This window comes from Setaria italica, chromosome VIII (assembly GCF_000263155.2).
Source record: "Setaria italica strain Yugu1 chromosome VIII, Setaria_italica_v2.0, whole genome shotgun sequence".
NCBI lineage: Eukaryota > Viridiplantae > Streptophyta > Magnoliopsida > Poales > Poaceae > Setaria > Setaria italica.
The window spans coordinates 35,330,840-35,402,352 of NC_028457.1; the positions used below are offsets into that span (position 1 = coordinate 35,330,840).

A 71,513-nucleotide genomic window follows, 5' to 3' on the forward strand; every position below is an offset into this window, starting at 1 on the left:
GTTGTCTTCCTGAGCAACTACATCAATATACCATTTTCTTTCTTGCGCCTTAAGCAAGCCAAGTTCCTCGTCGATCAACGATCAAGATCTTCTGTGGACATCTGGTGCATGTACATCATGAGACAGACCTATACTCTTGATATTCTCCTACTCTATTTTTAGCGTGTTTAGCTCAGTACCCATAGTCAGTGGACATTTTTTCATGGACCAGCTTGATATTCTCCGACTACTTTTTTACCACGTTCACTCTGGGTTTTGTGTAGGATATTTTGAGTTGTTATGCTTCCAATGTCATTTTAAGCAACTATACCAATGCACCACCTTTTTTTCGCACCTTAAGTAAGCCAATTTCCTTGCTAATGATCATTATCTCGATGCATGTGTAATCCATCGACATCATAAACTAAACCTCCCCTTCTTGATATTCTTATGGACTTTTTTTTGGCCCGGATGGATCTAGACCTCGCCACTTTGATATTTGCTTGCTCTTTTGACTATGTTTATGGCCTTCATGTATAGCATATAGAAGTGCCTTATTTTGTGCTTTCTACGTCGCCTTAGCCATTGATGTGTCTTTGTTCTTGCCTTCTTGGTTATGGTTCCTCTCTACGGCATGCACCTGCTCCATCCTGATCAGCTTGGTATCCACGTTCCCACTCATCATGGCAAGCTTTACCTACATATCCATTGTGATGCTTATGTCCTTTTTCAGCATCTTGATCCTGATCAATAGGATTTCCCTGTCCTTGAGCAATCGCTTAGCCTTACTACGATGCTAGAAATTGATCTTATAATGCTCTCGCTCTGGTACAATATTTTTTTCATATTTAATCCTAATTTTAGCTTAAATTAATTATATTTTGTATAAGCTTTGTATTTAGGTATTTTAGGGTAATGCATTTCGGAGATGCTATTACATCCCTAGTGCGAATCATTAGGAGATGATTGGTTCTCATTGTATAGATATAAACACTAAGGTAGTGATTGGTAGGATGCACTAGTTTCTAGCCAGGCTAACTATAACCTAGGATGATTCTGATCAGGCTAAACCAATGCAAATTGCTCGGGTTTGGTTGGGTGGCTAAAGATAGCCTAGTTTGCTATGCTCATGTTTGGTTGGTGCACAGTGTGATATGGTGACCTTGTATTGGTTGAAGATGAACTTACCATCCTATTTCTTTCCTTCTCCATCATCTTTACTATCAGTTGTTGCTTTCTTGCTCTCATCGTTCTCACCATCAGCTGCAATTTCTTTTTCACTTTTAATTTGATTCATAAAGAAGTTCAAAGAAACAAAGAAACATTCCTGTCGTCAGGTCAACAACGAAGGAAAAAACAAACAACATCAGTCCATCATCATTGCTTAAATCAGTCACTATTGAGGCAGCAACTTGGATCTAACAAATCATAGCATCCAACTTTTCTTAACCCAACAATCAAAAAACAATTAGCGTGGCACCAAATACTCTCTGTTACTGATCGGTAATGAGCAAGAAAGTGGTGAAAGGAAGAACGAAGCTTCATCGATGAGAAATCGACCGTGCGACGCACCTGCTTCATCCTCATCTTCACCTCGCCCGAGTCTCTCCACCCCATCCTCCATGTGTGACATGTATAAGAAAGTAAGGCCGCCCGTCTTGTCTTTAAGGGCGGCGAGGCCGCCTCCCTCTAGAAGTCAAAGAAGCATAGGAAGAAGCCAGCCTCTGATGCCGCCGTCGACAGTGCGATGTCGAGGCCGCGGAGGGCGCTGGCAGCAGCGCTGGTGAGGACCCACTTTCGATGTGACGCAAGCACAGGTCCCGCAAACGACACCATCAGCGAGTGGAGGCGGCTGCGTGGGAGGACGACGGACATGATGAAGAAGGGAGGGGTGGCAGATTGATTTTGGGAGGTGAGCGGATGCGCAGTTGGAGTTGGACGAAGCCTGGCTTCATGGATGTGACATGCCCTCTCTTTTCCAACTAGCCAGGCTAAGAGGGCTGCCATGCATAAGTTGAGCCTGACTAGTGGGCTTATGCAGCCTACGTACACTGCATAGGAGGAGCTAGTACTTATGCACCCAACCAATCATTACATCGTGCCGCAATGCAATGTCTTTATTATGTTTGCAAATGGCACATGCGAGGCAGCCGTGTTGACCATGGCACAGGCGAAGCTCCTGCTTTAGTGCGGTGAACGCAACAGCTGTGCCGCCCTACAATGGAGAAGTGTTGGCGCCATCCTTTTGCACCTTCTCTGGCACTTTCGCGAACGGATCAAAGCCCTCATGCTCCAGTTGGCTAGCACTGTAGACGACGTGTGCGACATCGCGATCGACGCTCCAACAGGATATGCGGTCTGCTACAGCTGCAGGATAAGCTGGCACGAGTGATTTCAATTCGTAGGAGTTGTTGGGCGGCTGTGCACGAATTCAGCATGAGCTAAGGTGACAGCCGGCGCCGCCACACCAGCAGCAAAAGCCGCAGCTCATCTCCTGCCATCATGGGCCTGCAGCCGGACATCTGGATCCAACCACACCCGCACTAGCATGCCATGGCGCCAGTGCCGCTTCCCGTCTAGTCATCATAGGTGACCAAGAAGAGCTAGCATAGTGCTCCCGTAGCGAGCAGTACCACGGATTGCGCAAGAGGAGATTGCGAAGGGGAGGAGGCAGCCACCCAAAGGCCATGGTGAAAAAAATGAGTAGAGAGAGACAGAGGGTGAATGGGATGGTCGGGAATGACAATGGGACCCACTCTCAGGTCTTTTTGGTCATTTTATCGGGCAACTATGTTATTTCAGCCAGAAAAAGTTTTGTTTAATGGAGACGATGGGCTGCGCACAAATACCTGTTTTCGCAATGTCTCATAGACTAAATTGATGAGTGAGATGTGCTGCTCACAAAATGACACTATGGTCATTTGGTGGTGTGCTGCGGACAAAAAATCCCTTAATATATTGCCTTTGCGATGAAGTATATAACTCTAAATGATAATTAAGTATCACTTAAAAAGAATAGAAGTTAGTAACTGATAAAGATTGTAAAGATTGTATTGTATAAAAAATAAATGTATTACTTCACAATTTCTTATGTTACTAATTAAATTTATTTAGTGTTGTGATGTTAGTTGAAACTGACTATTCACCCACCCCTCTAGTCGGTATCCTAGATCTACAAGTAGTTTTAGTACAAAATTTATTAGAAGGAAAAATAAAAGGAAGTAAGTTATGGCCTATAGTTTTTAAGGGGAGTTGGCCCATGGGCCTCTCAGGTATGGGAGGCCCGTCGGTCCAGTGTTAGGATTTCCTGCTAGAATGGATTCGGCCCAATGTAATTGGATTTTGGATGGATATTTCTGAGGCTGAGAGGAGAGGAGAGCACTCTTATCGTCTGTTCCTCCTTGGCGCCTGCCCCAAATAATAGTGGATGAGAATTCAATCCCTAAATTTTCTGCCCAATTCTCGAGTCGGAAATAGGATCATCAACTAGAAAAAAGAAGATAGCAGTCGGAAATAGGAAGCACGTCACTTGTCGAAGAGCACCTCCACGTCCTCGAGGCTCCGCCCCCTCGTCTCCGGCAGCCGCGCATACACGAACACGAACGCTGCCGCCGTCACCCCGGCGTACAAGAAGAAGCACCCGGCCATGGTGATCCCGTCGGCGAGCGAGATGAATGTCATGCCGACCAACCCGCACGTCAGGCGGTTCACGGCCACGCCCAGGCTCGAGCCCTGGGCGCGCAGCCGCAGCGGTAGGATCTCCGCGCTGTACGTGTTCACCACCGACCCGTACCCGACCGAGTACGCCGCCACGATGGCGAGCACCGACGCGAGGCACGCCGTCGTCGCTGCTGCTGACGAAGCTGCGCTGACGCAGAGGGTCACGGCGAGGGAGGCCGTGGTCACCGAGACGCCGGCGGTGCTGGCGAGGAGGAGCGGGCGGCGGCCGAGGCGGTCGGTGAAGAGCATGCCGACGAGGATGAAGCACGTCTTGACCGCTCCGATGGCCACGGTGGCGCCGAGGATGGCGCCGTTCGACGCCATGCCGGCCGCCTTGAAGACCAGCGGGCTGTAGAGGAGGATGGCGTCGATGCCCGACGCCTGCACGAAGAACTGAAGCCCGAGGACGCATGTCAGGATCCGCCGCACGCTCGCCGACGGCCGGAAGAGGAGCTCCTTCCAGACGCCGCCGCCATGGCTGCCTGCTGCTTCCGGTTGAGGCCGCTGATGGGCAACGGCTTGCTTGATCTCGGCGAGGCGGAGGTCGGCCTCGGCCGGGGTGTCCAAGGTGCGCAAGAGCACGGCGTGCGCGTCGGCGTAGCGGCCGCGCATGGCGAGCCACCGCGGCGATTCCGGCATGAAGAACACGCCGGCAGCTATGAACACCGGCGGGACCACGCCGATCGCGTACATGAGGCGCCACCCGAGGTGCGCCGGCAGGCCGGCGAGGGCGTAGTTCGACACGTAGCTAAGCAAGATGCCGACGTTGATGAACACGTCGAGCAACGACGACAGGACGCCGCGCGTGGACGGCGGCGAGATCTCGGCGTTGTACACCGGCGCGACGACGCGGGCGAACCCGGCGCCGACGCTGGTGACGAACCGCGCCGCCATGAGCGCGGCGAAGCTGCCGCCCAGCGACATGGCGAGCGCGCCGGCCATGAGGAAGGCGTTGGCGAGCACGAGGACGCGCCGGCGGCCCAGCCGGTCGGCGAACCACCCGCCGCCGAGGATGGAGGCGAGCATGAACACGTTCATGGACCCCGCCAGCACCTCGACCTCGCCGTCGGTGAGGCCCACGTCCTCCCGCATGAACAGCTGCGCGCCGCTCATCAGCGTGAGATCTTCAAAGCGCACGAGCATTCATGAGCACAATTGTTATCTCCATCTCCATGGACACGAGCACAGAACGTGTGGTGACTGGGATAAGGGTAACGTACTGTAGCCGTGTAGCATGGTGGTCATGGAGGCGAGCGTGGCGCAGACGAAGGCGAACCTGCTGCGGCGGCGCGGCGCGGCGCCGCCACCTGCCGGCGTTCCTGCCGCCCGCGAGGGGAGGAGCGGCATCTCCGTGCCATCAGCGCCGCCGCCTGCATGCGGAGCCATGACGGCCTAGCTAGCTCTCTCTCGTCTGCAAGGACTTTATTGGTGAAGTGTTGGAGATATGCTCAGTCTTTCAAAAAAAAAAAGAGAGATAGTGTCGGATGCTTTAGTACAAGGTTGTGCTGCTGCTGCTGATGATGATGACGACGACTCGATTTGTGATATGAATTATTGAAAGAGACATGGAGGAAAAATCAGGGTCACTGATCAATGAGCAGATATATAAGCACTGTTGGAGATGGACCAGTTTACAGCTCGACATTCAGCGTCGTCAAGTGCATGCGTACGATTGTTACGTTCTGCAGTGTTGTCGATGTCGGACAGCATGCAGATGAGACAGTCTCCAGCGTTAAAACACATCTGCTCATGTGAGCTCTAGGCAAATCTGATGCCATTGCCATCTGCCCCTGCCATCTATCACATTCTTCTCAGCTTTTCTACACTGCAGTAAAAACATAGGAATTGGAGTTTTCGCGAGGGCCTGTTTGTAACGAAGGAATAGAAAACAGAGGAATGGGAAAACCATATAATGGTATACTCAAAACAGAGGAGGGGAAAAATGCAGGAAATGAATATGCCGGCGAGCGCGTTCTCTAATCCTTCTCTTCCCAGCGAGATTAACGGCCAGCTGCCTCGGGCTTCCGCGAAGGAGAAGAAAACCAGAGCTTGGAGTGGATTTTCCTTTCCGGCGGAATCGTGAAGAGGCTACAGTATTCCAAAGGAAAGGGACGGATGTTTTCCTGCATTCCAAACGCGTTTGTAGCATTCCTTTCCTATGTTTTGGTTTCCTTTGATTTTCCTACAAAATTCCTATGATCTATACGGGGCCTAACGATGTTTATAACAATATATATAAGCTGCTACAGAATATGTTGGCAATATGCCATGGGCCATACATACTAGCTAGTAAGGGCTGCCAGCAGGGTTGTTGGGATCGCCCAAAAACCGAGCAACCTCGAGCGACATTCGTAAGCAAAACTTCCTAACGTTGCAAGATCAGGACCAGCGCATAAAACTCATTTAACCTCGCAGGTTTAGAAACAACGTTAACCTCGCAACCTCTTTCTTATTTTGGCTACGAAGCTAGCGGTTATTGGCTAATGGCTAAATTATAAATTAACTTACCCTCGAGTGATCGAAGCTAGTCTTAAGCACCGAGCTTTTCACTCTGTCTTTTACTTAGGATCAGAACTGAGCTATACGCCGCGAGGTTGAAGGCACGATGTTAAGGAGTTCTTTCAACACGAGGCTAAGGGTGCGAAACTGAAAACTTAAACTGATGCAGAGAAGAAGTTCCGAGGTTAAGGACTCAAAGGCATGAGAAGTGTGACTACAGGGAGGCGTGAGATGTGTGACCATGTAGAAGAGTTCAATTTGTACACATTATCCCAAAGACTTTTATGTATGGCATATTCTTAGTAGGTGAGGAAGGACATTTACGGTATTGTTGGCGCTAGAAATCAGCTGATCGAATTCCCAGCGTCGGACACACGACCCGGGAGAATCTGCTTAGCTCCTGTTCGGGTGATTGCCCTGGTGCGGTTCGCGCGGCGTGCCAGCCAATCTGACCTATTGATTGGCAAGGAGAGAAACGTGTTAATTCCCAGGGGTTGCGATCGGCTAAGGTTCCGATCTCGAGAAAGCTTATCAGCGAACTAGCCGATTTGCAGTAATGAAGAAATCGGCTATGATGCAACCGATTACCAGGCAACGTTTGTAAAGAAAACTGCTAGAGTAATCTAAACAACGCTACAGTAGCAACACTAGGAACAGATCTAATCGGCTATGTGTGAAATAGGTAGATTAAACAACGAAGTATAAAGAAAGCCGAAATTACCGATTCCTAGCTGGATAACTGGTGATAAAACTAGAACAACAGGTAAAAACCTAGAATTCTAGTGAATATCGATAACTGATGAATAAATCCAAACGAAACGACAGCGATGCGCCCGAAGTTAAAGCTTAGAATTTACTCGATAAACGGAACTTACAAGATCAGCCGGAGGTCAAGTTGATGCAGCCCCGCTAACCCGTACGAACTCGTGAAAAAGAAGAAAAAAGTATTGGCGAAGTCGCCTGCTTGAAAGTAAGTACGAGGAAGTAATAGTTTGTTGTATTGAGTTGATGATGATTACAGATCTATAAGGGTGGCTATTTATAGCCCCGTACAAACGACTTCTTATCCGACTAGAACTCTATCCCTAAACTTAAACAGAAAACGAATATTTACAAGTACGATTCGTACTATTATCACGCGCTTCATGGGCTGACTCCCTCTTCATCTTCATAATTCTTTTTAAGCCCACATCGGCCCAACTAATCCAACCTCCCAATCGGCCGATCACCTCTTTGGCAAGAGGTAACCAATCAGGACCCACATGTCGACCCTGGAAACTAAGGTCGGACGAGGCGGAGATCCTCCTTTGGAGGGTCGGGCGCGTCCTATCCCAAACCTCAGGGGTCGGGTGAGGCGGAGATCCTCCCTTGGAGGGTCGGGCGCGTCCGATCCCAAACCTCAGGGGTCGGGCGAGGCGGAGATCCTCCCTTGGAGGGTCGGGCGCGTCCGATCCCAAACCTCAGGGGTCGGGCGAGGCGGAGATCCTCCCTTGGAGGGTCGGGCGCGTCCGATCCCAAACCTCAGGGGTCGGGCGAGGCGGAGATCCTCCCTTGGAGGGTCGGGCGCGTCCGATCCCAAACCTCAGGGGTCGGGCGAGGCGGAGATCCTCCCTTGGAGGGTCGGGCGCGTCCGATCCCAAACCTCAGGGGTCGGGCGAGGCGGAACTCCAAGGATCAATCGGCCGATCCTCGACTGTAGCATCAATTGGCCGATCCTTGACTGTAGCACCAATCAACCGATCCTCGACTGTAGCACCAATCGGCCGATTTCCAATCGTCGCCCTTGTATCTCGCCGCATCTTCTAATCTCTTCCTCTTCTAACGCCGATTTTACTCGTGTCAAAATTTGGCATCAACAGGTATGTAAAATGACCTCCGGGTCACTATAAAAGGGGGAGCCCTACCCTGTTGTAAAGGGAGACTCATGGTTTTCAAGAGATTGCAAGTGTTTTTCCCATTCCATCTGTTGTGCTCTCAGCCACCGTATTCTCAGCCACGAAGTAACCCACGATGCCACCACAAAAGAAGAAGAAGACTGCCGAGGGTGAGAGAGAGGAGACACAGCTCGTTCTTGTTGAACAAGACAACACAGACACTAAGAATAGAAGCTAGCTTAAGAACAAGGAGTGAGCAAAAAAGAGACGAGGCGGAGACCTCGGGCCAAGCACAACCACAAGCAAGTACAAAAAATGATCCACTTGGAGAGATGGAGAGGGAGTTAACCTCGGTGCTAAAGCAACTTGAAACGTTGAAAAAAGAAAAAGAATAATTCGCTCAAGAGCTGCAGGCACAACAGCTAGCAGCAAGCAAAATAGCAAAAATATATGAGGCAAGAAAATAGCAAGCAAAATTGCACCAAGAGCTGGATGAGCTGCAATTCCTACACGTCATGTCACCACAACCATCACTTCCAGGACAACAGCTTACCACACATATCCCACACGCAGAGAAGAAGTCCTAAGGTTAAGGACTTAAAAGGCGTGAGAAGCGTGACTCAAAGAGACATGAGATGCGTGACCACGTAGAAGAGTTCAATTTGTACACGTTATCCCAAAGACCTTTATCAACATCATATCCTAAGAATATAGTAGGTGAGGAAGAGAAAGAATATTTACGATATGTAAAATGACCTCTGGATCACTATAAAAGAGGGAGCCCTACCCGTTGTAAAGGGAGATTCATGGTTTTTCAAGAGATTAGAAGTGTTTTTTCCCCTTCCATCTGTTGCGCTGTCACGTTTGTAGCAAGCCTAGCAATCGATAATGATGTTAGGATAACTTGTTCAGGAAAAAGGTTTATGTTTTTTTAGCTTTTTCAGATAACCAATATACATATGCTTCTTTTAGTTCAGCTTCTCCAGTAAATAAACTTGCTCAAAATGAGTTTACAAAGCAATTCGTTCAATAATGTTTTCTTAAAAAATATACCTGAATAATTTTGCGAAAGCTTGTTAAAAAATCATGGATTTGCTTTTCGTGACAATCACGAGAGAACGTATATAGAGACCGGAGATAAGTACATCGCGTGTTACTATTATGAGCTATAAATATGAAAATTTCCAATAGCAAAATGAAAATGGCAACCAAGAATTTAACTACAGTTTGTATTAGGTGTATACTTCAATTCGATGCCTAATATATCATCACTTGTCGAAGAGCTCGTCCATGTCCTCCAGGCTCCGTCCTTTCGTCTCCGGCAGCCGTGTATACACGAACACGAACGCCGCCACCGTCAGCCCAGCAAACAAGAAGAAGCACCCGGGCATGGTGATCGCATCGGCGAGCGAGATGAACGTCATGGTCACCAACCCGCTGGCGAGCCGGTTCACCGCCACGCCCATGCTCAAGCCCTGCGCGCGCAGCCGCGTCGGCAGGATCTCGGCGCTGTACGTGTTCACCACCAGCGCGTACCCGACCGAGAACGTGGCCACGACGGCGAGCACCGACGCGAGGCACATCGCCGGCGCCGCCGCCGGAGCCGCGCGCGTGCCCACGGAGAGCATCAGGGCGAGGGAGGCCGTGGTCACGGCGACGCCGGCGGTGCTGACGAGGAGGAGCGGGCGCCGGCCGACGCGGTCCGTGAGGAGCACGCCCACGAGGATGAAGCACATCTTGACCACCCCGATGGCCACGGTGGCGCCGAGCGCGGCGCCCTTCGACGCCATCCCGGCCGCCTTGAACACCAGCGGGCTGTAGAGGAGGATGGCCTCGACGCCCGACGCCGGCACGAAGAACTCCAGCCCGATGACGCACACCAGGACCCGCCGCACGCTCGCCGACGGCCGGAACACGAGCTCCTTCCAGACGCCGCCGCCGCCGCCGCCGCCATGGCTGCCACCCTGCTGCTCCGGCTGGTGAGCGACGTCTTGCTTGATCTCCGAGAGGCGGAGGTCGGCGTCAGCTGGGGTGTCCGATGTGCGAAGGAGCACCGCGCGCGCGTCGGCGTGGCGCCCCCGCATCGCCAGCCACCGCGGCGACTCCGGCATGAAGAAGACGGCGGCGGCGACGAACACCGGCGGGACCACGCCGATGCCGTACATGAGGCGCCATCCGATGTGCACCGGCAGGCCGGAGAAGGCGTAGTTGGACACGTAGCTAAGCAAGGTCCCGACGTTGATGAATATCTGCACGAAATCATCGCCACCGAGATATTTAGAAGGAAGAAAAGTTATCGCTGCTTGCGGCTTGGTCGCCATCACAATATAGTGCAAAAATGACTCGATGGTTATCTTTTCGATTATACATTGACTATTCTCGTGCGCTGCTGCTGAGGTGGCAAGCAGATTTTTTTTCTTTAGTCAACGAAAATCGCCATCAAAATGATAAAGGATTAGAAATGCATACGTTTTGCAAGGACGACAAGACGCCGCGCGTCGACGCCGGCGAGATCTCGGTGTTGTACACCGGCGCGACGACGCGGCCGAACCCGGCTCCGATGCCGGTGACGAAGCGCGCCGCCATGAGGGCGGCGTAGCTGCCGCCCATCGACATGGCGAGCGCGCCGGCCATGAGGAAGACGTTGGCGAGCACGAGGACGCACCGGCGGCCCAGCCGGTCGGCGACCCACCCGGCGCCGAGGATGGAGACGAGCATGAACACGTTCATGGAGCCCGCGAGCACCTCGATCTGCGCGTCGGTGAGGCCCACGTCCTCCCGGATGAACAGCTGCGCTCCACTCATCAGCGTGAGATCTACAAGCACGTTTACAGAGAGCATCATATCCATCGCCGCCATGGATGGTCATGGAGCATTATATTCGAGCAAGAAGATCAAAAAGGGGCAAGTGGTAACTGCTAGGATAACGACGTACTGTAGCTATGTATCATGGTTGTCATGGAGGCGAGCGTGGCGCAGACGAAGGCGAACCTGTCCCGGCGACCCGCCGCCGACGAGGGGAGGAGCGGCACCTCCGTGCCATCGGCAGCCTGCTGCGCCATGACGCTCTTGGCTTCTCGTCGGCAAGGACTTGTATGGTGTTGGATGCTTCATCACAATGACAAGGTTGGGGATCACTCTCTATCATCGGTGCGATCTGAAGTCATTGGGGGTACCGTATGGTTCCTGACTTCCAGTACATGACGGCTTGAAAGGGACCTGGAGGAGCGGAACAGGACCTGCACGTTCAGTATGGACCAGTGGTACAGCTCAGTATTCAAAGCGCTCTGCAAGGTTGTCGATGCTGGAAAAGCTCAGTATGGTGGGCCATCACCATCAGAAAAACAAAAAATTATGTCGACATTGTGTCGTCACAGGAGTGGCGATACAATTTTTAAATGGCGACAGTTTTCAAATTGTCACTATTTGGTTCTATCTAGCAAATACTGTACATATTTGTAGGATTGTAAAGTAGTGTAAGCTCCTTGTGAAAAAGCTTGTCGACTATAAAAATTTCTACTCCTTTGATATAAAATATGTCTTTATCTGACTTTATACCAAAAATTTATGAATTTTGTCTTAAAATAAGGTTGTTTATAATTTTAGAGAAGTTTGCTTATATGGTCCGGAGCAATGGGAACCGAACAATATTTTATTGAAGCTATCCAAGATTTCAAATTTTCAATGCTTTTGATAAATTTCGAATGAATTTTTCAGCAAAAATCACGAATTTTGTAAATTTCGCTAGGGAAAGACAAACCAAAATAGAAAAACCCTTATTGGGAAGATGCCAAAGCTGAATCTTCCTCGGTTTCAAACTTCCAATGAACGGATCCTACGTTGCGGCAGCCGCAGGAGGTATTAGCAATATGGAATTTTATTGGTTCCGCTAATGAAATGAATTTAAAAGTAACCACACCACGCTCTCAAAATTACATGTTCCTTTAGAAAAAAAAAATTCAAACACAAGTAGCTGTTCCCTGTCACTGTCTTTCCGAGCAATATTATTGCAGCCATTGTGCAGGCCCCCACGCATTCTAAATTCGAACGGCTTGTATCTCTGTTTCCACCACAAGCAGGCTGCCACGTGGCCACTCACCCGCCCTGTCTCGTCCAAGTAAGCGTTATTATTGCAGGAGTATCTATGCCTTGTTTAGTTATCTCCAAACTCCCAACTTTGGTACTACGTAAAAAGAAGATTCCCCGTCACATCAAACTTGCGGTACATGCATGGAGTACTAAATGTAGACAAAATTAAAAACTAATTGCACAATTTTGTTATACTTTGCGAGACGAATCTTTTGAGCCTAATTAGTCAATGTTTGGACAATAATTCACAAATACAAACGAAATGCTACAGTTGCGTATTTATGACAAAATACCAACTTTGACACTCCCAAATTAGGAACTAAGACCGAATTCTAGCCGAAACGAGAACGGAGCGAGTACAACATTAAAAAAAAAAGGAAAATTTGTTGTAACATGGTGGACCTCGGTGGACCACATCATGCGCACAACACAACAATTCGAATTGGGTTGGCTAGCAGCAGTGGGCGGATCCAGCGGTAGGCCCCTCACCCAACTGGCTGGCAGCTCACGGATGAGCAGACAAAGGTTGGAACTGTGGGCTCAAGTTGGGGCGTTCTCGGGCTTCAAGGAGGAGAAATGAAATAGCATTTTGGTCATATCCGGCCCACAAAGCCCGCATCTCCTTGTTAGATTCCTAATTCCCATTGGCAATTAATTAGGGGTGGGCATTCGGATAATCCTGAAAATTTGGGTATTTGTAAATTCGGATTTTCAAAATAGCTATATGAACTTCACCCAAAAAAGAGAATACCTGAATTTCTGGGTACCCAAAAAAATCAGGTTCGTGTTCGGGTTTTCCCAAATTATCCAATAAATTGTATACGTTTGTTCCCCAACCGCCACTATGCAATGGTCACAACTTTGATATTACATGGGAAGAAAAAAAACACATTTCAACATATCACATATCAAGTACACACCGAACAACAAGTAAATCGATGAATCAAACTAGTAAATTTCGCTACATTTACAATCTACTAGTGCATAATCCAATGGCTTTTAGCATAGATCAGGTAAATTAGGAATTCGGGTACTGGAGTTGAATACCCGAATTTCCCGAATTAAATTTGGGTTTCTCAACTTCGTACCCGAAATAGTGATTAGGAATATATCGGGTTCGGGTATTTCAGGATCGGGTTCGAGTAATTTAGGTTCGGGTTCAAGTGCGGGAAATTCTACCCACCCCTAGGCAATTTGGTCTGCATCTGCCCTGGCTAGCGGTGCATTTTATTGCCAAAATCTAGCTTTGAAAATTGTATGATTTGTAATTCACAGATAGCGGCAGTTAATTTTTCTATTTAATGAAACTGAAGTTACTACATTTTCCTCGCATCAGGGAGGAGTTGCACGGGCGAGCAAACCAAGGTACTCGGGGGCTCCATGAACGCGTTTATGTTGGCGTCAATCCACGCCGCCGGATGGGCGGCCGATCGACCTGCTGGGCCGCCGCGGCACGAGCGCTCTTCCTCGCCCCAGCGTCTTCCTCGTGGCGAATGTCATCTTTGGCAAAAGGAAGAAAACAGTCACAATCATTAGTATCTTTGGCAAAACTTGCCAATGATTGGTAGCCTATTGCTTGGGTTATGAACGACACGAAAATTTTAAGATGGCCACCAGCAACATTATATTTCATGGAATTTATGGAGTGAGGCAGAAAACATAACTGGTTTCTGTTCTTGACACTTTTTTTTTCTATTTCACAGCCATGTAAACCCTAAGCCCAGCACGCCTATTAAACTCCTGACTCCAGTTCATGATCACTTGGCAAAGAGCACGCCTATGTCCTCCAAGTTCCGGCCTTTCGTTTCCGGCAGCCGCACGTAGACGAACACCCACGCCGCCACCGCCGTGCTGGCGTACAGGAAGAAGCACCCGGGCATGGTGATGGTGTTGGCGAGGGAGATGAAGGTCATGCTCAGGATGCCGCACGTGAGCCGGTTCGCCGCGATGCCGAGGCTCATGCCCTGCGCGCGCAGCCGCAGCGGAAGGATCTCGGCGCCGTAGGTCGGCGCCAGCGGCCCCATGCCGATCGAGAATGCCGTGACGAAGGCTACCACCGACGCCACGCACGCCGCCGCGCCGGCGGTCGTTGTCGCCACGCCGGCGCACAGCAGCGTGATCCCGAGCGCGGTGAGCGAGGCAGCCATGCCGGCGGCGCTGGCGAGGAGGAGCGGCCGGCGGCCTAGGCGGTCGGAGAGGAAGGTGGCCACGAAGATGGACAGCGTCTTGACGACCCCGACGGCGACGGTGGCGGCGAGGACGGTGCTGTTCGACGAGATGCCCGCCGCCTTGAACACCAGCGGGCTGTAGAGCACGATGGCGTCGATGCCGGAGGCCTGCTGGAAGGAGTAGAGCACGAGGACGTTGGTGAGGATCCGCCGCACCACCGGCGACGGCGTGACGAACAGCTCCCGCCAGACCCCCGCGCCGCCGACCTCCGCAGCGACGGCCTGCCGGATCTCCTCGAGCCGGTCGCCGGCCTCGGCGGGCGTGTCGGAGGTGCGCTCGAGCACGGCGCGCGCCTCCCCGTCGCGCCCGCGCAAGGCGAGCCACCGGGGCGACTCCGGCATGGCGAGCACGCCGGCGGCGAGGAGCAGCGGCGGCGGGACGCCGAGGGCGAACATGACGCGCCAGCCGAGGCGCAGCGGCAGGCCGGCGAGGGCGTAGTTGGAGATGTAGCTGAGGAGGATCCCGCCGGTGATAAAGATGTCGACGAGGGACGAGAGGAGCCCCCGCGACGAGGCCGGCGCGATCTCGGCGGCGTAGACCGGGGCCACGACGACGGCGAACCCGACGCCGACGCTGGTGACGAAGCGCGCGGCCAGGAGCGCCCCGTAGCTGCCGCCCAGCGACATGGCGAGCGCGCCGGCCATGAGGAAGGCGTTGGCGAGCACGATGGTGCCCCGGCGGCCGATGGCGTCCGCCGCCCAGCCGGCGGCGAGGATGGACGCCAGCATGAACAGGTTCATGGACCCCGACAGCACCTCGACCTGCTCGTCGCTGAGCCCCAGGTCCTCCCGCATGAACAGCTCCGCACCGCTCATCAGCGCGAGGTTGTAGCCCATGAGGATGGTTGTCATGGAGGCGAGCGTGGCGCAGACGAAGGCGAACATGTTACGGCGTGGCGGCTCCGGCGCTGGCGAGGGGAGTAGCGGCGCAGCGACGCAGGCATCGGCGGCGCCATGGTGCTGCTCCGTGGAGCCCATGGATTGGTTTCTTGGCTTGTCGCCGGTGAGGATCGGACCAAGGGGACGACGAAGTGCAACGGATAGTGGCTAGTTCACTGTCTCACACTCTCACTGAACCTATTCCAGTGAGGGTCACCTTGCAAGCTGTGGAATTTAAGCTTATTGTGCAATAAAATGAAAGCATCTGGCAAAAGGGAATCAAAGCGTTTTCACTTTGCCAAGGAAGAATACGAGCATGATCCTATGAAAGAGGACGAGGACAAGCGTGCAAAGCCAGTGGGATTCGGTGATAGCCAGGGGGGTAGTGATGTACTGATGGTGTACCTTTCGATTTGTCCATTAGCTGATGAGAATGACAGTGATTATCACCTAACACAACATGATGGGGGGCCTTTGCTGACACGGATGCCACTAGCTCGGCTCTGACAGGCAATGAAAGATTGAAGAGGATCATGGATTACACACAGCTACAGCAGCAACTAGCGATGGTAGCCCCGCAACGTCAAATGACACCGGGCTATCAATCAGATGATTGAAAAGATCAGGACAACGGTCCAAACCATGTGGACTAGACCTTCAACATTGTTAAGATCATAAGGTTTTTTTTTACCCAAAAAAGTTAGTACCTTCATAAATCCAAGTTTTGAAACAACTGCAAACAAACTTCTCCAAAAAAGTTAGTTAAATAGAATTTCATAGAAGTTAATCAAATTACCTTTCCATAAAAAGTTATTTGAATAATTTATAGAGAACCTTTACTCAAATCGCATTTTCTTAACATGTTGTACAAATAATTTATATGAATAAGTTATAAAAAATTCAAAAAACTTAAAAGAAAAAAGTAACATAACTTTAAAAATTATTAGAATGTAACTCAAAGGTCAGGATTTTCTTTTGCAAATCTTCATGAAAAAGGTCAAACATTTTATGTGCATTGGGGGGGGGGGGGGGGGGGGGCCCGCGTGCCAACCATTAGATCTCCTTTCTGTTGCAATGTCATGCCAAGCTCCAATGCGACACCCAATTCTTGTGGGCTTCATCTTCACACTTCAGATTCGCTTTTATTAGAACATAGTGGCTGAAAGTGTGGTGAGCGTTGAAGTGCAGCGCAATGCTAATCTGCGGAGGAGACACCAGAGCGTGGCACGTCCAAGTGTCCGACCCACGGAGTGTGTGAAGTTCTTTTTTTCCTTCATATTTCCTGTTTTTTGAATTATCTGTTGTTTACATCTATACATGTTACACAAATTTGTTGTTCATGTACAAATTAAATTTATACATGTTACTTTTTTCAACATAGTGTACAAACTGGTGTGCACAATTTTTTGTAAAAAATTAACTACATAGATTTCTTGGCACAACCTTTATAGAAACATTTTTTAAATATTTTTTATATTTCATTTTCAAAATTAATGTTTGTCATTTTTAACAATATTTTGTGCTTCAGCTTTTTGTATTCAACTTTCAACATATTTTATGGAAAACTTTCTTTGAATCTTTGTTTCTAAAGCATTTTGTTCTATTCCTTGTTTTAGAAATTTGTTTATATAAATTTTGTTTCCATATAAATTGTGTGATACATATTTAATACACAAATATATGTTTTTTCCTATAATTTTTTTTGTATAAATTTATTCATTGGATATATTGTCTGCAGATTAGAAGTAAAGATCTGGGTAGGGAACATGTGATGGGTGTTGCGGCGGCAAGGAACTAGGAACATGACAAAATGAACAAAAAGAAAGTTGAGGGATAAAGGTACCCACGGGTCCCCAACGACAAGGATACTGACCGGCTTGATAAGTAGGCCCCGACCGACCATGGCATGCGAGGCAAGGCATGAAGTTCCGTGAAGTACGAGTTTGGAGGCCGGGCAAACCGATTCAGCTCGGATATCACGGGATACTTATGGTAAACCGAGTCAAATTGATTTTCTTGTAACAAGCGACTAGGATTAGATCCTATCCGACTTGTAACCCTATATCGTCAGCCTATATAATGCAGCTAGGGGCATCCCACGGGGGCACGTTAACTCTTCGCACTTGTGATCAACAATATAATCCACTAGAACACAAAGACGTATTGTATTACTCTCTGGAGGCTTGAACATGTCTAAACCTTGTATCCCTGTGTTACCATTCGAGTTCTTGGTCTTACGATCTTCTTCGCCTACAAATTTACCACTTGGGTAACCTCTTTGTGGACTGTTGGTCACTAAATCCGACAATTGGCGTGCTAGGTAGGGGTGATTGTGAGATCCTCCCCAGTGAACTTGATGGCATCTCGTTCCGGCATCATCTTCCCTAAGAGCATGAAGGACTTCCTCATGCTTGCCCACCCTCCCATACCCTCCGATCTAATCGCGGGGTCAGCTTCTGCGTTCATCAACATCTACGTCGTCTCCGGTGATTTGATCCAACATGCTTGGAAGTCATTGTTCTTCGATGTTCTTCTGTATGCCGACTCACCTCCGAGGCGGATCCTGAGCTGCTGTCTATTGGTCAAACCGCGACTTGGCACACAGCAAAAGGCATCAGCCAAGATGCAGCCTAACCTGGTCAGTTGGGTGTCAGATGCATGGCAGAGACATGCCGCCGAGCGCTGGTGCCCTCGATTGTTCCAATCCATCTCCTCTGACTCTCAGGCCAGGACGCACAAGGCTGCACCACTACCGAAGATCGGGACAAGCCTCGACATCAAGCTGCTACCCATGCTCTGTAACATGGAGAAAGGAATTAATAATCGTTGCTGCCATTGTTTGGTCAACAAGATTTATTCTAATCCATTATCTAACGTGATGCATGCCTGATCCTCCATATGGCCAACTTGCCGAGCACCGACGACAGATTGTGTGGACCGGAGTTCATGCATGTCCACCACGCTCGGCGCAGCCTCGACAAGATGGCCGCAACTACAACGTCACCCACCGCTGCCCCTGCAGCTAGCACCGCCGACCACTTTAACTTGACATTAGCTTTATCAACAACTGTTCACCGACGGCTGCCCGCTCGGGCATGACGCTGACTCTCCAACTCGGCCATGAATCAAGCTAAGTCTTATTTTCAATTAAACAGTTTACAGCTCCTGTATATCTCCACATGCCTCGATTCTTCTATATGTCTATGCGACTTTCGTCGACCACCTTGGTCGCACCCCGACTGCTTATACAGCTTGGTCCATCCACTACACGGGCAGTCGAGGTTGCGACCTACGAGTGCCCAGTGCAAGTTCTCGCTTTTCCGCACAGTTCCGATTGCTTAGCAGCTTGTCCGTCTCTCTTAACGTTTGCTAAAGTACTCGGGTAGCACACGCCTTAATCCGTGAAGCCCGGCCCTCATGTGTCGCTTCCAGCTAAGCACGCTCAAGCCCGCTCTCGGCAACACCCCGGCTGGGCCAGGTGCTTAAACATAATAGGCTAACTACTCAGGAAAATTACATGGCCTACAAGAACAGGATGCGCAATAATTTACTTCTACGCTGAATAAAACTCTGAGTTATTCAATTATTAAATGCTTTGCATTATGCTACATAATGTTTGCATTATCCTTTTATAGCTCCGAAACTACTCGGCGTGCCTCCCGCTGCTTGGCCAACCTAGGGTGGGCGGGTGGCGTCTCGGCGTGCTTCCGTGGCTCGGCTGGCTCCCAGGCTCAGAGGCTAGGCGCCACAGATGACTCGACATGTCTCCCACTGCTTGGCCGACCTAGGTTGGGTGGGTGGTGACTTGGTGTGCTTCCATGGCTCGGCCGGCTCCAGGCTCGGGGGTTGGGCGCCATAGATGACTCGGCATGCCTCCTATCACCCGGCCGACCTCCCAGGCTCAGGGGCTAGGTGCGGGAGGTGACTTGGTGTGCTTCTGCGGATCATCTGGCTCCTAGGCTTAGGGGTTGGGCGCCATATACGACTCAACGTGCCTCCGTGGCTCCACCAGCCCTCGTGCTTGGGGGTTGGGTGCCTATTTTAGGTCGGCGTGCCTCCGTGGCCCTACCAGTCCTCGTGCTCAGGGGCTAGACGCTTATTTCTGATCGGAGTGGCTCCATGGCTCTACCAGTCATCGCGCTCGGGGCTGGATGCCTAATTCTAGTCAGCATGCCTTCTTGACTCCACCAATCCTCGCGATCGGGGGCTGGGCGCCTCATTTTGGTCATTAACGATACAACAATTGCATGATCTACAAGAATTCTTGACCCTTGGACCGATTACTTTAATCGCTTCAAGGCTCAGGGGCTACTCCATATGGAGTGCATCTTGCGATGCCTTCCATGTGCTTCCTTTCAATCTGTGGGATGCCCAACATCCTTTAGCTCAGCAGACGCTTGCGCCACTCGCATTTTGCAATACGCTTGCTCAGAATACAATTTTTTCTTCTTTCTTGAGCAATGCGCAACCTCTCCGTCGTTATGTAACGACGCAACCACAACTTCAGTCGAATACATTACAAGTTTCGTTGTGCATTCGTTAGGCTCCTGTTCGACTCCACATTGCTCGGGGGCTCGAGGGATAAGGGTACTCACGGGTCCCCACCGACTAGGATACTGGCCGGCCTAACAAGTGGGCCCCAACCGACCATGGCGTGCGGGGCAAGGCGTGAAGTTCCGTGAAGTATAAGTTTGGAGGCTGGGTGATCTGATTCAACCCGGATATCACGGGATACTTGTTGTAAACCGACTCAGATTGATTTTCTTGCAACAACTGACTAGGACTAGATCCTATCCAAGTTATAACTCTAGATCGTCAACCTATATAAGGCTGCCAAGGGCGCCCCACGAGGGCACGTTAACTCTTCACATCTATGACCAGCAATACAATCTACTAGAAAACAGAACATAGGGTATTACTCTCCAGAGACCCGTACCTATCTAAGCCTTACGTCCCTGTGTTACCATTCGAGTTCTTGGTTTTACAATCTCCTCCGCCTACAAATCTACCACTTGGGTAACTTCTTGGTGTACCGCCGGTCATTAAATCCGACAGAAGCTATGCATGCCTTGTTTGAATTTGAAAAATATATCTAGGGCTCCCAACAGGCGACCCTAGTGCTACCATGCTACGAAATATATCAGTGCATGAAAAATATATCTATCTACCATTTTGTGTTTTGCAAACAAATTCTTTATTATATAATATAATATACCTCGGCCCATTAGTGTTCAACATAATTTTTAGCGGATCCATTAAAAGTATTATTTTAAAATTTTAACAATATATTACTGATTGATATAAAATTGTAACCTTTTCTAAAATATAATTCATTTGAAAACATGAATCAGTTGATGCCACTTTATATGCTAAACATATACAAGTTCGACTACTTGTTCGAAAATGTTGTAGTTTAACTTTTTGAATCAAGTGATACCTTGTATTGATGGATGGAGCTAAACGGTTTTTGAATCTAGGATTCCGCGTACACACAAGTTATGAACATTCTCTCCATTTTTCACGTCATCAAATAATCCAATGTTGCACAGATATAAATATCTAATTAATATGCGCGATATAACAACGCGCTGAGAGTATAGTGTGAAAAGATATATTCAAATCAAATAGGAAAATTAAAACTCACGATCTCCCCAAGCAGCTACTCCCTCCGTTTATATTTATAAGGCATGGTATGACTTGGCATGATCTTCCAACTTACATTTTGACCATTCATTAAACTTATATTATACTCTGTCCGCTCCAAAAAGAATGATGTTTTGGCATTCAAAATTTATCAAAAAAGAATGACGTTCTCGGATTTAAATCTTATGCATGCATAATTTGACGCGTTGATTTCGTGCATGCATGATCAAATTGAAACATATTTTCTCCATTTTCTATATGCAAACTGAACCAACTAAGGATACATGCGTCTTTTTCATTCACCCCTAATCTATCTGAAAAATCCGAGGAAGTTATTCTTTTTGGGACGGAGGGAGTATTATTTATGGTTATAAACTTATGATCATTGTAGAGTATATTAGATTACGAATCTAATCATATAAACAGGGCCGGCTCTACGATTTTGAGGGCCCTTGAGCAGACTAAAAACTATGAGCCCTTTGATCTAAATATTTCTTTTTCATTTTTAACTTAAAAAAGAAAATAGTATTACTAATAACCTGTACTTTTGAAAAACCATATCAATACTACAAACTTATTTTTTCCTTTTTCTGAAAATCCGACAAATATTTCTTAGGTAACATTATATGATTCTAGCACCTAAATTGCAAAGGACATTAAACATTAGAAACAGAAGATTGAAACTCATGAAATCTAGATAGGAAGTCAATAACCTGTTAGGGTGCTTACTGTTAAGGAAGTAAGTAAAGATTCACTCACCGGAGCAGAGTAGGATGAAGATGAACTCGTTAATTGGATTGATTTGCTAATCAAGTTTCGATTTTGCGGAATCGTGGACAAGAATCAGATGCGGTGCAGACCGGCAGGCGTGAGTGCCGAGGTCAAATGCAGGTATACACATGTACCTGTACACATAGAATTCTAGCTGCCCTGAGGTCAGAGCCGTACCTGTATATAAAGTTTACATTATAAAAATAAAATATTGATAATTAAATTATTGGTTAAAGATTGTAAAATTTGAATCTTAATATGCATGTGCGTTTTACAAATAAAAACAGAAAACAGAATGAGTATATACGAGCCTGGAGACGTACTGCCCTTATTACCTTACCGGAGGCCCGCTCAGAGCACTCCCACGTACTACAAGCCTCCGTCTCCGTCATGTGGTTGTGGCAAGGGCTCGTCCTCGCCGCGGCGGCGGCGCGGGTGGCGGAGGCGCTGTGGTGGCGCGCCGCACGACGTGCTCCCCAGGGCGCTCGCCTTCTACCACCATTGGGGGAAGCAACACGGTACGGTAATAACAACATCCGAATTCATTGATCAAGTCAAGAGAGGTATAGCACCACCGATCTTTCACGATCCCTTTTCCATCTTCTGTGTGTTCCTCTCGCTACCTCACCTTTGATTTGGTTCGGAACAGATTGACCAAAACTTATTCATCAATTATCTACCTCGATTGCCATTGTTCTATCGGACAAACCAAACTAATAATATATGTACAATCCTAACTGCATACTACAGGGCATGATATTGCGAATCTTGTTCTTGGTCAGTTACGGAATTATCTTGTTATTGTGCTAAATTGTGTGTTGTGGATTGTGGCACGCGGGTTCATGTTCATGCCTGCAAGCAGGTCCGATGCACCTTGTTTGGTTTGGGAGCACGCCGCGGCTGATCGTCAGCGAGCCGGAGCTGATCCGGGAGGTGGTGCTTCTCTCGCGCGCTTTCGACAGGTACGAGGCCCACCCGCTCATCCGCCAGTTCGAGGGCCTCGGCCTCAGCAACCTCCACGGCGGCGAGTGGGGCGCGCCGCCGTGCGATCCTCGCCCCCGCCTTCCACGCGGAGAACACCAACCTCCTCGTGCCGCTCGTCGGCGAGGCGGACGCTGGAGGAGCTCGTGCTGCCGGCGAGGAGGCGCGGCGGACGCTGGAGATCGTCGAGGAGACCGAGAACCTCTTCTTCGCCGGGAAGGAGACGATGACCAGCCTCCTCACCTGGGCCACCGTCGCCCTCGCCATGCATCCGGAGTGGCAGGACCGCGCTCGCCGGGAGGTCGTCGTCGTCCGCGGCCGCCGGAGCCTCCCTACCAAGGATCACATCACCAAGCTCAAGACCGTACGAATTCGAACGCACTGTCATGTGTCATTACGGTAATAAAACGATGGATCGATATCTTTGCTGATCGACAACAATGCGCGACGGCGTTTAATTTGCAGGTGGGGATGATCGTGAACGAGACGCTGAGGCTGTACCCGCCGGCGGTGGCGATGATCCGGAAGGCGAAGCAGGACGTGGAGCTGGGCGGCGGGCATGTAGATCATGATCCCGATCATGGCCGCGCACCACGACGCCGAGGCGTGGGGCGGCGACGCCACGGAGTTCAACCCCGCACGCTTCGCGGACGAGGGCCAAGAAGGCGAACCGGGGGCGGCGTTCATGCCGTTTGGCGGCGGCGCGCGGGCGTGCATCGGCCAGAACCTGGCGCTGATGGAGGCCAAGGTGGCGCTGGCCGTCGTGCTGCTGCGGTTCGAGCTCCGGCTGTCGCCGGCGTACGTGCACGCGCCGAGGGTGCTCATGATACTCCACCCTCAGCACGGTGCGCCGGTCATGTTCCGGCCGTTATTGTGAACGTTTTTTTTTTGAAAAACGTACAGTGCTGCTGGTGCACCACTATTTTTATATTCAAAAAAGAAGTGTTCACTTCCATTTTTAGGATTTTTCTATTAATAATTCCTAAAGAATTTCCTTTGACATGCAACATCATAAAATACATTTTTATTCTTTTTTTGCCGGTGCGTCTTACCGTTTAAGATTTGCATATTTATAGCTTATCTTTAACTTTGTTTAACATTTTTTTTGGCGTAGCGGTCTTTTTAGTACCACTATTTTCTCTACACAGGTACATCCAACCATATATCATTCCTTTTTCATTAACTAGTGGAGATTCAGATCAGCAGTGATCAAATCAGTGCTGAGAGGGAAGAGGGATAATCGACGAACTACATATTCGCAAAACCTAAGAAAATGGCAACGTATCTGGTGCAAACCATCTACCTCATGCAACCTTGGAAACTATGAATCAAGGCCATATGATGCTAATCCAATGGATAGGGTTAGTGGTGGGATTATTTTGCAGTTAAGCCCCCACTGCTGGCCACTTTTGCGAATCCCTACCTCTTCGCCTATAACCCGTCCTGCCCATCGCGAGTAGGCCGCCGCCACCCCGAATCGTGGTTTCCATCGCGAGTAGGCTGCCTCTGCCCGTGCGCCCCTGGCGCTCCGCCGGCCCACTCTGTCGATTTCCTCCGAATCTCCCGCCATCCCGCCCGCTTGCCGGTGCTGCCTCTGCCCAGGCCATGCTGTGGATGACGTACGGATCAAGCTCGCCGCCGCCCGTCGCCATGGCGCCATGTTTAAGCCTCCCCGTGAAGAATTGAGGTGGAATTGTGAAATGGAAGGTACAATAACTTGAAAATCAGACAAGCACCGTTCTCAGGGAACGGAAATGAAATCACCTGCTCCGGCGACCTTCATCGACAACGTTAATCCCCTTCCCTTCACCCCAGCGCCGACATGCTCAATCACCGGACAACGGCGCCAACCACACACGCTGGCTGGAAGTGAGCACAGCACAGAGGAGAGCAGAATCGAGATATCCAGAAGGCACGCGGGCCGCGCGGAGCGCCGGGGCGCACGGGCGGTGGCGGCCTACTCGCGATGGGCAGGACAGGTTACAGGCGAAGGGGTAGGGGGGATTCACAAAAGTGACCAGCAGGTGGAGGGGGCTTAACTGTAAAATAATCCCACCACTAACTTTATTCATTGGATTAGCATCCTGTTACCTTGATTCATAGTTTCCAAGGTTGCACGGGTAGATGATTTGCATCAGATACGTTCTCTAAGAAAATTACCATATAGACATATGCTGCGTGGGCAATTATGCTGGTTTACACAAAAACAGAGAATACACACATGGGAACAAACAACTCCAAAAAACCTTAAATCAAACAAAAGACAATGTCACAACTTTTATTTATGTAGCAGAGTGGTGACTATTCTTTAAAATAAGTGACATACTCGTCATTATAGGATCAACACATGAATCATCCGAAACCGGATCACTTTTAAGCATCTAAACTGTGATTAGTGGTGTTATTAGCAATATTCTGGGGGATGGTAGCCCTATCACCTTGTTTCTTCCAGAAGAAGAGAAGCGCGACGAAGCCCAGAATAGGGAAGAGCAGCAGGATGACATCCTTGGATGTGCACCAGTCCCGAGCGCTGCCTGCCGCATAGGCTCCCAGGAGGGCAAGCATGTCCAGCAACATGGCTGTATGCATTGGCCAAAGAGGCTTCTTGCTGTCGAACAGTATCATCCGTGAAAGGAGCAAGGCGATGACGGTGATGGAAGCCATGAAGGAAGTGGAGTTGCTGTAGAAGAAAGCGTTGTACCGATGCTTGTCAATGTTGTAGAGCACCGGGTTGCCTGCGGAGTGGCCATTGCCGTCGTCTTCCCTCCACAGGCCACCAGGTGGTTTTAGGCCTGTCAGGTAAGTCACGCTCGCTGCCAGTATTCCTACCAGCATCAGGTACTTGGCCATCATCTTCTGCTCCTGCTTTGAAGCCTCACCATGCTGATCATTACTTGCTGCACCACTGGGTTTCGAAGGCTCAGCTTGGCTTTGGCTCCCAGTCCCAGCTGCTTTGTTCTTCTGGCTATGGCGGATGATTACCACATAGGCTACAAACGAAAAAACTGCAAGAACCAATGCTAAGTCAACGATGGAGGTTCCCAGATGTAGGGAGCTCCCAGCAGCGTAGGCACCGATGAGGCCGAACATGCCCGCTACCATGCAGACGAAGAGTGCATAGCACCTTATGCCTGGTCCATACAGAGTAGGGTTCAGGAGGAGGACGATGAGAGCCACGGATGCCATGAAGCTTGCTGCATTGCAGTAGAAGAAGGCCTTGTAACGGCGAGGGTACTTGTCTTGGAGGACCGGGAAGCCGGCTCGGTGCCCAAACCTATCGTTCTCCCATAAGCCGCCCGGCGGGGTCAAGCCGGCTTGGTAGGTGAGCGTTGCAGCCAAGATTGCAAGAAGCAGCAGCACCTCACGCTTCTTCTCCAGCTTGTCTTGTTCATGCTTCTTCTCCAACTCACTTCTCTCAGGCTTCTTACTGAGGTCTAGTGTGAAGAAGACGATGTGGATCACCACGTAGACGAGGACGCCACCAGCCAAGGCAAGAGTGTAGACGGAGGTGCCTGTGTCCCTGCAACTTCCGGCAGCGTATGCGCCTATGAGGCAGAACAGATCCAGTATAAGGGTTGCCTCCAGCGCATGGGCTATCAGGAGTCGTTCGTTCTGCAACATCACCATGATGACCAGGGAGGCCGCGAAAGCGGCCGAGTTGAAGTAGAAGAAGACCCTGTAACGCCGAGGGTGTGTTGTCAGGAGTATTGGGTCTCCTACAGTATGGCCCTCCCCACTGTCTGCCCAGACGCCACCCGGTGGATCTACTCCAGCTTGGTAAGCAACGGTCGCCGCAAGAGTGGCAAGCAACTGGATGAATTCACGAGTCTTGTCCAGAAGATCATCGCGCTTTTTTTTGCTAGTCCTAAATTGCACAAAGAGATAATTAAATTGCGATATGAAAGAATGCTTTTCGTTTGGTGATAATGAAGTTCTTGTCAAGTGTCAAGACTCAATGCTCACGTAGAATTATATATGTAGCTAGACTGCTTGGTTGTAACATTTCAATAGCGGCCTAGACAGCATGGAAATGTTCTTGTTATTAGAGTCTGAGCATCCACATTGATCCTCTTAAGACGTGTTAGAGGAAAGATAACTCATAGAAATTATTATCTAATAATCAATTTCAGTAAACTCTAATTATCATTACCAATAATAGTCATTGGATCTATTCTATTTTTTGAAAAGTAACACACCACTGCCATTATGAAAATAGCACAAATTAACACCCCTCTAAATCTATGTATAAATTACCCACATCTACCATTATAAAAAATAATAAAAGGAACCCAGTCTCCATCCAAATTACCCACCTTTGCTATTATAAAAATAAGCCTAAAGTAACCCCTGTCCTAAATCTAAGTTATTACCTGCCTCGATCATTATGACAAATAATCTAGCGTAACACCTAATTTCATCTAAATTAACCATCTCATTAGGAAAACAATCTAAATCAAAAACCATCTAAGTGTACATATAAATTTACCCATATGCACTATTATTAAAAATAGCATAAAGATGCCTAGAATTTGCATCTAAATTAGCCTCCTAAAACCATCTAAATTTGCATATACTACATCCGCCATTTAATGAATATAACATACAAAAACTCTAAATCTACATCTAAATTACTGACATGTCATTATTGAAAAATCTCCAATGTACTCTATATATACTTCTAAATCACCCACTTCTACCATTGTTGATATACAAAAAAATAACTTATGTTATGCATACATGATATATGTGAGCATGCAGTGTGTACACATCACACATGTATGCCAGAAGCAATTGGCATATCGATTTTTATGTTGAACACATAACTTAAGCTAAGGTTTCAACTAAATATACGTCAAACAACATATGGGGGTATGACGCAAAGGAGGAAAACCATTAACTAATGGAGATAAAAAAATCATGCAAGGTAATTAGTAACTAAACTATATATGTTGTGCAACCGATTACAGACAACAAGTATTTGTATGAATACTTCGTTATAATGTGAAAAAGAATGAGAGAGTGCAAATATAGACAATTTGACATGGGTCTCATATTTATTTAAAAAATTCTAAAATTAAGTCTCATAAAAAAACTTAAATATTCCTTTAAATCTACATCTAAATTACCAACATGTGTCATTACGAAAAAAGTAAATAACCATAATGGAGGCCTATGTCTATTTCTAAATTCCCCACTTATATCACTATTATTATACAAAAAGCTAACTCAAACTAAACATACATGATGTGTGCTTCCATGTAGACCAAGTATACATGCAAGCATGAGAGATAAATATATTTTTTATATCTTAACAATCTCAAAAAATGTTTATTTAACAAATCACGTACTAATGACACAAAATTGTATTAGTACCCCATGACAATAAATTATGTAAGTTTTTAAGTTAGATAAATTTATGCATTTTGACTAAGACACCACAACACATTTACATTGTTAGTTTGGTTGTAGGCACTCTATTTTATGAAAAACTACTACACATATACTTATTTAATAGAGGAAATTCAAAAGCTTGATCGCCGAAGTGCATGCTGAAATGACTATTCACGCCATTGTATAGTAACTTAAAGTGTATAGTACAGGACCTAGAATCACATTTTTAATAGAATACAACAGGAGAGTTTGGAATAAAATGTATGATGCAATTTACTGTTCAGCTTAGAGCATGCTGACCAAAAATTTGAAGGAACTAAAACCAAAATTTATGCCCAAATCTAGATTGAAAATTTAACAGAGAGAGAACTAATTAGTTGTAGATATATTAAATATATCCATGGACTTTCAATACTTTATGTCTCCTAAGATTCTTCATGGTTAGCTAGTAATAATCTACAGATTCTTAAGCTAATTCTTGTTAAAGGGTAAGAAGTTAACTTCAACCTAGTATAAAGAATTAATATAGAGTGAGTACGGTTGGCAATGATAAAGATCAATAATACCTGATAAGAATGCAACCGAAGTTGATGGCAAGAACTCGCTGGAGGAAGATGCAGACAAGAACTGGGACGATTAGGGCGAGGACATAGATGGTGTGCCTGCTGTCCCTGCAGCTCCCGGTGGCGTAGGCGCCCCCAAGGCCCAAGATGGCCGTGATGATGAGCCCATAGAGCGGAACCTCGATATCCTTGAGGTGGAACTTCTCGCAGTGCACGGTGACGGTGATGGCCAGCAGGGACGTGATGAAGGCTGTGGTGTTGCTGAAGAAGAAGAACTTGTAGCGAATGGGGTGGAGGCCCTGCAGCATCGGTTCGCCGGCGGCCTCGGTGCCCCGCCAGAAGCCACCGGGCGGGTTCAGCCCGGCCACGTAGGCGATGGTCGCCACGAAGATGGCGAGCACCATCACGATCTCGTGCTTCTCGAGGTCATTGTCGACCAACTCTCCCCTCTCTTGTCTAGTGAACAATTTGGGGACGGCGAAGACCACGCCGGCAAAAGTGCCTCCGACCAGCACGGCGGCGCAAATGGTGGTGAACTTGTCCTGGCTGCCTCCGGCGGCGTAGGCCCCCATGAGGCCGAGCAGGTCGACCACCATCACCGCCCGCGTGAGCTTGAGCAGCCAGCTGCCCTGGTCGTCCCGGTGCAGGAGGAGGAGGAGGAGGCTGACGACGACCGACGCGGCGAAGGAGATGGCGTTGAAGCAGTAGAAGACGATGTAGCGGATGTAGTTGGTCTCCCGGAGGATGGAGTCGCCGGCGAGCTGCCCTTTGGCCGGCGTGTCCTCAAGCCAGGAACCCCCCGGCGGGTTGAGCCCCGCCGCGTAGGTCACCGTCGCCACCAGGGTGGCCAGGAGCAGCAGGTACTTCTTCAGCTGGTACTCCGCTGGCTCGCTACTGTTCTTGCCACTTTGCGGCGGCTGTGCCGCGCCATGCTCGGCCATTGCCGTGCTGGGAGCTTTTCGTCAAGCTTTGAGTGACACCCATGGGCCGATGGGCTCCATGGATTTATACAGCTGACAGATCGAATCACTGTGCATGGATATCAGTCTGTCTGTTTATGCGTGTGTCCCAATCGTGGCATTACTTGAGCAGGTCACCTTATTTTAAACTTTATTCCCTTGTCGTGGTACTTTTTTTCTCTGCACGCCAGGTTTCAATACCTGGTGTGAACAGTCACGCGTATGCTTTGTGTTTGAACGTGTTATACGTACACTTCTACAAGTGTTTTCTCTTTTTTTTTCGTATGAGCAAAAGGCAACAAAAAACATGTGATTTTGTATCTATCATATGGTGGTCTTTTTTTTTAGGAAAAATAGCTGCTTTTTCGTCGTATTGTTTTGCAAACTGGCAGTACTCTGTGAGGCAGAGCCAATGCAAGGTAAACTGGATTTCAGTTCCTTAATTATGTCATCTGTACACTTGCTCCACAATTATGAGGAAATTAACAAAAATAACAGCGTTTTTTAAAAATAAATTAACGAAAAAGATATGGAAACAAAAGCGAAAATAATACCCCTCCCCCTCGCTCAGCGAAATCCCCATGAAAATGAGGAAAAAAAATCGGGCACCACCTCCCCTAGGTTTTCTTCGGCACCAGGAGGTGAAACGTCTTTGTGGAGTGGTGGAGTGGCTCAGACTGGAGGAGGAAGAAAGGCCTCTGCCTTGGGTTTTAATGGGGGATAAGTTTTTATCCCAGTTTAAAACTTCCTCTTTGTCCCGGTTGAAGTTTACTCCTGGTTGGAGCCTCCAACCAGGACAAAAGCGCCACACTTTTGTCCCAGTTGGAATTACCAACCAAGAGTAACCTTTTTGTCCTGGTTGGTAACTCCAACCAGGACAAAAGGGGGCCCCGTCGGTGTCCAGAAACTATGTCACACCCGGTTTTAAGAACAAAACCGAGTGCATTAAATACATGTGCGCCAGGACCAAGTTACACACATGTACGACAATAGTGAATAACAAAGACAGTGTTAAAACGAATAAAGAGAGTATTAAACATTATTACATGATCGAAAGTCTCAATAAAACATAAGCCTAATTTATTACGCAGCGGAACTCCAAAGACGACGAAGACACCACAGACAGCTGACCGAAGAACCGTACGCCTAGAACTCCTTAAAGTCGTGCAGATACTCCTCCAAATTAGCTTGGTCTGAACAGCGGTTTTGCAAGGGTGAGTACACTTATGGTTGGTACTCAACAAGTCATGGGGAATAGTGTAGTGTAAGGCAAATCAAGGTGTGGCTAAGGCTTAATTAGCATCAGCTTTTAATTAAGTTGGTCAAGTTTTATTAGCAATTAACTAAATATAAGTTTATACCACCCGAAATTAAACATGAGCATAAATAAAGTAAACAACATATGCATGAAATGACAACAATTTAAATCCATCTTCCGATAATATTATCATGTGAGGGTCCAAGCTGTTCTTAACCGTGAGCACGGCTGATCGATCAATTTTACACTCTACAGAGGTGGCACATCTTTACCCACAAGTCGCGTAAAAGTTCAAAAGAACTTTGGACCCAACCATGCGGTGTTTGCAAGGTACCATACCACACTTCCGAGGTGTGATTGCATAGGGACGCTACGAGGCCTTTACAAAGATTTGCTAGCAATGTGGTAACCCGCTAAGGTTTCAGGTCGAAGCAGAACATAGCAGTCCCCTAGTGGGTATAGTGTCTTAGCCAAGCCCACTTCCCCCGAGAGCGAGTGCTATATCCCATCAACGCCTCCCCTCTTGCCCTTTCGGTAGGATTACCCCAAACTAGAGTTTCTAATTATTCAGCCAAGACCAGAGCCATTTAGTCTTGTGGTAGCACTGTTTTCCTGGGTGGTTCTCCATGTTCCGATTAACAATAATGATCTTGTATTAATGAAAGGTATAACAGAAGTGAAGCAAGATTAAACATTGTGTTCAGTTAAACCACCATACCAAGTAAGCACTAAGCATGAGCTACCCCCAATAAAAGTAAACCGGGTTGGTCAAGGCAAAGGTAGTTTCAATCTAGGCGAACCTTAATTGGGACCCATCAATTTAATCTTAACATGTGCATAGCATAAATGTTGAGTACGAGAAAGTAAAGGTGTATAGGATAGAAAAGTAGTGATCAAGGACACGACTTGCCTTCTTGGCCTTGCTCTTGCTGTTCGTACTCCTCGAAGGCTTGGTCCTCAAATCCCTCGAACTACGGAACGTCTACACGCGTCACACGAGCACATACAAGCAAACATGAGCAAAAAGTAAGAAACAGTATACCAATCACAATTAAATAGAGAAAAGAAGCTCGTAAAATTGATCTACGCTTTAAAAAGAACACGTGGATATAAAGAACGCGAAAAACGGAGTTAAGATGCAAAAGATATGATTAAAACAAGATCCAGGAGCTTTTCTGTGAGAAAAACAAAACTTTAAGGGCCAAACCGTGAAAACCGAGGGCTTATATGTAATTACGTGTATAAACTGAAGGTTTAACGCGCAAAAACTCCAAAACGGATGGCGGGTTGATTTTTAGAAAGCTCAGGGTTTAAACCGAAAAGCGCGAGGGCAGATCTGTAATTATTTTTCAACGCGATCTGGACCGCGGGTCGATTTGCGGAAAAGGCGAGGGCTTAAGCGAAAAAGTGACACGGCGCGGCGCGGTTGCCAGTTAGGCGGTCTGATTGACTCTCTTTCGGCTGTCGGATTTAGATCCGACAACCACGGTCGAGATGACATCGCGGCGGCGGCAATAGACGGCGGCGAGCGGCAGCGGGGTCACCGGAGTAGGCCGAAACAGCGCTCCGGGGCTCGGTTTGGCGCGGGGATTGCACGGGAAGAGAGCGGGGAACATGGCAAACCCGTTTAGGGCCTTGGCGGGAGCCACGGCGCGGCGGCGCTCACCTTTTGCCGGCGGCGTGTGGCAGAGAGAGGCAGCGGCGCAGAGCTTGCGGCGGCTAGGGTTTGGAGGGTGCTGGCGCGGGTGCTCGAGGCGGGGGGGGGGGGGGGGGGGGGGAGAGGCGGCGGTTTATATAGGGGCGGTTGGCGGTGGGATAGAGATAGGGTGGATCCCGCGCGGAGAAAACATGCGGCGGTTACGGCGGCGGAGTCCGGCGCGGACAGGGAAGGAGTCCCGGCCGGATACGGCCGGAGGAAGGGGATGACGGGCAGGCCCCACCCGTCGGTGGCCGCAGCGGGAGGTGGGCTAGCGCGGCTTCGTGGGCTGGCGGGGTTGAGGAGCTGGGCCGCAAAGGAAGGAGCGACGGGCCGGCGAGAGAAAAAGCGGAGGGGGTTCGCGGGCCGGAGGAGAAAGGCGGAGTGGGCCGGAGGAGCTGCTGCGCAGCTGGGCCGAAAGAAAGAAAAAGAAAGAGGAAGAAAGGGAATACGGCCCAGGAGGAGAAGAAGGAAAAGAAAAAGATAAAGGAAAAAAGGAAAAGGTTTTGAAAGGTGAATTTGAATTTGAAATTCAAATTTGATTCAAACTCCAGCAACAAAAAATTATGCTCCAGCATGAATGCACAATAAACTCCTATGATGAATTAATTAAATTTTAGAGAAAGTGAAATTAAATGCCTAGGAATTTAAATGACACCCTAATTTGAGCAAATTTTAATGAATTTGAATTCTCCAAAAATTTAGGTGTTACAAACTAGCCGTTACAACTAGGACAAAAGGAGGGGTTTTAGTCCCGGTTGCAAATACCAACCTGGAGTAAAGCTCTGCCCCATTCCAACCTACCATGGCGCACCCTCTTTTGTCCCGGGCCTACTTTAGACCGGGACAAAAGGAGGTGCATGGAAAGTTAGTTCTTTACTAGTGTAGACTTCTCTCCCGTGATCGGAGGTGGCTCAAGGGGTCCTATTGAGCGCTTGTCACTACTTAAAACTGTTAGGTTTAGTCCCACGTCGGAAATTAATGGTGGAAGATATATAGATGGGGCAGCTCTCACCCTAAGGCTAGTCTTTTGGATTAAGTTAACCCCAAGACCTTGTTGTAGGCTCCAGTAGACCTGGACGGTGCCGGCTCGTGGGTACGGGCCAGGCCGGAATCCCCGCTGCGCGCTACAGAAACGACGAAGCGTCTCAGCCCCTGCTGGACGTGGACGACAGAGTGCCGGAGCAATGCGAGCTAGGACATGATTTGCTCTACTTGACCACGTCAGGGGACGGCCACCTCTCCATCGTTGGTGCTATCCACTATGTGAGTCTCGTAGCGGGCCTAGTGCACATGCAGTCTTCACTCGTCACTGTCGACGTGCGCACGGGCCCGACGTGGACGACAGAGCTGCCTGATGGACATCAATTTTCCTGAGAGTGAGAAAATCGACAGAGAAATCATTTCTGTCGGTGAACCGCAAATTCGATTTTCCCTATCAAGCTACTCCTGTCAGTATTTTTCAATCGGTATTTTGCAAACCGATAGGAAAATTTCAGTTTCCAGTGTATACGGTGATATGCATGGTTCACCAAAGTCTACGACGCATTCAATTAGAAAAAAACTAGCCCATCAAATTTTTTGAAAGCTATAATATTTGAAAAATATTTAGAAATTAAACTCCAGCTAATAATAGTCAAAATTGTTTATATACTACTCTCTCATTTTTTCAGTACTTTAACATAACTAGCAAAGTGCACACGTGCGACCCGCACGTGTTTTCAAAAAAGCTAGTAAACAAAAATTTATATAAATAAAAATCTAATAAATAGTAAATTTGTATTTATAGTGAAGATGATATATTTTCAAAAATAATAATAAACAATATTTTTTATTTAGTAATAATAATTTAGCATCACCGACTTTAAAATGATTGAATAATAAAAAGATAGCTCATACCACAATTACCTTCCTCCACTTTGAGCTTTAATAATCTAAGAATTTTATATGGCAACAACCACCGTAACCAACTTCATGGAAGAAAAGAAAATATTCAATAACTTTGCTATTGTTTATCCAGGCGCTGCGATGCTCTTCAGAAATTCATTAAGACATTCACTATAGGTAACTAAAAATTCACCAGTAGTCACAACAGCAACAAGAGCCATATGAAAATACGTGATAGATCTTTGTGTCACCAACAACAATCTTCCACCTTGAGTATTTTGATATCAACTTCAGTGCATAATAACAGATGATATAAGACAAAAGGCAACAGCCAGCCTTACACTATGCTTATTGGACAGTATATTTTTCCTTGATGCAGAAGGATCCGAATCACTGAAACTACATGGGCTATCAAAAGTTTCTCCAATCTCTCTTGATAGAATATCTGAGAATTCATGAATTTCCTCACTCTGAAGGTGAGACAAGTCCCCATTGACAAAACTGCACTCTTTATCATGAAGCTCGACAAGGCTTCTGTCCTTCAGAACCCCTTCTCCAGTTCTCCTTCATCAGAGATCTTATCCTCTCCACATCCTCTCCCATCGGCGTTGGCATACATGGAAGGCAGAACAACATAGCATCCTGTGTTGTTATGTTCCAGTTGGAATATCCTCTCTGTTGCATATTCTGCTATATCAATATCATTCTTGTTTCTGCTTGCAGTCAGTAAGGAACCCCAAATCCAGGATGTTGGGGCTATTGGCATGTTTTCAATAAAATGAAACACCCCTCTAAGGTCACATAAGCATGAACGCTCCTTCCATACAGTGAACTTTCAGTTTGAGCACAGGTGGCAAGCAAATTGTGACAGCAATGATCACATCCACCTGAAACCCCTCTGCAGCTTGCTCCTATTTGCATGAAAGGATCAAATGCATGCATCTCATTCAGAGCATACCCACCTATCATACAATTCCATGTCACCACAGTCCTTAATGCCATCATTGCAAACACGATCTTACTACGCACAACATTGCCACATTTGCAGTACATGTCAATAAGAGAACGAAGTTCCCGTCCTGCTCCAACCTGTGTCTAATGGCACAGCCGTGTATCTCCCGTCCCTGCATCGGTGCCGACTCCAGGCAGCAAGCCGCGAGAGCGGCAATTATAGTATTATCACAACACTGTCACGCTGCACTTGCAACGCGTCGTTTATCTCCTGGAAGGAGGCCAGCATCAGCACCCCCATCATGTTGGACACGTAACCATCAACCAGCATGTTCCACGAGACGATGTCCCGCGCTGGCATTTCGTCGAACACGATCTCGGCGTCCTCGACGATGCCGATCTTGGTGTAGAAGGCGAAAAGCGACTTGCCTGTGTACACGTCGGCACCAAGGCCGAGCTTGATCACGGCCATGTGCAGCGCGCGGCTCTTCTCGAGCGCGCTGACGCGCGCGCACTTGACGACGACAGGGAAGGTGAAGCTGTCCGGGCGCGCGTTGACGGCAAAGCATGGTGCGGTAGGAAGACGATCTCCTCCTTGCTAAGGGCGCGGTGCGTATGGCCGGCTGTCGTGCCGTGCAAGCTGTGATTGAATTGTAAAGGGGGGGTTAGAATCAATGGAGCAATTCGCGGGGCTCGATTGGTCAGAGCTCCCGGCGGACTTTGTCAGCCTCGTCTTCGGCGCCAAGCTCCTCCACTTCGCCGCCGCCCGCCGTCTGCCGATCAGAGCAAGTTTAATAACGCAGCTAGCAAGCGGGCTGTAAGGTTTCTCCCAGCCTTTTTCTAGCCCACTCGTACAATGGTTAGCTCTTCACCATTAATACATAGCCCACAAGTCATTCTCACAAAGTTTCTTGGTTCCTGTGCCCAAGTCGGCTGTAAGCTTATAGCCCGCTTCTCCTCTCTCACCCATTCTCTTTCCTCCACGTCAGCATTCAGCCAGCTTACAGCCCCTTATTATACTTGCTCTCATGGTGCAGGGTTTAAAAGCTCAACCCCCGCATCAAGCCACTTCCGCTGGCGCTGATTTTGGGCTTGCAGTGGGTCGGGAAACGGCGGCCAGCGGGCGTCGGTCGGGGCTCGGCCTGCACGGGGAGGGCGGGGGACAACGCGCGGCGGCCTGGGCTGGGCAGCGCTCGGCCATAGCCCGGGGGCATAGGCAGTGCGGCGGGAGGAGGAGAGCAGGTGCCGCAACGGGGAGCGGGAGGGGAAGATCGGGCGTTGATTTTGGGCGCGGCGGGTACGGCGGGCGGGTAGGCCTTGCTCCGTGAGAAAAGAATTTTGTTTCCGGCGGAAACATTTTCTAACCTCCGGTTTTCATGGGTCTGCACTCTCTCTCCCACCTCCCTCACCCGTAGGTCCAACATGAGGGTACGGTGGATGTGGGTGTGAAAGATTTTTAATTGTTTTCAATCTTTATCCAGCTGTGACTGATTTTTAATCGGTAATTACTCTATACACTATTTCATCTAAATTCACACTTTTTTTTTCATTTTGTATCGCACCTCCATACATTAGATTTAGCATAAAAATTAATATTTTTATCAATTCCTCACATATATGTAGAAAAGGTCTACATGGTGACACTCATCATGCTTATATACTTTAACTTAGTATTTCTATATTAACAATGATATAAATAGATAACTTAGAATCATATATTAGTTTACTTTTGGATATTTCTATACGATGCATATGAAGATAATTAGATTAAGATTTAGGTGTTTACTTTAGATTATTTTTTATAATGACATACGTGGGTCACTTAGATACAAATTTAAAATGATATTTTAAGTTATGTTTTATAATGATAGGAGTATGTATGAGTAAATTGGATGAAGATTATGTGATTACTTTAGATTATATTTTATAACTTATCAATGACTATGATTATTAGAGTTTACATGATTGATTTTTGATGTTTTTGATTTTTGTGAGAATTCTAAGATTAGTCTTTTTTTCAATGTGTTTCGTGGGAACTAATATGGACTCTCTAATAGAAAAAAAATTAGACCACATTACTATAAAACTATTACTTAAGTTACCTCTCATATGTTAAATATTAGAGCATAATACTTATGTAGATATATACTTATTATCTTCATCTGATTGTGATAGATTTTAGTTAGTAATTACTCTATAATATTTTCATCCACATTTATAATTTTTAACTTTTCACTTTGCATCGCATGTATGCGCTAGAATTTATTTAATGGACCCTAAGTTTGCGGTATAATTTTATCACAGAAATCTATATTCTCATCACTTTCTCTATATCTTTATAATGGTGACACAAGTATATAGCTTAATTATTATATCATATACCAATAGTGTAAGGAATAGACAATTCATAATTATATATTATTGTATATTTTAATAAATGTGATTTGAATTCAAATGTAGGTCACCTCATGTTATTTTAATAATGGTATATGTGGGTAATATAGATACAAATTTAAGGGATTACTTTAAGTAATAGTGGTGGGCAATTTACTTGTAAATTTGGGTGTTATTTCAAATATTATTTATAATGGCATAAGTGGGTAATTTTGATGAAGATTAGAAGGGTTACTTTAGTTTATTTTATATAATGGTAGAGGTGAGTAATTTAGATATAGATTTAGGGGGTTACTTTGGACTATTTTCATAATGCCATAGCTGGGTAATTTTTTAGAAAAATAATGGCATAGGTCGGTAGTTTTTTAGAAAATATAATAGATCCAAGGCTATGATGATTTGAGCCTACCGATTGAAGGCCAGATGTTTTGTTTTTTTGTGAGAACTAGTAAAATGCCCGTGCGTTGCTACGGTGAAATGATAATCGCATTTTTAAAACTTGTGGTTTTTTTATATTTCTATCACTATATATTTATTGCATTTCTGTTAAGATATATCCTTATACTGAAATAATTATTCATTTCTTGAACACAATAAACCAAAATATTTATTGTTTGATGCTCTCTTGGTATGCGTGTTTGGTTAATTATTTGTTTACGAGGATATAGTGTCTAGTTGTTGTTCACAAGAAATAGTGTTTGAGTATTTTAATGGAGCTCAATGTTTGAAAGTGGGTTGTTTAGACTGTCAGAAGTGCATTGGAAATTTCCGAAACTTTCAGTTCCTGACTGAAAGTCAGAGCTGTCAATCTTCCAAACCAAAGATCTTTGGAGCAAAGTTTTTATCTAGAACATGCATCCCTATAGTACCTGTACAAGTTTGGTTAAAGGCACTTGGAGAGTTTGTTATTGGATTTGGATGATCTATGCTCGAGAAAATGTGGTCTTTCGGTGCTTTGGAGATAACTGATGGGAGCAAATTCTAAAGGTTCAGTAGAACTGGTGTTTTTCCAAAAGTTTAGATACTTGTATCTTTCGATCCTTTGATCTACGAAACCAAAGCCCTATCTAGCGCATGCAGCTTGGTAGAGATTTGGAAGATGCACCGATTACACCGAACTTGACTCCAGCTAGGTCTGCAGCCATTTTGGCCCATATTGGCCCAACACCGTAGCAACAAATAATAACCAGGCCGAACCACAACCCAGTAACTCACCCACCACCGCACATCACGAGCTCAGGCACCCTCATCCGAAGACCAAACCTAACCCTAGCACTCCACGGCGGCGGCAGCAGTGCTTGGCGAGTGCATCTGGAGCCGCAGGTGCAAGCTCGGCAAGCGGGGGAGATGCATTCGCAGCTTCGTGTGGTGTCTGGAAGTGGAGCAAGTGCGGCCAACGGAGCAAGAAGTGCATGCCGGCGTGCGCATGGTGAACGAGTGGGTAGAATGGTAGATAGTTTAATCGATTTGATTTCTTGCAAGCTTATCGTGTTCCCGCCGAAGCTCTCCACTTCGGCGCGCCGCCACCACGTGGCGACGGTCGTCCCGCCGCTGCAGAGCCGCGCATCCCGGCACTGCTCAACGGCAACCTTCCCGGCGCGGCACCGGGTCACTGCACCTCCCGCGGCCCCTTCGTGCGCGCCGCGCTGCCGTGGTCGAACCACGCCGCCCCGACGCCCTCGGCGGCCACGTTGGCGCAGAGCGTGAACCGCATGGTGGTCCTGACCCGCTGCCGCGGATGAGAACGCTCTGGAGGCCAACCTCGCCGCTGAGGCCACGCGCAGTGGTAGCGGCGGGGCGCCCAGCTCCGGCTGCCGCCCGCGCCCAATCCCGGAAGGGGAGGTGGACGGGCAAAGCAAGAGACGTGCGGTGCAGAAAACATGTTAATGAATATGAACCCACATATCTATGTACTAATTAATAATTAGGTTCACATGTCAACGAGATTAAGTTGGACCAAACCAAAAAAGTAAGCAGAAGCGGTCCTCACTTTAATAATAGGTACAGATTTGTAGGATTTCTCTTTTTTTCTAGAGTGTCCACCTAGTATCCTAGATGGTATCACCTGCGGGCTTCAAAAGGAGCTTCCAATTAGTAATAGTAAGATAAATTATGATGCATTACAAGGTTTGATTGGACCCACCTGACATTTGTGACTTTTCTTTCCTGGCGCACCACTATCTCAACGAATCCGGTCCAAGGGTCTTCTTGAAGTTTTATTGTGTATTACAAGCAGGCTTGGGCTCCAAATATCCTGAAAACACGGCAAGCGACAAGGTATCGCATACCCCATTGATTTGACATGATCCCTTGGTGATTTCACCTTTTTTCCACATGCTTATTAAGCTTCAAGTAATACAGGGCATCGAATCTGGACATCGTGTAACCAAGAAATGATGCCCATGAAATAATAATACCATTTTGGAGAGGGACTGGTTAATCCCTCTCTAAGAGGGTTTTGGAAGGGATGTGAAATTAATTCCCATCAATTCCCTCGGATCCCTCCCAGTTCGGGATTAATCGAACAAGGCCTTACAGGGATAGATCGAGAACACATATGGGGACTGACAACTCGATGTATACATGTGGCTTGGTTCCAAAACGACATTGGGGAAATAAAGATTACACACACTTTGGACTCCTGCTTCAGAAAAATACTATTTGTATTTGTGTCAACAACTGGTATTTGTGTAGTAGAGTGGTGGCTATTCTTTAATTGAAACTCAACTTGTAAGTAGCTAGGCCATATATGTGATCGATGGCATCCAACAACGGACCCTCTCAAGCAAGTCAAGTATTTTGGTCCGCGCGAGTGGTCAAACTAACCGAGGCTCCGGCCGGCTCCTCCGATCCGGTTCCGGCTCCGGCTCGTCCACCGTGATCCATGTTTGTGCCTCCATTTTCTCCTGTTTTCCCACAGATGAACCAAAAGAGAAAGATGACCAAGACCACTAAGGGGACGAGCAGGATGACCTTCCAGGATCTGCTCGACTCCCGATCACTTCCTGCCGCGTAGGCACCCAGGAGGGCGAGCATGTCAAGTACCATGGCTGTGTGCATCGGCCCAAGAGGCAGTACTGCTTTTCCAATAAATGCCGTCATCCATGAGAGCAGCAGCAAGGCGATGATGGTGATGGAAGCCACGAAGGAGGTGGAGTTGCAGTAGAAGAAAGCATTGTACCGTTGCTTGTTGATGTCGTAGAGGACCGGGTTGCCTGCGGAGTGTCCATTGCCGTCGTCCCTCCACATGCCACCGGGTGGTTTCAGGCCCGTCAGGTAGGTCACACTCGCAGCCAGTATTCCTACCAGCATCAGGTACATGGCGGTTTCCTGATCAGGGAGACTGCGTTTTGGATAACTGGCAGCATTGGGTTTGGGATCATTGTTGGGTTTGTTGATGAGGCCATTGGGATTATTGAGTTGTTCTGGATCATTTGGATTATTCTGCTTGGCTTTTCGAGCGTCGGCGGCGGCAGATCTTAGCTTCTCCACAAAGAGTTTGATAGCTAGAATCACCAGGATTGCGGAGACTGCAGCAAGCAATACCAGCACGATGATGGAGGTTCGTAGATGCATCGAGCTCCCAGCAGCGTAGGCGCACATGAGGCCGAACATGCCGGCCACCATGCAAACAACGAGAGCATAGCACCGTATGCCCGGCTTGTACATGTTTTCGTTGAGCAGGAGGATGATGAGAGCCACGGACGCCATGAAGCTTGCTGCATTGCAGTAGAAGAATGCCTTGTAACGGAGAGGGTACTTGTCTTGGAGGACCGGGAAGCCGGCGCGGTGCCCATCCTCCCAGAATCCCCCCGGCGGTGTCAAGCCAGCTTGGTAGGTCAGTGTGGCAGCCAAGATTGCAAGAAGGAGCAGCACCTTACGCTTGTCCTCCAGCTGCTCTTCGTCCTCGCCTAGTTTCCTCTCTGGTGTGAAGAACACGATGTGAATGACCACGTAGATGAGGACGCCACCGGCCAAGGCGACCGTGTAGATGGAGGTGTCCGTGTCCCTGCAACTCCCCGCAGCGTACGCGCCTATGAGACCGAACAGGTCCAGGATCATGGCCGCCTTCAGCGCGTGGCTTCCGGCTAGATGTTTGATCTGCAGCATCACCATGATGACCAGCGACGCCACGAAAGCCGCCGAGTTGAAGTAGAAGAAGGCCTTGTAACGCCCGGGATGAGTTGTGAGGAGTATTGGGTCTCCTACATTGTAACCCTTCCCTTTGGCAGCCCATACGCCACCAGGAGGATCTAATCCTGCCTGGTAAGCGATGGTCGCCGCAAGGATGCCGAGCAACTGGATGTTTTCACGAGCTTTGTTCAGGTCGTCACGTGTGCTGGGCTCCGTAACGATTGCACGAATAGCACTGCAAGTTAAAAGAAATTATTGGAGTATTATTAGGTCGCGAAAATAATGACAAATTAAGTACTGTTCAAAAGGTTTATTTGTGATCGATCTATTTTTTTTCCTCACTGTTATACAGCCTATACCATTTTAATTGGGACTGAGGTATTTTTTACATCTCACTAATTTAGATACATTACATCACATTAGTGATAAAACGGTAGCTACAAAATATTACTGGGTTTCTGTTCACCAAACCATACTGTTTCTACTGTATGACATATAGTTTGTTTGTGACAAAATGTTGTGCTGTAGCAAGATACTCTATGTCATTAGTGAAGAAATATTATCTTGTCAATATTAATCATGCTACGTGCAACAAAAATATTTTCTTCTTTACTACGTAGTGTACCAGTGATAAATATAATTATACCACTAGCTAGTTCCCATATTAATTTTGACTACATTATTTAGTTTCTACTACATGACATATATCTTGTTTATTTTTTTTTCACAACTAGACATTTGCTTCATTTTTCTATTTTAATCCAAATTTTCATTATTACGAATTTCTTGAATAAGTCATTATTTGCTTCCTCAACTCTTTCAATTCCATTTAATTTTGGCCCTTGAGCTCAGCGAAAGTAGATTAGGGCAGATGTGTTAGTGGTTTTTTTAATCTAAATGAATAAAAAAATACCAAATGCCTCTAACAATTTCAGGGGAAAAGGAGGACATTTGGAATGCAAGGCATGGCACAAAAGTATCTATAGCTTATGAAAAGGTTCAATAAGCTTTGCATAAAACATTTAGAAAATGTAGGAAATGAAAAGAGACTTCTAGTGCATGATATTTAGAAAACTAATATCAACCCAAAGAGGACGACAAATAGTATGGTGTGAGTTGTGAGACTCGATCACCCTTCTTTAGTACAATGATAAGTACTTGGCTTGCTCACCCACATGATATTATCATATTGTTTTTTTAATCTGTTCCAAAACTGTGTTAGACATTTGCTTATATTTTCCTATTTCAATCCAAAATTTAGATATTGTAAATTGTAGGAATAAGTCTGTATTGGCCTCACTTTTTTATTTCTAATTTTGACCTCAACTCCAAATCTAGCTCCAATACCATTTAATTTGGGGTATACCCCAACTTCCAATTCCATTTAATAAAGGCGGTTTAGGACTGATGTGACAGGTATTTAGTGCTGGCGTGCGGTGTCTTTAAATTTAAATGAGGAAAGATATCAAATGTGTCTAACAATTTTGGAAAAAATGGAGACATTTTTAGATGAAATTAAAGGAATACCACAAAATATCTATAGCCTGTAAAACATGTTCATGAAGCTTAAATAAAAGGTTCATAATATGTGAACTGAGTGTAGCTCAGCTGGTAAGTTCTATCGTGATAGAACCTGCCTACTATTATCAGGGTACGGCCGGTTCATAAATGATGGAGAGCTATGTGTATTTATTCAAAATTACAAAAAGACTTCATGTAGATTATATTTATTTAATCTTGTTTTTGAAGCTTCTATATATAACCTGTAGCGATGAATTACCAGTGAGATTATATACATCAATACTGCATACCTGATGTATTTGTTGGGCGATCTTTTGTTTGCTTCAACTTCAAGCCGTGTTTCGTACCAATGCTTGAAGTTCTTAATGCAAGAGCTATTCGCAGCAACATACTGGAGAAAAATGCAGGCAGCGACGGGGAGAATCAGGCCGACAACATATCCGGTGTGCTTGCCGTCCCTGCAGCTCCCGGCGGCGTAGGCGCCGCCGAGGCCCAAGAGCGCTGTGACGATGAGCCCATACAGCGCGGAATCCCTCGCTTCGAATCTCGTCATCCCCTTGAGGCCGTCGAGCTTGGCGTAATCCACGATGATCATGATGGCGGTCAGGGATGCGGCGAAGGCGGCGGTGTTGCAGAAGAAGAAGGCCTTGTAGCGGTTGTGGTGGAGGCGCTGCAGCACCGGTTCGCCGGCGGCGTGGTGCCCTTCCTCCGCGCTCCGCCAGAAGCCTCCCGGCGGGTTCAGCCCGGCAACGTACGCGATCGTCGCCGCGAAGACGGCGAGCACCATCAGGATCTTGTGCCGGTCGAGCTCGTCCTTCTTCGTTGACGGCGGCGCGGGCAGCGGAGTACCGCGAAGCCGCACGCGGCGCACAGCGAAAAAGAGGAAGGCGACGGCGACGTAGGCGAAGACAGCGGAGACGAGGACGGAGGCGGAGGCGGTGGTGAACCCGTCGTGGCTGCCGCCGACGGCGTAGGCCCCCGTGAGGCCGAGCAGGTCGACGACCATCACCGTCCTGACGAGGGGGAGCAGATAGCCGTCCCAGTTCTGGCCGTGCCGGTGGAGGAGGAGGAGGAGGAGGCCGACCAGGAGCGACGCCGCGAAGGAGATGGCGTTGAAGTAGTAGAAGACGATATAGCGCGTGTAGTTTGTCTGCCGGAGGATGGAGTCGCCGGCGAGCTGCCCCTCCGCCGGCGCGTCCTCCAGCCAGGAGCCCCCCGGCAGGTTGAGCCCCGCTGCGTAGGTCACCGTCGCCACCAGGGTGGCAAGAAGCAGCAGGTACTCCTTCAGCAGGCACTCCGCCGGCTCGCTACTGTTCTTGCCACTTTGCGGCGGCTGTGCCGCTGCCGCGCCATGCTCAGCCATTGCCGTGCTGGGAGGTTGTCGTGAAGCTTTGAGTGACACCCATGGGCCGATGGGCTCCATGGATTTATACAGCTGATCACAGAATCACTGTGCATGGATCTCAGTCTGCCTGTCTGCCTGTCTGTCTATGCGTGTGTCCCAATCCTGGCATTACTTGAGCAGGTCACCTTATTTTAAGATTTATTCCCTTGTCTTGGTACTTTTTTTGTATTCGGTAGTCTCATTCAAGCGACCACTCTCTGCACGCCAGGTTTCAAATACATGGTGTGAACAGTCACGCGTATGCTTTGTGTTTGAGCGTGTTATACACTTGTACAAGTGTTTTCTATTTTTTTTGGTATGAGCAAAAGGCAATAAAAAACATGTGATTTTGTATCTATCATATGGTGCGGTCTTTTTTTTATAGGAAAAATAGCTGCTTTTTCGTCATATTGTTTTGCAAACTGCCAGTACTTAATTTTGAGGCAGAGCCAATGCAAGGCATCCTGGATTTCAGTTCCTTAATTATGTCATCTGTACACTTGCTCCAAAATTATGAGGAAATTAACAAAAGTGTCAGTGTTTTTTAAAAATAAATTAACGAAAAAGATATGGAAACAAAAGCGAAAATAATCCCCCCTCCCCCGCGCTCTTTGATTGTTAGAAAGGTTCATGTATTTGACTATTAATTATATTATTGCATAAAAGTTAATTGAATTATTTTTTTGTTGAACAAACATACTAAATCAAGGTTATACTGAATTTTAAGAAAAATAAATAAAGATAGCTATTGATCATCTTGAATCCTGCTAGAGATCGAGGAGAGTGTAAGAAATAGACAATTTATAATTATATATTATTGTATATTTTAATTAATGTGATTTGGATTCAAATGTAGGGTCACCTCATGTTATTTTAATAATGGCATATGGCGTATTTTTAAGTATTAGTGTTGGGCAATTTACTTGTAAATTTAGGGTGTTATTTCAAATATTATTTATAATGGCATAAGTAGGTAATTTTGATGAAGATTAGAAGGGTTACTTTAGTTTATTTTATATAATGGCAGAGGTGACATCTTTAAAAAAGGTTTTTGGAAACATGAGGAGGGGGATGGGCGACTCCTGCAGCTCCCTCCCGGGGACGACCGGTTGTAGGCCATCCCAGCCTCGTCGGTGATCCCTCTGGCCTCGGAGTACACAACCTCACCGACGACAGTCACTCCGGCCCGTCGGCCATTGTAGCTTTCATGGTTTTTTTTGACTCGCCTCAACATGCTTGTAATCTGAAGGAGTTGGAAGGTCCTCTTCTTGCTCTTCCGCTCTCTCCTGTTTTCTTCTCTTTCAAGGTAAGATTCCATGGGATCCTTCCAGTTTGTGCAGAGCCCTGGCCTTGCCTTTGCAGCAAAGGTGAGGGATTTGCTTGGCTCCCAAGTTGTCCCTCCTTCGTTCATGCATTCTCAGCGCTTCAATATGGTGGTGGCTTTCAATAGAAACTCTTTCAGATTGTCCCCTAGTTCAGTGGGTTTCTGCCTTCAAGCAGTTCTTGGTGGGCAGGCTGCTGGATTTCTCGTTTCTCAGATCTCTCAGCAGGTCTTCAAGTTTTCTTTGTGCTCCAAACATGTTGGATTCCTTTGCCTGAATCTTAAGGGTTTTTCGTCTGATGACTTCAACTTGGGGTTCTTCCTATATAATGATTCTGGTTTGGTCCGAGCTTCTGCTTTTGCTAAGAAAGATTCTGGACCTGCCCATCACTGGGAGCTTGCTCACCCCAGAAAAGGAAAGGCAGCTTCTTCTCCAATTAATGGTGACAAGGAACATTCTTTTGAACCTCTTGGTAATTCTGTCACCTCTTAGAAACATGATCATCCCGCTGCTCAGAATCGTCAGAAGTTGGGTTTTTGTTCTCAGACTGCAATGAATCTTTATTCTCCAGGATCTTCTCGTTCCTTTGCTGATGTGGTTATATCAAATCGTGGGAGCCTTCATCCTCTTACAGGGGCTAATATTGCTCCCCTTGGGCCATCAAGGATTATCCGTAATGAAGGTTCCTCTTCTGATAGACCGATGGTGCTTAGTCCCCCGGATCAATCTCGCAAAAATTTCAGAAAATCGGTCTTCCAATGTCTGGATTTCAAAAATTCAAAACAACATCACTTGTTGAGCCCCCAGCCTTCCCCAGCCCTTGAACCGATGATATCTAGGTTTGATACGCCTGCGCTACAGAGGCGCTTTGCTTGTTCTCGATGCCTATCCCCCAACCACCAAAGATCTTCTTGTACAAACCAAATCTACTGCTGGCACTGCAAAAGACTGGGTCACACGGTTAATGGCTGCTGCTTTTACCATAGTCTCCAAGGCTTCATCAAGAGATGCGGGGGCTCTTTGGGCAGTAACTTCTCCCCAAGCGCCTCGACTTCTGATTGGCCTCAGGATTGCCACCTCTCTTGGTTCAAGGTCGGCCCATTAAACGGATCTAGGCCCAGCTCTAATGCCCCCCCAACCTTCACCTCCCTTGGAGATTTTTCAGCTATTCTGAAAGGGAAAACAACCGTCACTTCACTTGCCCCTTCATCTTCCTCGGCATCTCCTCCACAGCAACAGTTCCCCCAAACTGCCAAGAATCCTCCACATTGCCACGCTCAAACTCCTGATCTAGCTCTATCAATGGCCTTCCTCAACATTGATCCGCAACCTATGATGCTCGCTGGATTTCATCGGGTTATTGTTCAGAGCAGACAACAATTCTCGCGGGTGGTAGTTCCCAGAGCCCTACCACGGAATGAAGACCTCGCCATTATCACTGTGACAAATCTCCCTCCTGGTGAGATTCCTCCTGGTTCAAGATTTGGGTCTTGAAGTCATGGATGTTTAGAGATGCCCTTTCGGTCGGGGTCAAGCATATGTTCGCCTGGGACGCCCTTCAGATAGACATGCTCTTATTGCTAGCAGCCCCCATTTTCGTCATGGTCTCAGTTTCTCCTTTGTTCAGCATAATAGGGCCACCAATGCCTGAAGGGTTGCATTTAACAGAGAATGTTGGCTCAAGCTTATTGGCTTCCCACCGGATAGTCGTTCGGCTCGTCAAATTGAGGATTCCATAAGCTCTTTTGGGAGAATGATTTTATGGCAGAAAGATGATGTCCTGGCAAGAGTTATCCTTAAAGCGCGAGTAACTGATCTCATAGACATTCCCCATTATCTCCTCTTGTCTGAAGGAGACGATTTTGAAGGGGTCTCCTTCACTGTTCAATGTGAAATCCTGCAGCAAAACATGCTGGGAGGATAGTTACAGGATGAAGACATCCCTCCTGGAGGTCTAGACAATAACTTTGTGTTCCCAGGCATCCAGATGCATGGTCAGCCTCCTGAACATCACTTGGCCCTGGACAATCAAGAAGGTTTTCTCCCTAACCTCAATAATAACCCAGAACTTGAGATTCAGGAAGAGGAACAGCAAATGGAAGATCAAGATATGGAAGGTTTTGAAGAAGAGCAACTGATAGATATTCTTCTCGAAGAAGCCCAAGCTTTGCATGAGGAAGAAGAACCCCAGATGGAACTGGACTTGCACCTTAACTTGTCCCCGCCACCAATTGCCTCACCTTCTCCTAGCTTGGGAGACCCGCCCCTACCCTTGATAGTTTACAATACTGGCATTCCTCAGGCTATAGTTCAGGAACCTCTGGAGCCCCCAGCGCATATAATGGGTCAGCAATTGGATATTCATGCACAACATATGGGGGCTCAGCAAGGCAACATGGATATCCATCAAGAAGTGGTCCTTGGACTGCTAGCTATGAATCAAGGAGAACAACTCTTTGGGCAGAATCAGGCCCAGGAAGGCTAGATCTTTCTCAATTTGAATGTAAACATGGTGCTTACCCTTGAATCACAGATTAATCCTGATGCTATGGATTTGTTTAAAAGAGCTGGTCAGGCTATATCTTTACCAGAGCATTTCTTGCCAATAAATAACAGTTCTGGGAAAGCTATGTACAACCACCAAAATCTAAATGTGTACAGGCTTTGGGCCCAACACTTCTCACCTGTTGGATGTCCTGAGCATGTGATTCATATACCAAAAGTTGGGCCGCCTTCATAAGCATGCTCTTGTCACAACAGCATTTTGACTGGGCCAAGAATTTCTTAAGCTCAAGAACTTAGGAGTTCCTCTTATCCTGCACCGACAAGTCAACAATGATGGCCTTTGCTATCCCCAAAGTCTGTCCCAGCTCTGGTCCACTGGTCTACACAAGTGTTCCAGAAGAGATAGAAACCTCCTCCCTCACTGCACCCCACAGACTGAATTTGAAAATGAAGGACACAAACCTTCCAAGAAAGCCAGAGTCCGACTGGGGGGAAGGATTGTGCCAGATTGTGAATCCAGTGTCCGAAGAAGTGACAAAATCAAAGTGAGAAGTGGTGGCTTCCGCAAGAATGCCTGCCATGACAGTTCATGCCTTGCCTGCAATGCCCCACCTCCAACCTTATCTGCGGGAGACATCCAGAAACTAGGTGATAAGGTATGTGCAGTTGACCCCTCAAAGATATCTATGGAGATATTGTCATTCAAGGCAGGAACACAGAAGGCCATTGGAGTCAAGAAACAGAAAGAACAAGCTGGAACTTCAGGCAAGGGGAAGGAAGGCCGGCATTTCCCCACTTCTAGCTTTGATCCTAGCCTCGACCAATAAATTAATGACTATGGACAAGGACTGTCTTTTGGAAGAGATCCCCGATATGTTTAATTCCCCTTCTGTTATAGTTATGACTTGTTTGTTGATGTATGGGTGGATCCAAAACTGTGCTCTCCTAGCCTATGTTATGTATCGTACTATGATTTCTGGGTTATGTTCTGTTGGGAAGTTATTTCTTTCGATTTCAAATCCCTTTTTCGGGCAAGATCTTCTCAGAATGCCTGTTGCCATTCTGCAAAACCCATCTCTTTTTGTTGTTCTATGGCCCCAAAAAGATCTTGGAATGTTCTATCATGGAATGTGAGGGGCATCAACTCCAGGACTCACTGGAATGCCATCAGAAGCAAGATCACAGAAACAAAAAGTGATATAATTTGTCTTCAAGAAACCAAAAGAGACTTGTTCGATGAATCATACCTAAGGAATTTTTGTCCACCAAGATTGGATCATTTTGATTTCGTCCCATCCATAGGCAATACTGGAGGTCTTTTAGTGGTATGGAATAATTAGAAATTTCAGGGAGAACCAATTTTCCAAAACAATTCTGCCCAATCAATTGAGCTACAGTGCAGGCTTTCCGGAGACATTTGGATTATAACCAATATATATGCACCTTGTACTCCAGAAGGGAAACTAGAATTCATCAATTGGTTGAAGCATATTCAGATGCCTGATGAGGAAAAATGGTTAATAGTGGGAGACTTTAACCTCCTTAGGAGACCGGAAGACAGAAACAAACCAGGAGGCAATTTACAAGAAATGTTTCTCTTTAATGAAGCCATCAGCAAGCTAAGTTTAAATGAAATTCAACTCAAAGGAGGTAAATTCACTTGGACTAATAAGCAAACTAGTCTGCTACTAGAAAGACTAGATTGGTTCTTCTCCTCCTCCTCTTGGATCTCCACTTATCCAAACACTGATGCCACGGTTTTATCCAGAGATTCGTCAGATCATAATCCCTGTGTCATTTCTATCTCCAACTCAATGCCTGCCCCCCCAAGTATTTCGCTTTGAAAACTTTTGGTTACAACATGACCAATTCCCAGCAGTGCTACAAAGGGGATGGGATTACCCTCCACCCTTCTTTGACAAAGCAAAAGTCGTTGGAGCAAAATTCAAAAACCTTCGGAAAGAATTCAAATCTTGGAGGGCACAACTACCCAGCTTATCAAAAATTATCCAGAATACCAAAGAAGTGATTCTTTTTCTGGATATCATTGAAGAATCAAGGGACCTGTCTGTGCAAGAATGGAACTTTAGAGATGTCATTTCCTTTCACCTCAGCAACCTCCTACAGCAACAGAAAATATATTGGCAACAAAGAAGCTCTGCTAACTGGGTCAAATTGGGTGATGAGAGCACAAGATTTTTTCATGCACGTGCGTCCACTAGAAATAAGGTTAATCACATCCCCTTCTTGCAAAACACTGCGGGGCAGCTGTTGCATAACCATGAGGACAAGGCCCAACTCCTATGGGAGGCCTATAAAGACAGGATGGGGATATCTGAATTTACTCATATGTATTTTGATCTGCCTTCTCTATTTGACCCAATTGAGGGTTTAGATTCCTTGGAAGCTCCTTTCTCAAAAGAGGAGATTGACAACATCATCAAAGACTTGCCTAGCAACAAATCTCCTGGTCCAGATGGCTTCAATGGTGAATTTCTAAAAAAATGCTGGAATGTGGTGGCTGAGGATTTCTATGCCCTTTGTGAGGCATTCTTTCAAGGTCAAGTTTGTGTCCAGAGCATCAACGCCTCATACATCACCCTGATCCCGAAGAAAGATAGTCCCATCAAGGTGGGTGACTTCAGACCCATATCCCTCCTGAATTCCACAATCAAACTAATCACAAAAATCCTAGCAAAGAGATTACAACGAGTCATTCTAAGGCTTATTCACAAAAATCAATATGGCTTCATTAAATCTCGGACTATTCAGGATTGTCTTGCATGGGATTTTGAGTACTTGCACCTGTGTAAAGTCTCAAGGAAGGATCTTATCATCCTGAAGCTAGATTTTGAAAAGGCTTTTGACAAGATAGAGCATAAGACAATTCTACACATCTTGAAACACAAGGGCTTTGGAAACAGATGGATTGATTGGATTGAAAGCATTCTTAACACTGGAACCTCATCGATCCTACTCAATGGTGTGCCTGGAAAAGTTTTTCATTACAAAAGGGGAGTCAGACAGGGAGATCCACTTTCCCCCTTCTTTTTGTGTTAGCAGCAGACCTTCTACAATCAGTCCTTAATAAAGCCAATAGAGATGGTAGAATCAGACTACCAATACCAGCTGGAACAAGCAATGACTTCCCAGTTATCCAATACGCAGATGACACCTTACTCGTAATGGAAGCTGATCCTAATCAATTATTATTTTTGAAGACTGCTCTTGATTCTTTTGCTGCTTCAACAGGGCTCAAAGTAAACTATAGCAAATCTGTGATGGTTCCAATCAATACTAACCAAGATAAGCTAGAGCACCTTGCAAACCTGATTGGCTGTCAGGCAGGATCTTTCCCTTTCACTTATTTGGGCTTGCCACTAGGGTTGACCAGACCAAGAATTGAAGAATTCCTCCCAGTCGTCAAAAAAGTAGAATGGAGGTTGGGGGGTATATCCAATATGCTATCACAAGGAGGCAAGCTGCAGCTAGTAAACTCTGTCCTTACCTCAACTGCAATGTTTCACATGGCAATGTTAAAACTGCCCAAAGGGGTTATTGATCAGATTGATAAATTTAGAAAATATTATCTCTGGAGAGGATCTGACCCTTCATCCAAAAAACCATCCAAAGCTGCATGGTCGATAGTCTGTGTTCCTAAACAACAAGGAGGACTGGGTGTTCTTAACATTAACACATAGAATAAGGCTCTCTTGATAAAATTTCTCCATAAATTCTTCTCCAAGACAGATATACCATGGGTTCAATTATTATGGGACAATCATTATAATCGGGGCTCTCTTCCTGGTCAGTATAAGAAAGGTTCCTTCTGGTGGAGAGACATAGTAAAGCTCATTGATCTATACAAGGGAATGGCATCGACAAGGGTTGCTAATGGTAGCACGATTATTTTCTGGAAAGATACTTGGAATAATCATCTCTTACCCACTGAGTTCCCACAACTCTGCTCTTTTGCTAGAAATGAAAGGATAACTTATAAAGGTGTTGTTGGTGTATCCAACTTGGCTAATGTATTGCACCTGCCTCTCTTTGTGGAAGCACATGATCAGCTGCTCACACTACAGGAATCATGCAACAAATTGACTTGCAACCATCCAGCGACCTGTGGACATTCATCTGGGGTAATGCTTCTTTTTCAGTTGCTAAAGCCTATAAAGCATTGATTGGAGAAAAGGAGATCCACCCAATTCACCATTGGCTATGGAAGTCCAAATGTCAAAAAAAGCATAAGGTTTTTTTCTAGCTACTTCTCAAAGATAGGCTTAACACAAGAGATATTCTAAACAGGAGATCTATGCAGCTGGAATCCCTTACATGTGAAATGTGTATTCTCCAGAAAAGGGACACAGCATCACACCTCTTCCTTCGGTGCAATTTTGCTAAAGCTTGTTGGGCAGCCATTGGCATCACCTTTGCCGCCACGAGAGAGCCCTTTTCCATCTTTAACACCATCAGGAGACGACTCCGATCATGCTTCTTCATGGAAATTATCATTCTTATGTCTTGGAGCATTTGGACATCTAGAAATGAATGGACATTCTCCAACTCAGCTCCCTCCATCCAAGGGGTCAAAAGATATTTCATTTCAGAACTGCGCGCGGTTGCTCAGCACAAAGTGAACTCTCAACTTCAGGAAGATATTTTACACTGGATTAATGCTCTGTAGTTTTCCAGCTGTCTCTTTAGCTTAGCTCTTCTTCCCTTGGATCACCTTTTTTTTCATTTGCTTTTCTTAGATGTTCTTTGTTTTGCTTTGCTTTTGTTACACCTGTACTCAGTTTGTACCTGTACTTTTACTCTCATTTTAATTTATTTCAGTAGGGGTTCACCCCTCCTGTTCCTTAAAAAAAAAATTAGATATAAATTTAGGGAGTTACTTTAGGTTATTTTCATAATGACATAGGTGAGTAATTTTTTTAGAAAAATAATGGCATAGGTGGGTAGTTTTTTAGAAAACATAATAGATCCAATGGCTCTGATGATTTGAGCCTATCTATTGAAGGCCAAATGTTTTGGTTTTTTTAGAATTTGTAGGATTTCTCTCTTTTCCTAGAGTGTTCACCTAGGATCCTAGGTGGCATCACGTGCGGGTTTCAAAAGGAACCTTCTAATTAGTAATAATAAGATAAATTATGATGCATTACAAGGTTTGATTGGACCCACCTGACATTTGTGACTTTTCTTTCCTGGCGCAGCACTATCTCAACAAATCCGGTGCAAGGGTCTTCTTGAAGTTTTACTGTGTATTACAAGCAGGCTTGGGCTCCAAATATCCTGAAAACACGGCAAGCGACAAGGTATCGCATACCCCATTGATTTGACATGATCCCTTGGTGATTTCACCTTTTTTCCACATGCTTATTAAGCTTCAAGTAATACAGGGCATCGAATCTGGACATCGTGTAACCAAGAAATGGATTGGACGACATGTACAACATTGATATAGACCTTGGATTTATTGGGGTTAATTGAATTTAAATCAACTCAATATTAACCAATAATTAAATCCAACACACCCTCCTCCATCGCTGGGACCTAGGGATGGGAATGTGAAAATGGATATCCGAATTATCCGAATCCGTATCCGCTAAAATGACAAATATGGATATCTATATTCATATCCAAATTTAATGTGGTACTAAAATGGATACATACGAATTCGATTTTTTTATTTTCTCTATCCGATTCCACATTCGTATTCGACAATATCCGACACTATCCGTATCCGACCATATAAAAGTATTATTTATCTCTAGAACTAATGATAAAAGATGTTACATTAAATATTAATAATGATATTATATCATTGAAACTATTCAAAATTTATCTTTTTAACTAATAGTTAATTTTATTATTACTAATATTGTACCCATAAAACTATTTAAAATTTATCTGTAATTTTAGTGACTAATGTCATTAAATTTCATAATTAATATATGTGAATATTAATTTTAATTTTAAATACTCTAGCTTATATATTTGTTAATAAAAACATTTTTATACAATTTTTATTATTCATTTATAAATGTTTATTTTTATTGAAATATAAAAGGGTCCCAGATATGAAAATACATGGTGGATTAGAATTGTGTATACTAGCAGGTTTCTGCATAAACTTTCTTAGCTGTGCAAGATCGACCAGCTAATTAATCCAAAGTTTTTTAATTGCCTAAACATTTAGTATAGAGCCATGCTTGAGCCACTTAATAGATAACAAGTAATAATGCTTTATTAGTGTTTAAATAATAAAGTCTACTGGCGATGCGATCAGATCAGATCAGATCACACATGCATGTAGCCAAAAAATAAAACAACATGAAGTAGGCGTGGTAACAAGAAACACTGACCGAATATTTTTTTCCAAATTAACCAACTTACCCATGCATGGTGCATATATCACAATGGTCAACGTTCAACGGTCCTTTCAATATCTTCCCTTGGGAAGTGTCATGTGGAGAAATAAAGAAACCATTAGATGGTTCTCCTCGTGATTAGTGATTCCATCGTCCAAGATCTTGATTCTGTCATTTCGTTGTGTACTGTGTGTTTGCTGTCATCTTGCTTCGTATCCCAAGTGGAATGCCCGAGGAATTTGGACGCACATGCTCTACCATTTAGTGGGTGACAACTGATAATACTTTAATGTATAAAAAATTAACAAAGTCTACTACTGACCCTATTGAAAAAATGGCCTCTAGTTTAGTTTCCCAACCCCTCTACCGGTACTCACAATCCGGTACTAGAGAGGTTTCTTTAGTACCAGTTTAAATATAACTGGTACTAAAGGTACCCTTTAGTACCGGATGACGAGGCCACCTCCCGGCTTAGTACCGGTTATTAGTCTATATTCATATTTCATATTTGTTTCTTTCACGTATACTAGTTCTGATATGCTAATATATGAAAAGTTCTATATACCTATAATATTACATTTGAGATCTTAGAGAGAACCACTTCTGATAATAATTCAAATACACAAGAAAAGCAAGTACGTACTTAAGTTGATACAACACTACTTGTCTTAGAGAGAAGTTCAAATACATAAGACAAATGTTACATCCATGCATACTATGGCCTTAGTCCGGATACCTTATAAAGATATGAAGTATAATTCATATCTCCGATCTTAAAGTCTAGATCATCATCAATATAAGTTAGAACATGAACTAGTGCACTCTCATGCGGTTCAAAATAATAATAAATTGGACAACCAAAAATCTCAAACAATGGTGGGTCCGTTGGTTGAGATGCATTGTAGAAAGAGTTCTTAGTCTGGAGCGTGAAATCTCTAGTACGCGTCAGGTATTGAACGCTGATAATATATCCCAATCTTTCCACGACTTGCTCTAGAATTGCTTGAAAGCTTATTGCCGCCCAAGTTTGGCCATAGATATCCTAAAAGAAGAGAATACCATTATTATGGAATTTAAAAGATGTAACATAATTAAAGATAAAAGGATGATTAGATCCATACCATGTCATGTCGATTCAGATGACAAAGCCTCTCAGCAGTCATAATCACACTACTGTTTCCCTCGTCAAGAGCCTTTATTTTAAAATAATAGTAGTCTTGCACAAAGTACCCATGATCCTTTAGCTTTTCCAGGTATGCCTCTACATCGCATCTTTCATAACATGTCTTACTTAGTGCTGGTCGACCCAATGCGTCAATTGCAACCATCGGCTTAGGCTGCCCTGTTGGTGCTCCTTGAATGCGTATTTGAAAAGAGATGTGTAGCCTTCTAACTGGATCAACGGCATCTTGTTGCACTCTAGGAGTGGTACCACCTAGCTCTGCAACAACTCGTTTAAGCCATCTAATAGCATCGATAATTTGTATTGTACGTAAGTAGAATTATAAATTATTCATATATAGTACAAAACCAATTAGAAGAAGGAAATAACATTACTATGTTCGGAATTGTTCCTTTGCTTCGATCGCCTTTTGGCATGATGATACCAGGAGTAGGGAAGTGAACTCCTACAGGATGTGCCGCCTCGAGGGTAGTAACATTTGTAGATGACATGGTCAAGACCACTCGCAGCAAGATTGTAAGTTGTCTGACCGAAGTTAAGAGAGTTCCATCTTGAACACCTATTGTGACCTCAGCGTCCTCGAGGTTGAGTCCCAACAGCAGGCATGCCTCCACAGCGGCCATTTCATAACTTGTCTTAGTTGGTGATGTTCGACCCCATGCGTCAATTGCAACCATCAGCTTAGGCTGCCCTGTACTCTTGGTGCTCCTCGAATTGGTATTTGAAAAGAGATGTGTAGTATTTTTAGGTGACCAACTACATCGGCTTGCACTCTAGGAGTGGTACCACCTAGCTCTCCGACAACTCGTTTAAGCCATCTAATACTGTTGATAACCTACATTGTATGTAATTAGAATTAGTAATTATTCATGTGTAGTTCAAAACCAATTAGAAGAAGGAAATAACATTACTATGCTCGGGAGTACTCCGTTGCTTGGATCGCCTTTTGGCATGACGATACCGGGAGTAGGAAAGCGAACTCCTGCAGGACGTGCCACCTCGAGGATAGTAACATTTCTAGATGACATTCCTAGGTTTGAAGTTATCAAATATCCATAAAATTGTAGCTCGAAAACATGTTTAAATAGATAACCATCCGTACTAATTAAACTTGCAGACCGTGATCATCTCGGCGAGTATTTCTCCACCAAGCGGCACTGTACTTGGCCATAGAAGAGCTCCGATTCTACCAGGAAGGGACACAGTTTTCCATGACTATTGCCGCTCTCCCTCATAGAATCAGAGCTCCTCCTTGACGTCCGTTACCACTCGGCGAAGAACATGCTCGCCGAGATGAACACGGTAGGCAAGTTCAAAAAGTACGGGTTTTCTACAATTTTCTAGCTATTCTCTACTAATGCATAAATTAAAATGTAAATAGCATGATGACATCACGGCAGCCAGTAACATCCCTAGTTTCAATTAAGCTTGCAAAAGGGTAATTAAGGTATTAAGCTCCTAAATCACACTTAAACTATAATTTTTTTTGACGCTTGCCCTTTCAAATGACTTTCAACTTCACAAAAATACCACAAAGGGTAAAAGAAAGCAAAGTAGACCAACCAAGAAGCAAAATAGGAGCAACTATCAATTAGTTTGTGAATGTAGAAAACACACCCAAAGTTCGAATCCAAACTTTTGGAAAACCTTTCAAATTCACCGAGTGTTGGAAAATACCTCCAAAGTACTAAAAAGGGGTAAGAGTGGAAAGTCAAATTTCATATAACAACTCAACTTTTGGCCAATATAAAAGTTGTAGAACTTCAAAAAAACAACTTTTGTTATTAGCACTTTTTATGATTTTGAGGAGAAGAGGTTCAAAATTAAGTAGAAGTTATGCATTGTTAATTTCACATAATTATCATTTATTGTTAAAAATTCAAATTATGAAAAACCCCAATTTTTACTATACAACTATGACTCCAATTATTTTATTTAAATACTATATACCTTTTAGTGGTTTTAAAATATTTTTACCAAATTTTTGAGAGGTGTTTGCCTTGGTTAAAAATTCATTTAAAGTTCAATTTTAGCTGTATTGTTTTGTTGATTGTGTGCAACCCATATCAGCTTTTGAGTTGATTTTTATGGAAATGGATTTTTCGTATTTTTATCTTTCCAACGAGTATTTTTGGGAATTTTTGGACACCTGTAGCTATGTCAAATAAGGGAGCAAAGTTGAGACGTTTAATTTGTCGCGAGCCCACCCGTCGATTGCCTGTTCCTCTTTCTTCCACCTCCCGTTCGCCGGTTCGCCCATACAGAGCATCGGCGCCATGCGCCCGACAAGCTTTGGCACCCTCCATCACCACCAATCCACGAGCAGGTTGCCATGTCATCCTTATCTGCTCACGCCCGTCCTTATCCCTCGCCATCCCCTCCTATTTGAGCAGAGCTGTGGCCTTCCTACCTCCATTGCTATACACCCAAAGCTCCGAGCTCCTCTATTTTCCAGCGCCATATACCCAACCCTGGCCACCTCCACGCAATCTACTGTGCCACTAGCTCCTCCAGTCTCCTAGCCACCTCCTTGCCCTATCAACACCGCTCGCCGTGCCTCCGCGGCAAATAATCAGAAACTTCTCACCACCATCTCCAAGTTCGTCCTTCTTTGTTCGCTGGAGAAATCCACCGCCGTTGCTGAGCCACTGCTCGATTCCTTACAGCCATAGCACCTTCTCGAGCTCGCGCATCAAGTTCGCTACTTCCCAGCCGTCCTCCCTCGCCGGGCAGGCACCTCCGCGGTGAGCTCCCTCCGCCGGTCTGGCAGCTTGTGAAAGCCCCCACTGGTCGTTCCCCTCCTTGCCGCCTACCTGCCCCTGCGTGAGCCACTGGCCTCTGTGCGCCGCCCCCTCCTTTTCCCCCTGCCACCGCCGGCCTCAAGTTGCCCATGCGTGCCACGCCATGTCTGTGCTGTGTGTGATGTTCAGTCTCGAGGTTGAAGAATGGGCTAGGGATCCGATTGCTTTTGAGAAAGAAAGTTCAGGGGGTCCTGCATAAAGTTTTGGGTTTAAGTGTTAAGTGAGAAGTTTTTTTAGGGACCTTTGCGCAATTAAACCTTATATGCTAGATTGCAAGTTGACCTCGGTTTTCCTTTTTTCCTAGATCTAAAAAGGCTGAAACTTTGAAAATACATAAGTAAATGTAGAAAAAGGAAAAATGTGATTCTTATTTTGCTAGGTTCCTAGTAATGCCTAGTTTCATTTAAAAATACTCATATGCATGTTGATGATCCGTATTTAGCACTAGATTTTATTTGGTCTTTAAGCCTTTAAATGCTTAGTAAATCACACAAAAATGGTAAAATAACAAAACCACCTCTGTTAGCTTTGTCACACTGAGCTTATGCTAGGAATAATATTTGTGACCCTATTTTAGATGTTTTGCACACTGTTTTAGCTTTATATTTGAAATCTAGTGAAAGATTTTACTTTTTGCATAGTAATTGGAAACTGTCAGAGAAAAATGTGAAACCACCTCTGTTAAAATACTTGTGTTATGTAATTGCTAGGAAAAATGTTGCTCACCTGATGAAACCAAATGAAACATGATTTTCTTTTAATGCAAATTTAAGTAATAGAAAAATATGGAAAATAGATGTGCTTCACCAAAAATCATAGAAAATTCACTGTAACCTCTATTGCACTTGTGTAACACACTATTGAAATGTCAACAACAAACTCTTTTTAGAATTTGAGTTAAAAATAGTTAAGTACTTGCTACCTTGGTTTCATGAAATGATTTTAATTGTTTTTGTACTGATCCAATGCACCCCAAACTTTTACAGCAACCTAGTAATAACATGCTTGAGCTACTATAATTTTATGATGTCATACCTCACTATTTGCATGCTAAAATGAAATTTGGAAGTTAAACCCGATTAAAGGAATAAAAGAACATTTAGTAGTAGTAAGGGTAAAATGGTAATATTGGTAGAGGTACAACAAAACATTGAGAAACTATTTGACTTTCCAATCTGAAGTTAATGAACATGTTATACATATATGTGTGCACGACCTCTAACAAAATCGAGCTAAGTGTCTAAATCGTGAATACAATTTAAAACTGTAATCAGGTGCTTGTCTAAAAAAAAGTTTTGGTCTTGAACTAGCTTTACTTTTTGATAATATATGAACTGCCTTTCAGATCTCAAAAATATGAAATGTTGAAGTATTACATATGCATCCCATGTAGAGGCCAATCTCGCCAACGGGACGTACGAGCTTCACCCGACTCAAGAAGAGGAGCCCCTGGTGGACCTGCATCACGTGGATGCCGAGCCCGCTCAAGACCAAGCACCGGAAGACCCGCTAACTCTCGCTGAAAATGAAGGCATGCCCCGGAGCATAACCCGGTTTTCTAAACTTGTGCAATACTTTCTATTGATTATGTTTGTGCATTTAAGTTTATAGCCGTTGCTTGAAAACTTAGCTGCATAATCTTAGTACCTTTGATCTGAACACTAGCATGATAGGTCGAATAGATGCCATGCTAATAGGACACGGTAAAAGTCGAGTGGTTTTCTGTCACTCGTGAGTTAATAGGAGTTGTTTGTTCACTTATGTTACAGCCCTAAGGATGATGGCCGGAGCTAGGCTATTTGAATTATTTTGGTGGTTGGTAGATTGCCCCATCTGTCTAAATGAAAATATGCTAAGGTTGAACCGTGTCGTTGTTCGTGATCAAGTATTTGAAAGTACTAATCTCATATCTAGTATGGGATGAGGAAGCCTGGTACCTGATTGAACCAGGGCGTGAGCGGATAGTCCAACATCTCTGGAACATAGTTCCCATGTGGCCACATGTGGGTACAAGGGCTACCATGGTACGACGTCATCCATGACCGTGGGGACTTAAATCCGAGGGAGTGGGCCCAACACGTGCCTGGGGATTGATGGGGACATTTGACAAGTGAAGTGAACTCGGCGTGGTACACGGATATTGTGGGGTTAGGTCCACCTTGCAAGGTTTAAAAACTCAATTTGAATCGTGTGCCTCTCATAGTTTGAGACTGCTTGATCGCTATGCTGCACTGAGTAAGAAGTGGAACAGAGGACGATATTTACTACTGATGCTTGATTTAAATTGCTTGTTCAACATGCTTGATTAGAAAAGGTGCATACCTAGAATGGTTAATGAACTAAAACCTGATGCTAAAACTTGAAATTAAGAATCTACTTTAGCTGCTTTTGGCAAAACAAACCCCTCAGCCAAAAAGCCTTGCATGTCTAGAAGTCAGTGGAGTAGTTACCACATGATGGGTAAGTCTTGCTGAGTATTAGTATACTTAGCCTTACTTGTGGCTTATCTTTTCAGGTTGTGGTTTAAATGAAGTGGCTGCTAGCTTTACTTGGCCTACCTAGCTCTATTTGGGTTGGACGGTTGAGTGGAATCCCTCCTCAAACAGCGAGGACAGGGGTTATTAATGTCATGGTCGGCTTCGCCATGATATTTTGTATCGACGTTTAGCTTCCGAGCACATTTACTTTTCCGCTGCTACAACACTCTGCAAATCTTGGTTGAATTTCAAACTTATGTTGTAATAATAATTCAGACTTATGTTTAATCGAGATGGAATGTTGTATTCTCTGAAACCCTCACCTTCATGTGAGCTTGCTTTGTTTGATATGGAGATAAGTGGTTTATCGGATGAAATCTGACGGACCACCGAGTTGACTCATTTAAAGTGTGAGATTGCGTGTTATGCGATTTAAGTATACTTTACTTGGGTTAATTTGGGCGGCGGGGCAGGCGGCATCGGGGGCGCGGCTGGTCGGCGAGGCATCGATGACGTCGGTGGGGAGGCGTTGGAGCCGGCGCGCGGAGGGGCGGCATTGGGCGGGGACGTCTGGGCTGGGGTGGCGGCATCGCGGCGGCATTGCCTTCGTAGCTGAGGCGGGGCGGGGTCGGCCGGGGTAGGGTAGCTGGTCGGGACTGCGCCGGCTGGGCCACAACATCAGGGGGGAAGGCGACGGCGTCGGGGTCGGCGATGGAGGCGATGGACGCAGCGGACGGGTACAGCGGCAGAGGTTGTTGGCAGCATTGTTGGGCGACGCACGTGTGTGAGGAAGACGAAGTGGAGGTTGGAAATGGCTCAGTGTTTACTAGAGAGGAGCACTGAGTGCTTCTTATCCCGCTAGGCACCCTCCAGTACAAGTTCTAATTAAAATCTGGTACTAGAGATCCTCTAGTGCCAGTTATAAACTACAATCAGTACTAGAGGGGCTCCCTCTAGTACCGGTTGTAGTTTAGAACTGGTAATGGAGGGGGGCCTCTAGTACCGGTTGTAGTTTACAACTGGTACTAGTGGGGCTTCCTGCGTACCAGTTGTAGTTTACAACCGGTACTAGAGGGTCTCCCTGGGCGGGAAATGAAAATGCCCCCTCTAGTTATAAAATAGCTCATTAAATAGCAGCCATAAAAATGATAAAAACAATTATGTAGCTTCATGCTTATTAGAGATACAGTATAAAAATGTCAGATGCGGTCAAATATTTAACATGGTAAAGTTATTATTTTTAAGTTAGTAATAGGCTATAATGGTCATAATACTTATATTAACTTTAAAATTCGAAAAAAATACATAAGACCTATGAACATATATAAGAAGACACCACTAGACCCAGCAAGAATAACATTCCTCACCTAAAATTGTTTGGAATGTTGCAGATCATGACCGTAGTGCTATTACAAGATGAGTAAAAAAGTTGTCACACCTTCCTGTTGGTCCCACTCTTTCATCAACTTCATGTTGGTCCCACATACAAAGTGGTGGAGGAGTTGGTGAGAGGTCTCGCGGATCAACCAACTCCCTTGTGAACAAAATAACCGAGTGAAGAAAAAGAGAAAGAGGAAGAATTCTTACTTATTCACGTTCAAAGAAGCTTAATTAACTTGATGGGGTGCATGGGGAGATGGAACGGCCGTGACATGTCATGCCATTAGTCCAACATACAAATTTATCATCACAGCCAAATACATAAGATCTATGATCTTGTTGACGCCGGATTTCGTCATCAGTAGAATCGGCGCCAAGGAGAAAAGAAGTCGAAGAGGTACAGTTGGGAATCGGTCAAATGGTGCTATAATGCGGAATCGGCCGGCAGCTTTTACTTCGCTTCAGGGTGAATGCACCAGACTCCCAATCGGCAATCCTTTGCCGATAAGAAATCGGCCGATCAGGAAGATGAACTAGTTGGGCCTGTATGGGCTTGGAAAGATGGAAGGATAAGGTGGAGGTCAGCCCACGAAGCGTGGGGTAACTAGTTTGGCACGGTTTGTGCTTGTAGATATTTGTTTTCTGTTTGAATTAGAGATAGAGTTCTAGTCGGTTAAGGAGATTATTTGTACGGGGCTATAAATAGCTACCTTTGTAAATCTGTAAACACAACAATCAATCAATACAACAAGTTACTTTCTTCTTCGTACTTACTTTCGAGTAGGCGACTTCGCCATCACTTTTTCCTTCTCACGAGTTCGTACGGGTTGGCAGGGCTGCATCATCTTAATCTCCGGCCGATTCTGTAAGTTCCGTTTATCGAGTAATATCTAAGCCTTAACTTCTGGCGCATCGCTGTTGTTTCGTTTAGATTTATTCATCAGTTATCGATATAAACTAGATTCATAGGTTTTCACCTATTTTCCTAGTTTTTATCACCAGTTATCCCGCTAGGAATCGGTAGTACCGGCTTTCATTGTTTTCTGTCGTTAAATCTATTCATTGCCGATTAGATCTTTTCCTAGTGTTGTCTTCATAAGCTTTGTACCGATTACTTTAGTTTTTCTCTGTTTACAAGGCTACAGGGATCGCGCTGTCTTATAGCCGATTTCATTATCACAGTAAATTGGCCGATTCGCCGATAAGCTCTCTCGATCGGAAACTTAGCCGATCGCGGTTTCTGAGTTTGACACGTGTTCCTCCTTGCCAATCAACAGGTCAGATTGGCTGGCACGCCGCGCGAACCGCACCAGGGCATTCACCCGAACAGGAGCTAAGCAGATTCTCCCGGGTCGTGTGTCGGTCGCTGGGATTCGGTTGACCGATTTCTAGCGCCAACACACTTTTGGCACGCCTGGTGGGACCAATACAACCGCTGTCATGTCGAAAGCTGCTGACGTCTCCGAAGATAACGTCATCGAAGTGACGGAAGCAGATCTAAAGGACGACCAAAAAGAAGATCTGAATAAGTATTTGGAGCAAGTCCGGAAAACTTGCTTGAAATCCTTCAGTCGTTCCAGGAGCGGGGAAACTGTTAAAAAGTCTCCTTTCCCTACCCCCCGTCAGATCACAATTTCTGAAGATTCGGATAAAATGTCCGATATGATTCAACAATCTCTTCATCACGCCTTCATCAATCAATCCCCGGTACTTTCAAACATGGTGCACAATGCTGTTGTCAACTCCTTCACCGGAGGTATACCTCAAGGGTACAGGGGACCGACGTATTTTCAGCCGATTCCACCAAATCAGGCTTATCAGGCTTCACAGCCGATCCAACCTTCTGTCGGAGGATCCGGTGCTTCTGCGTCATCAACACCTTTGGGATATGGTTCTATCCAATTATCCTCTGCACCACTCCCCCCAGTCAGCCCTTCACCCTGGGGGGCACCTTTAAACACGGCCGGTTTGAATCAATCGGTCAGTCAAGGGAATCCTCCGTTCCAGACATCCTTCCAAACGGCCTCTCGGCCGATCATACCACCATACCAGCCTATCGCTCCGGAGATCAACAAGACGTCAGAGCTCATGCTATATGATGAAACAAGTGGTTCATACAAGCAACCGTCCTTTACTACACCACCAGCTTACACTCAGATACCACCTTTTCATCAATCTCCTTTTATTCAGCCTCCGATTTATCAGCACGTGCCGATACCACAGCCAACTATTCCCCAGCAACAACCAGATTGGTCGGCACAGATTGCAGAGGTAATGCAAGAACAATTCGGCTTGAAGCCGAAAGTACAAACTTATACCTATAGAACACCATACCCATCTACATATGACTTGTTGCCGTTCCCTCATCGGTACAAAGTTCCTGATTTTACCAAATTTTCAGGGATGGATGACACTTCTACCGTAGAACATGTGAATAGATTCATCATTCAATGCGGGGAGGCAGCTACGCAAGATGCCCTGCGGGTGCGGTTGTTCTCGTCATCCTTGTCTGGATCGGCCTTCCAGTGGTTCACAACTTTGCCACCAAACTCAATTATCACATGGGCCGATCTAGAAAGACAGTTCCACAAGTACTTCTATGCTGGGGTCCATGAAATGAAGCTGTCCGATTTGACTAGCCTCCGGCAAAGAAGTGATGAGCCGATACCCTCGTATATACAGAGGTTTCGGGAAATCAGGAACAAATGCTACTCCCTGGCTCTAACCGACGCACAGTTGGCCGATATAGCTTTCCAAGGCCTTCTGCCACACATTAAAGAGAAATATGCCTCGCAAGAATTCGAGAGCCTGAGCCAGATTGTTCACCGATTGTCCGGACAAGAAGTGCGTCCGTTCGATCCGAGAAGGAATTTCCAGAAGAAAGTAGCATTCCTGGAAGAAGTAGAGGACGAGGAAAATGCCGAAATCGGACTTGCAGAGTGGATTAAGGGAAAGAAGCCGATATCATGCCCGTTCGGCAAGAAGGAGCCGGAAGCATTCGGTTTCGACACAACTAAAGCGGATAAAATCTTCGATCTTCTACTCCAGGAAGGGCAGATTAAACTCTCGCCTTACCATACAATACCCTCTGCCGAACAATTGAAGAAAATGAAGTATTGCAAGTGGCACAATGCCACATCACATGATACCAACGAGTGCAAAATCTTCAGGCAACAAATACAGTCGGCCATTGAGCAAGGCAGACTCAAATTTGAAGTGCCGGCAAAATCGGCCAAACCAATGAAGATCGACCAACACCCCTTTCCTACCAACATGGTTGATACGGGAAAGAATTCCCTCCAAACAAAAGTGCTGACGTCCGAATCGGCCAGAAAGAGTGGCGCTGTCGATCCCAGAAATCAAGTTACGTCTGAAGACGTCAAAGGAAAGCGACGGATGGAGAACGATGATGGCGAGTCAGAAAGGCCACGTATTACTTCCCAGTTCCTGCTCCAAAAGTACCAAAGCCAACATGAACGTTCGAGGTCTCGAGAGGAAGCGATGCGTCGGCACGAAGAGCACTGGAGATGCCCATTCTTCATTCATTGTTGGGAAAATAACCTCAGGCTACCGTCGGCCGATACTTGCCCGGAGTGCAACGGTCCCTATCGAGGCACTCGGCCGTTCACCAGGTCTCGCTCCAGGGACAGAAGGCCAGAACCGATCAGCAGGAATTGGCGCAACCCAGATGAGCAGCGCCCTCCCATGCGTGATCGGCTGGGGGGCAGAAGTGACCGATACGAGAAGTGACCGATACGATCGGTCAGAAGATAGAAGCCATAATAGGCAGGGGGGCAGGGCTGATCGACATGATCAGTCGAACAACAAAGCCAGCGTCCACAGCCGGCTCGAAGACATGGCCGATGCTCAGGTAACGGACGAGAACCCGTCAGGACGCGAACCAGAGTGGGAACGCGCTAGGACAGGGGGGAGGCCAATAAACCCCAGGTGGTGCCCCGACGGATTGACCAAGTCACAAAAACGGAGAATCCAGCGTCTCCGCCAATGGGAACAACAAGAGGAAGAGCAACAGAGCATGGCAGACAAGAAGGAAGGGAGGCCTCAAGTGTGGCGCCCCAAGAGGAACGGCAAAAGAGACGATGAATCGGTGGGCGACGAATCGGCAGCCGAGATCGGCATGGTTTTCATACTGCCGATGGAGTTCATGACTCCCGCTGACCAACAGGACGTATCGGCGATAGAAGAACAGACAGCGCAGTTGGCTTTGGAGCCAATGATGGCCACGTTCGAAAAGCCCGAAGATGACGAACGACAACATATGAAGGCATTGTTCCTTAAAGGGCATGTTGATGGTCGCCCCCTTACTAGATTGATGGTCGACGGAGGAGCTGCTGTCAACATTATGCCGTACGCCGTACTCCGAAAGCTGGGGAAAAGCGATGACGACCTGACCAGGACGGACATGATGCTCAAGGACTTCGAAGGCAAGGTGTCAAACGCTCGCGGTGCCCTCTGCGTCGACCTCACCATCGGCAGTAAGACCCTTCCTACCACGTTTTTCGTTATTAATGGCAAAGGGTCCTATAATATGCTTCTTGGCCGAGACTGGATACACGCAAACTGCTGCATCCCGTCAACTATGCATCAATGCCTCGTACAATGGGTCGGCGATAACATCGAGGTGGTCAAAGCCGACTCCGCGTACAGCATCACAGCAGCCGACGCACAGCAATGGAACTGCGACACCGTCAGATGCATATCAGGTAGGGTGTGGGAGACCGACTTCCTAAAGGTCACCGATTTTGACCTACAGCCGATCCGAGCAGTCGGCTCCGAAGAAACGGAATAGATGGATCAGTTCGCTCGAGAAGACGGGAAGCTGGGGCACGGATTCACGTCGGCAGATTCATTAGAGATGATAGACTTAGGTGACGGGACCAAATCAAGGCCGACTTTTATTAGTGCGAATTTAGATCCAGAGTATAAGTGTAAATTGATAAATTTATTAAAAGAATTCAAGGATTGTTTTGCTTGGGAGTATCACGAGATGCCCGGATTAGATCGATCTATTGTTGAACATCGGCTACCCATAAAGCCAGGGTATCGGCCGTACCAACAACCCGCACGGCGATGCAATCCTAAAATTTTACCAGACATAAAAGCTGAAATAACTCGGCTAATTGAAGCAAAATTTATTCGGCAATGTCGTTATGCCGAGTGGATTTCTAATATCGTGCCAGTGTACAAGAAAAACGGGAAGCTACGCGTTTGCGTCAATTTCAGGAATCTTAATCAGGCCACACCGATGGATGGTTACCCCATGCCTACGGCCGATGTATTGATCGATGCTGCCGCGGGACACAAAATTATTAGCTTCATGGATGGAAATGCCGGATACAATCAAATACTTATGGCCGAAGAGGACATACCCAAAACGGCTTTCAGATGTCCAGGCCATCTTGGTTTATTCGAGTGGGTTGTGATGACTTTCGGCTTGAAGAATGCTGGTGCTACATATCAGAGAGCCATGAACTACATTTTTCACAAACTCATTGGACTCCTCGTGGAGATCTACATCGACGACGTTGTGGTCAAGTCAAAAAGCCACGAAGAACACCTAGCCGATTTGCGAAGAGTGCTAGAGTGTACCAAAAAGCATGGTCTTAAGATGAATCCCAACAAATGCGCTTTCGGCGTCTCCGCCGGACAGTTCTTAGGATTCATGGTGCACGAACGAGGTATAGAAGTCAATCAGAAGACCATAGCGGCCATCAACAAAGTCGTCGCCCCACAGAACAAAACTGAACTACAGTCTCTAATCGGCAAGGTAAACTTCATCAGAAGGTTTATATCTAATCTATCTGGACGAATTCAGGCGTTCACACCACTTCTGAAGCTGAAGCTAGACCAGGAATTTATATGGGGAGAAGAACAGCGCAAGGCGTTAGAAGATATCAAGCGATACTTGGTCTCGCCCCCAGTCTTGGTTCCTCCTCAAACTGGTAAGCCGTTTAAACTGTATTTATCAGCCGATGAAAAAGCTATCGGGTCGGCTCTAGTCCAAGAATTTGAAGGCAAAGAGCGGGTCATTTATTACGTCAGTAGGAGACTCCTGGATGCCGAAACAAGATATCCTCCGGTGGAGCGTTTGTGTTTGTGTCTTTACTTCTCGTGCACCAAACTCAGGCACTATCTACTGTCGGCAGAATGTATAGTCGTATGCAAAGATGACGTAATAAAATACATGCTGTCACTGCCGATATTGAAAGGACGAATCGGTAAATGGATCTTAGCTTTATCAGAATTTGACCTACGGTATGAATCGGCAAAAGCCGTCAAAGGTCAAGTCATGGCCGATTTCGTCGCCCAGCACTGTGGGCCGGAGATCACCTTCGTGGAACTAGCGCCTTGGCAGTTATTTTTTGATGGGTCATCATGCGGGGTCGGATCAGGAATCGGCATCGTTCTCATATCGCCTCGGGGGGCAAGATATGATTTCTCTCTGCCGATAGAAACCGCCGCCACAAACAATCAAGCGGAGTACAGAGCTGTATTAAAAGGCTTACGATTATTGAGAGAAGTCAAAGCCGATTCTGTTGAGGTCTTTGGAGATTCGATGCTAATTGTAGATCAACTAATCGGAAGGGCTGAGTGCAAAGATGACATATTACGAATTCATCACGAAAATTGCTTACGGCTTCTAAAAGAATTCAGATCGGCAGTAATCGAGCATGTCCCAAGAGACCGCAACGAGGAAGCGAACAAACTCGCTCAACACGCATCTGGGTATCGGCCGATTCCGGGCGCCATGGCCTTAGAACTTGCAGCCGACGATTGGCGTAAAGAAATTGCCGATTACCTGAAGGATCCGTCTAAAAAGGTGGAGCGACGAATACGCTTTCACGCTACCAAGTACGTATTGCTCGAAGATGATCTGTTCTACCGAACGATCGACGGGGTTCTTCTTAAATGCCTTGGGACAGAAGAAGCCAAGACTCTAATGGGAGAAATCCATGAAGGGGTATGCGGAGCTCACCAATCGGCACATAAGATGAAGTGGATGATCAGAAACAACGGGTACTATTGGCCTACGATCCTCGAAGACTGTTTTAAATATTGTAAAGGTTGTCAGGAATGTCAAAAGTTTGGAAACGTCCAACGTGCGCCCGCGTCAGCCATGAATCCCATCATCAAACCATGGCCGTTCAGAGGGTGGGGAATAGACCTTATTGGCCAAATTTATCCACCATCGAGCAAAGGGCACAAGTTTATTCTGGTGGCTACTGATTACTTCACCAAATGGGTGGAGGCAATCCCATTAAGGACTGTGACTTCGGCTATCATGGCCGATTTCGTAAGGGACCATATCGTCTACCGATTCGGTATTCCTCAAACTATAACAACCGATCAAGGATCAATGTTCACGTCGGGGGAATTTGAGGAATTCACGACCGATATGGGCATTAGGTTGTTAAATTCTTCTCCGTATTACGCTCAAGCCAATGGTCAAGCAGAGTCCTCCAACAAAGGAATAATCAAGTTGATCAAAAGGAAGATTGAAGAATACCCGAAGAAGTGGCACCTATGTTTGACCGAAGCCCTGTGGGCATACAGAATGGCTTGTCATGGGGCTACTAAGTTGTCTCCCTATCAGTTGGTGTACGGTCACGATGCAGTACTACCATGGGAATCGAGGGCAGGATCGAGGCGTATTTCGCTCCAGGACCAGTTATCGGCCGACGATTACTCATCACTTATGAAAAGGGAACTTGACGATTTGGCTAGCCAACGATTGAGGGCCCTGATAAGCATTGAAGAAAATAAGAAGAGAGTAGCCAGGTGGTACGATAAGAAGGTCAAAGTCAAACAGTTCTCCCCCGGAGACCTGGTATGGAAGTTGGTACTGCCGATCGGGTCGAAAGATCCTAAATTCGGAAAATGGTCCCCTACCTGGGAAGGGCCGTATAAAATCGGCAGATGCGCTCCAGGAAATGCGTACATTTTGGAAACGATAGAAGGAGAAGAATTTACTAGAGCTCTGAACGGAAGGTACTTAAAGAGATATTACCCCAGTATATGGGTTGGGGCATAGGAATTAACCACGACACAACTACACATAACCGATACAAATCGGTTCGAACACTTAGCCGATACGAATCGGTTCAAACATGTAACCGATGCAAATCGGTTCAAAAACATAGTCGATCGAATCGACCGATTGCATTCATTCGGTACGGGCGACGGGTTACATGGCCGACAAAACGTTAGTCGCCCTCAGAACAAAAAATACAAAAATACAATGACTAATTATTCTTCTTCTTGCGCTCCCTCTCAGTCCGACCTAATTCTATCATAAGACGGAGGTATTCTTCTTCTATTTCTTTCATTGAAGCCTCCGCTTCAACTTGACGCGGGAGAGGGTGGCTCCGATCCATGGCCGGGCGCGAAGTTCCTACCGCCGTGTCCTCAAGGACGACTCGCGAAGGAAGCGGATGACTCCTGTCGATTGGAGGTTGCCGGCGACCGTTGCTCTCCACAAAGTCCAGGACTACACGAGCCTCCGCGGTGACGTGATCTCGAAGCTCCTTACGATGAGCCATGATCAGCTTTTGGTCCTCCGGCGTCAGTGGGTCCTCAGAATGGATAAGCTCAATGGCGCGCACGAGCTCAGGACTAAGACGTTGAGGCTAAAACAAAAAAGAAGTAAGA

General features: G+C 46.1%; 5 protein-coding genes and 1 pseudogene across 5 annotated transcripts; 1 reads left to right on the forward strand and 5 right to left on the reverse strand.

Annotated features, from left to right (window-relative positions):
- Nucleotides 1–3,299: 3,299 nt before the first annotated feature.
- On the reverse strand, nt 3,300–5,085 carry LOC101758220 (serine/arginine repetitive matrix protein 1). Its single transcript, XM_022829569.1, is given in 4 exon segments — nt 3,300–4,409; nt 4,411–4,730; nt 4,780–4,823; nt 4,920–5,085. Coding segments are annotated over 4 exon segments (1,518 nt in total). The 3' UTR covers nt 3,300–3,421.
- A 4,078-nt stretch (nt 5,086–9,163) lies between these two features.
- Nucleotides 9,164–11,302, reverse strand: LOC101758623 (polyol transporter 5). Its single transcript, XM_004979740.4, has 3 exons — nt 11,008–11,302; nt 10,542–10,888; nt 9,164–10,321 (listed from the first exon to the last, which is right to left on the reverse strand). The coding sequence occupies exons 1-3, from the start codon at nt 11,132–11,134 to the stop codon at nt 9,341–9,343; spliced, it is 1,455 nt and encodes a 484-aa protein (XP_004979797.1). The 5' UTR covers nt 11,135–11,302; the 3' UTR covers nt 9,164–9,340.
- A 2,458-nt stretch (nt 11,303–13,760) lies between these two features.
- On the reverse strand, nt 13,761–15,630 carry LOC101759032 (polyol transporter 5). The gene has a single exon (XM_004979741.3). The coding sequence runs from the start codon at nt 15,365–15,367 to the stop codon at nt 13,919–13,921; it is 1,449 nt and encodes a 482-aa protein (XP_004979798.1). The 5' UTR covers nt 15,368–15,630; the 3' UTR covers nt 13,761–13,918.
- A 6,347-nt stretch (nt 15,631–21,977) lies between these two features.
- Nucleotides 21,978–23,540, forward strand: LOC106804483 (annotated as a pseudogene).
- A 1,359-nt stretch (nt 23,541–24,899) lies between these two features.
- Nucleotides 24,900–29,578, reverse strand: LOC101759434. The gene is made up of 2 exons (XM_004979742.3): nt 28,621–29,578; nt 24,900–26,528 (listed from the first exon to the last, which is right to left on the reverse strand). Exons 1-2 carry the CDS (start codon nt 29,556–29,558, stop codon nt 25,037–25,039), a joined length of 2,430 nt encoding a protein of 809 aa, XP_004979799.1. The 5' UTR covers nt 29,559–29,578; the 3' UTR covers nt 24,900–25,036.
- Nucleotides 29,579–40,303: 10,725 nt separating this feature from the next.
- On the reverse strand, nt 40,304–44,799 carry LOC101759843. Its single transcript, XM_004979743.4, has 2 exons — nt 43,708–44,799; nt 40,304–42,131 (listed from the first exon to the last, which is right to left on the reverse strand). The coding sequence occupies exons 1-2, from the start codon at nt 44,778–44,780 to the stop codon at nt 40,553–40,555; spliced, it is 2,652 nt and encodes an 883-aa protein (XP_004979800.1). The 5' UTR covers nt 44,781–44,799; the 3' UTR covers nt 40,304–40,552.
- Between the last annotated feature and the right edge of the window lie 26,714 nt (nt 44,800–71,513).

Excerpts from the sequence above, each read along its gene's own strand:
- LOC101758623 (XM_004979740.4), bottom strand. The coding sequence starts at position 11,134 with ATGGCGCAGCAGGCTGCCGATGGCACGGAGGTGCCGCTCCTCCCCTCG. Across the intron at positions 10,889-11,007 it reads AACCATGATACATAGCTACA|ATCTCACGCTGATGAGTGGA; the intron begins GTACGTCGTTAT and ends ACGTGCTTGTAG. Across the intron at positions 10,322-10,541 it reads TCTTGTCGTCCTTGCAAAAC|ATATTCATCAACGTCGGGAC; the intron begins GTATGCATTTCT and ends GATTTCGTGCAG.
- LOC101759032 (XM_004979741.3), bottom strand. The coding sequence starts at position 15,367 with ATGGGCTCCACGGAGCAGCACCATGGCGCCGCCGATGCCTGCGTCGCT.
- LOC101759434 (XM_004979742.3), bottom strand. The coding sequence starts at position 29,558 with ATGGCCGAGCATGGCGCGGCACAGCCGCCGCAAAGTGGCAAGAACAGT. Across the intron at positions 26,529-28,620 it reads TTCGGTTGCATTCTTATCAG|GACTAGCAAAAAAAAGCGCG; the intron begins GTATTATTGATC and ends TGTGCAATTTAG.
- LOC101759843 (XM_004979743.4), bottom strand. The coding sequence starts at position 44,780 with ATGGCTGAGCATGGCGCGGCAGCGGCACAGCCGCCGCAAAGTGGCAAG. Across the intron at positions 42,132-43,707 it reads TCGCCCAACAAATACATCAG|TGCTATTCGTGCAATCGTTA; the intron begins GTATGCAGTATT and ends TTTAACTTGCAG.